Here is a 60,948-nt window from a genome sequence, read left to right as displayed (position 1 = left end):
TTTAAAAACTATAATATAATTAACTTAAACTAAAAACTGAATCAAAGTGAATTAAACTCGAAACATGAATTCGAATTTAACATTAGGAACCTACGAAGTAAACTAGGAATGTTAGACAAGGACACTTATTATAAAATAAAATTTTAAGTGAATTATAAATTCTAGAAAAATTATTTACTTATGTTTTCAAAAAAAATTCTCATTTTTATAGTGTTGTAAAATTATTTTGGCCTTAGTCTAGATCGAACTAATATAAAGCATGATCCTATAGATCTAGGAAATGAGCATCTCACAAATACACTAGGTCTATCTTCATTATATATTCAAAAACTTAGAATGACATGAAATACGTAGTATAGGATCGGAAAGACACTAGAAGGGGGGGGGGGGGTGAATAGTGATCGTTAAAAATCGATAGCGAATTAATAACAAGTACGCAGTGGAAGAAAAGAAAATAGAGAAGTCAAGCGCTAATAGAAGTTAGTTTTCCTTGGTTTCGATGACTCAGCCTTCGACGACTCTTACTCCAAGGCCCGCACTCGACGAGTGCTTTCATTAGTCAATCCACTATTAGTTCGTAAATGTATTACATGAATTGGTTACAATAACTGAAAAGAATAATGTTATCAATACAAAAAAGAAATCTGACAGACACTTTGTTCTTCGAACTTCAGAGCAACCTTTCGGTGTTGTCGGAGTCTTTTCGGAGCAGCACGTAAGAGAGAAACTTACAGTAGTTGTTGTACTGAAACTCCTGGTCGAAGGCCTTTAAATAGGTCCATTTCGGGCTCTTAGAACTCCTTCGGGTGCCTAGACCTCGTGGTTCTGCCAGTCGATGCACTCCACATCATCTTGTGGATGATTTTGGTGGTTCGGGCGCTCGGATTGTCAGGGAGCCCGTGGCAGTCTCCAGACCGAGCTGGTCTGGGCGCCTGGACCCCCCCTTTTTCAGCACTTCTTCTCCTGTAAAAAAGGATTAGTCATAGGCAATAAAAATAGGTTCATCATGCAAAGCAGAGTTAGTACAACTCAACAGATAGGAGTAGTAATTAGATCTTGTCTCTTCGAGACCAGGATCTAATCAAGAACTTAACTTAGGGTTCCCAAATGGACCTAAGTTGGATCGACGTCTACAGTTTCCTTAACGGGGAACATATCCTCACTAGATCTCTCCTCCAGTTGCTTACCTTAACTTACCAACAGCAGCCACTTGACTTGCCTTTGCCCCATCAGGTCTTCCCGCCAGTTGTCAGGTTCGCAAATCCAACTAGACTTCGGCCTGTTGTCAGGTCCCACAGACCCAACTAGACATCCCACCAGATATCGGGCCCCGCGGACCTATCTGGACTTCCCACCAGCTATCAGATCCAACGGACCTAGCTGGATTTCAATCTAGTGTCAGGTCCTTCAAACCAGTCAACTCCTGCACACTTAGTAGAAAGGTTAGACATACACTACATCTAACTTGAACCTATTTGTCATACATCAAAACCAGATTATTAGTGCAACCTGCACCAACATGTAGGCCTTTTGCCTAGACTTCATATGCTTATATCAATGCATCAAAACAAGTCTGGGCTATAAATACAATAATACATTAATCAAATTAAGTAGTCCTTTTCCAGTAAATTTCTAACTGAAAATTAATACTTAACTTGACTAACCAAGTGAGCACTGCTATCTTCTGATAGTTAGGGTAAGGACAATTTTTAGATGAATATTATCTTTTTAAAATAATATCAAATTTAGAGGGAGGATATTTAAAAAACCACTTTAAAATTTTTTTCCTTCTTCTTACTATTATTTGTAAATTGGTTGATTAAACAAAAGGATTTTTAAAACTTACTTATACTTTGAAAAATATTTTAAGAGATGTTTTCGAAAACACTTTGAAAAGTTTTATAAAATTCTTGTAAAATTTATCTTTACAAAATGTTTTTCTTTTGAAAATTTTAATTTTTAACACTAGAAGATGATTTGCAAAATTTCTTCAAAAATCTTCCTAATTACTTTGAAGATTTCTTTAAAATTATGTAAAATATTTTTAAAATTATTGTTTAACAAACCTATTTTAAAAGGTATTTTTTAAAAATATATATTTTTAAATCATTTAGAAGTTTAGCCTTTTGCAAAATTCAAATTTAAAAATTTTGAAAATTTTGAGAAATTGCTTTCAAAGTACTTTAATTTTTTTTTTTTCATTTACTCCCTACTATAAACCCGAATTTTTCTGAAAAAAACTTTAGCTTTGTAAACTTTATTTACTTGAAAATATTATTTGCAATGGTTGTTTTCAAACTAAAACTTATTTTCAAAATTTAAGAACTTGAAATCATTACTTGAAAACTTGTTTGAAAAATTTAGTTGGTAAAATTTATTATTTTTTGCTAAAATTTTATTTAAGTTGTTTAAAAATTGGACAATTGAACTTTGTTTATTCAACTTTTATAAACAATTGATTATTTGTGCTTAATGAGTTGTATTAATTTTTGATGTATATTAAAGGACGAGGATTGAGGATAGTGGGTTAGATTAGAAAAATCCAACTCACTTAAATTTTGCATTACATGTTTAATACTTATTTGCATATTTTTCTAACTTTAACATACGTCGTCATTACGTCAAAAAGGGAGAGATTGTTAGCGTAGGTTGCACTAATAATCAGGTTGTAATGTATGGTAAATAGGTTAAAGTTAAATGTGTTATTTGTCTAATCTCTTTACCAAGTGTGCAGGACATGATGAGTCTAGAGGATCGGAACACCAAGCAGAAGTCCAGCTAGGTTGATAGCTGACATAAAGTTTAGATTGATTAAGATCTGGCAGGAGGAAGTCCAACTAGGTTGATAGTTGGTACGAAGTCTAGATCGGCTGAGATCTAGCAGGAGGAAGTCCAGATTGGTTGAAATCTGACAAGAAGTCCTAGTGGGTCAAGGAGACCTGAAGTCTACAATTGGTAAGTGGAGGTAAACAACTGAATGAATGATCCAGTGAGAACGCGTTCCCAATTGAGGGAACACTAGGCGTCGATCCAGCTTAGGTCCATTTGAGAAACCTAAGCTAAGACCTTGACTAAATCTTGGTCTCGAGGAGACAGAATCTAAGTCATAATTTGATTATATTTTTAATGTGCTAACTCTATTTACAAAATAATTTTTATGCTTGGAGTAACTTTTTGTTGCAGGAAAGAGAAAGACAAAAAATGGTCCAGGCGCCCAGAATCCGGACGCCCAAAGTTGTTCCGGGCACTCGGGCAAGCTCTGGCAAGTCCCTAGTCAGGCACCTAAGTAGTCCGAGAACCATAAAAAAAACTCATACAGAAGCTGAGTTGGAGTGCGACGACTGGCCGAATCCACGCCAATGATCCAGGCAGCCGGAGGGGGCCCGAGCGCCCGGAGGTGAATAAACTCCGGGGATGAAGTTTCGATAAGAGCTCACCACATCAACGCGGTCCAAGCGCAAGAGGGGCTCTCACAGAAGAAAAGAAACTAAAGTGAGAAAAATTACAGGAGCAAAGTGAAAACTCAATCTATCTATATATAAAAACAATGCTAAAGATAAATTACTGATTCAATAGTTCAATACAATTCCGACCACCGTGGAGAGAGCAAATAATATGTTGTAAAGTGTTCTTACCTTAGCAGTGATGACACATTTTCACCGTCTTTAGACAGTGAATGCGACACAACTACCCATTTAAAAATCGAAGAAAGTTGAATACAAAACTCATGAAATGGATAGCCACAAAATGTCACTGTAAGTGAACTCAAGGAACATGATGGATTACCCAGATGCAACATGCAGTTACAGACGCCAGAACTGGGATAAGAAGCAAAGATGAGCAGATGATGTGAAACAAAATCCAGGTTAAATAAATGGCAGCAACAACAGGAACAACAAATTAACAATGAATTCTGGCCCTATTATTATGTCAGATCTCAGACCTTCATAGCCTTCTATTCACATGCTAATTTGGTATCGAAGCTACTCAAGCAGATGGCAAAAGCCTGGAAGGCTGACAGTGGATATGCATAATCCATAGTAAACATGTCCTTTGCAACTTTTCCAAATTGAAGTATGACTTTATCATGATCAAATGGTGCAGCCTGTGATGGAGTTGGAGCTGCCGCAGCAATAAGCTGAAAGTTTTTTACTGAGGCCACAGTTACACGTCCTCGGAAATTAAGGCACCAACATTGCAACTGTTCATGCCACCTAGGAGATTTGTTTTGAAGAACTAGAGGCATTTCCTTGATCTCGTCAACTTTATCATTTATAACTCTAGCTGCGGCCATGACATCTGAGAAACGTGAACTACTAAAATCCAGGGAATGGTCCATGATAGATGATTTGGCAAATGGCATGCTTCGAAAAGAGTCGTCCAGTGAACGTGGAAGCAAATACTCTGGTTGACCTGGGACTGTGCCACCAAGGTCAAGAGCTGAGCAAGGAATTGAGTTCATGATGCAGTGGATCCGCCTTGGTCCCCTTGTTCCCATCACATTCAGTTCATACATCACCCGGGCTATATTGTAGCTGCCACTGGGCACTTTTGGCAAGACCTTTTTGGAGTAGAATCTACGGCTAGTTTTGCCTGGTTGGAAGGAAGCTACTCCATTATATGGTGGTTGCGTATCATAGATTACAAACTTGGTTCCAAGGAAATTGGACCTAAAATGTTATCTCAGACAGAAATATTAGAACCCAAGAATTTTATTAATAACAAAAGATACAAACTTAACTAGTTTTACCACCTCAGTTTTCCAATAAAGGTATTACTTGATCTTGATATATTGGTAGAATCGGTAGATATTATGTATTCTGTACATGTTGCACGACGAACTCTCTTAGCTGATAAAAGGAATTTACCATTCTCAACCAGCATAGCTGCGGATTGCAAGGCGAATAGATGAGTTTCAGAAAAACAAATTGTTAAGACAAATCAACCATCTCAATCAGTTTAGCCAGGCAGAAACTATCACTGAAGTGTTCAGAAAGAAGGATTTCAACGAGATATAAAAAAACAAAAAGGTCCTATGAACTTTTTTATAGCAATGCCCCAAGGAAAGCAACAGAAGCTCAAAAGCTTGATGTTTCTAAAATTCAAATTCAGTACATCAGGAGAACCTAATATTAAATATCTATATATGGCAACGTGACTACCAAGACAAATGGAGTAATCCAGGAAGTTGGAACGTAAAATGTCTAGATCTCCTAGGCGCATAATAAAGGAGAAGAATCACACACTGGCTATTGAAATAAAAGGCACACATGTAAGAACTGATGCAATATGGAATCAAAGATGTGATGCGTAAATCTTGTTCAACCACTGTTTCAAGAAGACCTTGGAGATTATGAGAAGGATAAATTGGTACCTCAGAATGTAAATATCCAATTCACTGGAAAAACCCACTACATATCAGTTAAATCCTTTTCTTATATTCTTTAAAAAAAAAAAGAAAAAATTGATCCAACTACTCAATTCTTTACCTTTACAAAAACAAATTTACAGTTGATGCTCTAACAGTGTAATGTGCAGGTAGGTACAAATGGTCGTATAAAAATATCCTTAAGGATATACAAAATTGGAAGCACAGAAGAACTTCATATATGCCTCAGAATGAGAGGTTTACTAATACAATGTTTTATGGTCAACATTAATGCATATATTCTCCCTTTCAGTTGAGAATAAAACATCTTAAATCATCAAGCTGACAGCATAAAACTAGAAAGAAAAGATTGATTTATTCAGTAGGTTAGCTTACATCTCTCTTAAATAAGAAAATCTTACTGATATTAGGAACAGATTTGTAAAACTGGTATCCAATTAAGTTCAGGATACAAACTTATTGTAGCCAGTATATCATGCTTTCCATCTGTAAAATGTAAATTTCAGTGACAACGAATTGAGAGAGACGCAAACTTGCTTTGTACAATCCTTAGGGAGGCTCAAACAGAAGTCAAGATTACTTTCAAGTACGGAAGGATAAATGATTGGTAGACAGTGTTGTGTGGATATCCAATGCGGCAATGATTTTATTAACCACTTAAGGATGGTGGAAGGGGAAGAACTATGTTCTTAACCTTCACCATCTGCTAGATGCATAACTATTGCCTGCTAAGCACAATATCATACAAGTAGACCATAATTCTGTAGTTGCAACTTGCAATATCATTGATCTTCCAGATCAATGAGCACACAATTTATATTAAGGAGGTTGTCCTCCAATATCATGCAACAGTATTCTGCCAATACGACAATAGTTTCCAAATAAGCTAAACATATCATAATATTTGAATAGGTTTCCTTATCTACTTTGCAATAACCTCATTCCAACTACAATTTGATTTCACATAGGAGGTTTTTTAAAAAGAAAAAAAAAGGGTGTATTTGAAGAAAAAGAATCTAGATATACTAGGTGTCTGGATGAAATTGAGGGGAATGCTAGCTTACCAGGGCTAAGACAAAGGTAAAGATGGTAAGTTAGAGTAGATTTATCCCTTTTTATAAAACACTGGATGATACCATCTCGTGGGCCAGCCTGCAAATTCACATACATCAGTTCCAAATTACAAGCAAATATATAATGTATCTTTTTATGTAGCATTTCAACTTAGAATTTGGTTTTGTGGTCTGTAGCAACAATACACTTTTTTGTCTATCTCAAATGAGAAAAACTGAAACTAATATCTCATCATGCTCAAACGAAAACCAGTCATTCCCTAATAGGAAGGGAAGTGTTAAGAAAATAACCTGCTTCAAAGACACTGGAAATGTAAGCTTTCCAGAGAACTCAGGCCTCTTAACAATTTCTCTACACATTTCCCTCCATGACTTGCAAACAGCCGCACAAGCCACTACGTTCTTACGAGAAGGCCAGGTGCTTTCACTGTCTTCCAACCTTTTAATCACATCATGAAGAAGCTCCGGAGGGAGGCTGGCCCAACAACTTTCCTGAGCTACAACTACAGTATGGTGGTCGTGAATCTCATGTACAGCAGCCTGCGATTTCCCTCTGTGATGACCTGAGAAGCGTGCCTCAAAACCACGTTGAGATAAGCTCCCAAAACTCTCTCTTACATCACGAATAATACTATGAAACGGCATTTATGCAACAAGGGCAAATACAGATCCTTCCCAAAGAGCATACAGAAATAAGCTGCAGAAGATATGAAAATCTGATTACCAAAACATTATATTTTGAAATGAACTTTGAACTCAGACAAACCAACCTTCAGGTGTTCATTACCACGTCAACATGAATCTTCAACGCTTCAATCCAGCAGAAAAGGAATAGGTACCAAATCATCTAGGTTGAAAAGTTACAGCAAGAGGATAAAAAAACTATGATTTAAGATGAAGAAAATGTTAAATGCAGTAATGCATGCCACTAGCAAAGAATTTCATTGTGCAAGGAACAAAACCCATACATTGCAGTCAGATAAGCAACTTTAAATCAGCCAACTAACGACCCGTATACCATCAATTGTAAACTATCGCTAATGCAACAAAAAGATACAATCAACATGTTAAAATACTCCATAGTTGCAGACTAAACTTTGGCTTTGATTCACATCAGCTATAAGCCATCAATTATTCTTTCAAGACAAATTTTCAAAATTAACTTCTACGCTGCTAAAGCTGATAAAAGAGCAGAAGGCGGCACAAGGAGAAGCAGAAAACTCTGGTCTATTTAACTATTTGTTACACGAACTAATCTTTGCCAACATAGGGCCAAATCTACCGCATGAAACCTGAGCCCGCTCCAAAAGATCAGATCTATCTTGTGGGGGGAATAGAAACAGTAAAATTCACGACAAAAAAGATCTCCTTTTTCTTGGCAATGGCATAAGCGGTCGAGGAGGACATTCCTCTGACAAGACAAGGTGAAGACATTAGAAATTTCTTCAGTAAATGGAAAGCCTAGATCACACAGAGAGAGAACTTCCGCACTAGATCAACAGAAGAACATGCATATTAAGCCAAAAGTAAACAGCCTTACAATTTCACAAAAACATATCCCAAATGCAAATGCAAATGCAAATAAATCGATAGCTTACGACAAAGCCTCAAGAATCGAACAGGAAATTCCTTCACAGTACCTAGAAACAATGGGTTACAACCCTCCCATGATTCAAATACATCCGAGTGAAGAAGCCCTCTCATTCGACCGCAGTCTCCTTCGCATCTAGATCCAGAAAATTCTCTATCGCAGGCTTCGGACTTGTTTCTTTTTCTCTGATAAAAAAAGGAGTTAAGTAGCAAAAACTAATTAAAATTGGCGGAGAGAGAAAGGGAGTAGATAACACTATAAGACTAAGTCGCCGAGATCAAATATTAGTGAAACAAAAATAAATTCGATAAAATAGAAAATTGTGACTCCCAACCAAAATAATATTAAATAAGCGGGAATATAAACGATTTATCAAAAGATTTAAATCTTTATAAGTTTATAAACACGATTTTTTTTCTGTTATTATTATTATTTTTAATGGAGAGTCTTTGCTTTATCCTCGGTGAACCTTCTCTCAGTTTAGAATCTCGTAAAAAAAAACATAAGCATCATTGGAATCTCAGCTTCCAATCTATTTATGGTAGTAAATAAATTCGACTTTCGTATAAAAATTTAATGTTAGATTTGGTAACAATTTATATATATATATATATATATTGTTAAATTAAATAAATAAACACGAATATATATATATTCAACTTGTTAATATTCGTGAACAATGTTGATGGATAATGTTCGCTAACAATGTTCATGAATAATATTCATGAACAATATTTATGAATTATATTCATTTATAAAAACTCTTATCAATATGTCAAAAAATAAAAAAATTTAAAATTAATAAATAAATTTATATTATCAAATTTAATGGCCAACCAAATAAGTTTAAAATATAAAAGTTTAACGCAATCAAAAAGTAATAACATTTAAACGAACTAAGCTCAAGTCAAGCTTAAACCAAGGCCAAATTTATAAAAATAAAATCAGACTAAATTTAAATATTTATTTTAACAATTTGATTATTTTAAACTCAATTTAACTTAACTTATCAAACTTGAATATTATAAAATTTCACTCCTAAATCTATACCAGGAAAGACAATTTTGTTCTTTTATTCCAAACAACACACTATAATATTCAAGTTATTAGTTTGGAAATAAATAATAATAGAATTAATCGATGAACAGAAATGTTTAGGTGATGTTTAGTTTTCTCCTAGGAATCCGAATTAAAATGAATATCATAATATTATAGAATGGGAATGAGTATGAATTTGGATATCATTTTTAAAAATAATATTTGATTAGTTGAATATTTTCAATCAGATTGAACCTGAATTTTCTTTTTTACCCTTAGAGGAAAATAAAAGAAAAAAATTAGATGGGAGAAAAAATTGAATGTGAGAGAAACATATGATAAGAGAGAATGATGAGAGAGAAAATGTGATGAAAAAAATGAAGAAAGGGAAAGTATGATGAGAGAAAATAAGAAGAAAGTGTATGATAGGAAAGATTGAAAAGAGAAAAAGTATGATGAGAGAGAAAGTGTGCTGAGAGAGAGAGAGAGTGATGGAAAAAATGAAGAGAGAAAGTATGATGAGAGAAAATGAAAGATTGAGGAGAGATAAAGTATGATGAAAGAGAAAATGGGTTGAGAGAGAAAGAGTGATGGGAAAAATGAAGAGAGAGAAAGTATGATAAGAGAAAATGAGAAAGTATGATGAGAGAGAAAGAATGATTAGAGAAAATGAGGAGAGAGAGTGTGATGGGAGAGAATGAAGAGAGAAAGTATGATAGAGAAAATGAGGAGAGAATGTGGAACCGCCACATCAGCGACCCCCCTAGAGCCAGTCCCACGGATATAAAGAGAGGTAAATGTAGGTACACAGCTGAAAATGAGACGAGAATTGTGGCAAAAGGCGAATACGCTCGCCCCCAGCGCCCCCCTTCAACCCGTCCCAAGGCCAACACGGAGGAGGTAAATTACGGGCGACTACTGGCCTTTGGAATAGTGACTAGCACATAAGGGAGGTATTTACCTCGGCTTTGCCGAGATTCGAACCTCATACTTCATTGTGACAACACCTTATGCGCTAGCCTCTAGACCCATCCGAGGGGACAAACAAGCGAATGATAAAGTGTGATGAAAAACGAGAAGAGAGTGTATAATGAGAGAGAAAGTGTGATGGAAGAAAATGAAGAGGGAGAAAATGAGGAGAGAGAGTGCGTGATGGAAGAAAATATAGAGAGAAAATGGTAGAAAGTGTGTGATGAGAGAGAATGAGAAGAGAAAATATGTTGAGAAAGAAAGTGTGATGATAGAATAAGGAGAGAGAAAATATGATGAGAGAAAACAAGAAAAGAGAGAGTGTGAAATGAAAAAAATTAAACAAATATACTAAGAATATTTTTGTCCAAAACTTAATTCACATTTCTATTCCATCAAAACACAAGGGAGGAGATGGGATTTCATCCATACCTAAGTTTTTGAATTTCATTCTAAAATCTTGATTTCATTCCCATCAACCAAACATAAGATTTGAGAATATAATGAATTCATTCCCTCATTCCCAAACCCCTAAACTAAACGCCATCTTAATTGAACATGATTTAATCGGTGGACGGAAATGATTAATTGGTGGATGGAAATGTAAATTAGACCGTTCACTTCAAAATTAATGAATTATAAATTTTGGATATAAAAAAAATACAATCCAGCACATTATAGTAAAAGTATTTGAGTTCATGTCCATCACGGGAGTATTTAGAATAAGATAAATCATAAAATCAAAGTGACTAGAAAGGATTGAAGTGTAAATCACGAGGTTATCTTAGATATATATATTGCTCATGAAACCCATCCTGGGTAATTCCCAACATTATATCCTGCTATGTTATCACTCATCTAAGTTACTCAGCCTGATCATTTTTGTAAATCAATGGAGGAAATCTAGTCCCAACAGAAAGCGAACGACATAATGTATTAATGGTCCACCATTTTACAAGTAAAAAAGCTATGGTTGTTTCCAACTCAAGAATACAAAACACCCAAAGAATAGCCCAAGTATTCACCAACTATACAAAATAACATAACCTACAATTCAACCATACAAGGGAACGGAAAGAAGAAAAGGGGAGAGAACAAAAATGAGAAGCACTAATAAATGCTGGCTTTCCTGCCAACCCTTATTTGCGTCTTTGCCGAGAGTATGCCGGAGAGCCTACATTCTGCTGCCTCCTGTGATTTGGAGAACCAACAGGTCCTTGGAGTGAAGAAAAAGCAGATTTTTGGGGCCCTTGGTGACTTGTTGGATGAAGAGAGGCCTCCATAAAGCATACTATATTCAAACGAGTCCTTTCCAGTTCCCCTTCTAGTAGCTCCGAACTAAATTGCTGGGCCAATGCCTGGAAAAAAGAAACGACACCAAAACCTTTAATCACTTAGATTCCATTTGGTGCACTCAATAAAATTACATATCAACAATGAAGATGAAGAAATTATCACTTGAAAGTAAATAAAATATCTCACTCATCGAGAAACCAATAAAAAAATACACGGATGAGTTTGAACTAGGCAAATATTTAAGACAAAAGTTTAAAAACACTAAAAAACTGGTTGGCGTACTATTAATTAGAAAAGAAAAGGAAAGACAAATGAGCATTTACTATAGGAGACTGATAAGGACATTTGCCAAGTAAAATACTGGTTCAAGGAGTATATATTAGAATAAACATGCACATAAAAAAGCAATAGCTTAGATCTCCATGAAATGGGTCAACTGTAGACCATTTAATCAAAGCAAATTTATAAGGAATATGATGTGCAAATGCATAACCTAAAATTCAGTAAAAACATGGTTATTATGAACTCCGGCTTCAACTGTCATGTCTTCTGCCAGAGATTGTATGTTTCTAAAGGTAGATTAATGTTTTTACAATATGCCATACTTTATGAAGATTTAAAGTTCCATAGAAAAGCAAGTGAGGATCAGATTTTCGAGTTATCTCAATCAAGTCCAGCCACAGATTCATTGTGAACTTTAGTTAAAGATGCCACAATATAAGCAAAAGCAGCAGCAAGTGACACGAAGCCTTACAATGACTTTCTGCAGAAAGATTATAACACCAAAATTTGTTGTCCAAGAATTGTGCACAATGAAAATTATTGTCATTATTCAAATTGAGAAGTGAAAAAAGAACATACAAGTAAGTCATCTGGAGAAATATTGGACTGTCTGTCATCAGCCATGGCATCTTCACTCCCGCGAGTTGATCTACGCTGGTGCCCTGGATTTTCGGAAGGCTCAGACACACTCTCACAAGCTTTATCCAAAAGCAATCCTTGCAAGTTCTTCAAAGCTTCATGAGCTTGGGGAGAGAAATAAGCACTCAAAACAGTTTCAAAATACTCAAGCTGCAAGAGATTTAAGACAACTCTTTAGAGAGAAATTTCATAATTCAACTATAAATTTTCAAAAGAATATTTTATTCAAAATGAATTCAGTTACGAGTACCTCAATCAATAGCTGACAGAAACCATTTGTATCCAACACTTTCAAATCTTTATTTTTATTTTCATTAAAAAGGCTAATAAAAGTGTCAATCAAACCTTCCACTAATATGCCTAGTATCTTCTCCAACAAAGGTTTTGCACCATTGGAGACCTACATACACATAAAACTTCCATTTAGCTTATGCATGTTTAAAGAAACTAGACTAAGTACTATTCCAGATACCCCAGGATTTAAAGGTATAACTACTCCGACTGTACACAAGATTAAACAAGACGGCAGCCAAATGACAAGATTAAGATATTGTCTTTTAAAATCATTCAGCAATGGAGTTTTGTGAAACCTTTAACATGAATTTTATCAATTATACTTAGTATTGACAAACACAGTTGAAAAGTTGCTATTTGCAGCTTCTAAAATATAGTGCCATCAGAAATGACTCGAATAACATGCTGAAAATAATTCAAATTTCCTATTATTGTTTCAATAGTAGTTAGATGGAATTAAAGCTGGAAAAAAAAAGAAAAAAAACTCAAATAAACATCCAACTCTGTTGGTATTTGGCTCCAGAAAAAATAAAGGAAACCAAATCGGGAAGTGTGTTTGCACAACACAAACAAAAAAAGGAACCATCATGAGATTCAAATGTTGACATATAGACATGAAGGATACGAGAAGGAAATTAAAAAACTCTTCCAATGTTCTTGAATTGTGTGCATCTTGCCTCTTGTTTCCTTGTCATTTTATTCTAGAATTGTACCATTATTATTGACCAAAGGATGATATAATGAATATTAAACAAAATTTCTTCCGAGTTTCACAAAGATAGAGAAAGAATAAGCAGAGGAGTTTTTAAACAAGAGTGTAACAAAAGCATTGTTGAACCTCTGCATGTACTCCCACAAGGATGTGCAGCAGATCATTTGTTGCATCTCGGATACCCTGCCACAGAATGCAACCATTAAGATATTTTCCTTGAGGGTGAAAGTGAATCACTAGTTGGAATGTTTAGTTAATGAGTAGTTCAATCTAACTTTTTACCTTGACAGTAGGTGCACCTCCCCATTGAATGCCAGAACCAAAAAGATAGATCTGAGCAGCATCCCTGATTAAATCTGACTGTTTGATGGCAACAAATATTAAATTAACTTCCAGCTGCATTTCAGACTGTTTGATTTTTATTTGGTCATTTTCAAACGGTAATATTTCCTTGTTAAATAATTGTGCATGACCATTCAGCAAATCATGTCTATTACCATTTCACAGGAAATAAAAATAATGAGAGAAAACAGATTTCTAACAAGATCTTTATTTTCGTTTGAAAAAAGAAAGAAAATTCAGCACCTTAGCACATGTATATTGTCCAAGTACTTTCTCCTCAAGTGCAGAAAATGATGTCACTAGGTCTCGCATGTCAGCATTTTGTTCATCATCATCCCTGGAGTTATGATAGAATGAGACACAAAATGAAATTAAGTTATAGGAAGCACATTAATATCAAGTAGCTTTGCTAGTTCTAACTATCTATGGTCAACTACATAAACTTTATGACTCCATTCGAGGTCACAGGTTTGAGTCGCGGATACGGCCTCTTGCAAAATGCAAGGTAAGACTGCATACAATAGACCCAATGTAGTCTGACCCTCCCTCGGGACCCCGCACTTGTGGAAGTTTCGTGCACCGGGCTGTCCTGTATTTCTAAAATACATTTTGCTGAAATCTTTTTCAAATTGAGGTGATCTTTGAACAGGAGGGAGAAACCAGAACTTGGCAGGAGAGATGGAACACTTAATGTGTGTATTTTCTATTGAGTTAGCTGGCTACACGACATTGATACAGCAGGAAGATTGACAGTGGACAAGCAAAATTGAATATGTAGCATATGCTAACAAAGCAAACAAAAACATGGATAAGAAATGTTTAATTGGAGGAATGTCATTAGTAAATTAAAAAATCTGACTGGCTCAGATAATCTTGCAAGTTCAGGCTTTATTTATTGAACATGAGTTTCCAGGATAGATTTAAAAACTTATCCATTAACTTGAGATTTAACACACACGTACACACACATTTCAACCTTGATGTGAATATGCATTATCATCCGAACTACGTGTCTATTTACTTAGGGCGATAGATTTCCTATGTCCAGAAACGAGACAGGAACTGCTTTTGTTTCCATTGTTTACCAAGGACGAAAATGTGGCAGGAACAGGAGGGCTTTATTACAGAAACCAAAATTGGGCAAAAAGCTTCCACCCAAAGTTGCACAGAATTGGCATAAAACTTCCACCCAAAGTTGGGTGGAAGCAAAATTCAAGCAATGGAAGCAGAGAGTGAAAGACATTAGTGCCCTTGGTTTGTCGAAATTACTCTCCTATATATATACCTTTTTCCCCCTCAACAAAAGAGCCCTCAACAGATCTTGTTTGTCTGTGCACTCCCTCTGCCAGACTTGTTCCACAAACAAGGGATGGAAAAAAAAGTGTTCTCCTTCCATCATTTGAAATACCCAATCAAGGCATGACTCACTTCCATTTAAGAACAATGTCAAGCTAAAGTGACTAAAGAATTTTTCCCCATAAAAATGGCGACAAAATAACTTCCAAGAATAAAGTAAATTAAATTTTGAAGAATACTTCGTGAGTTACTATCATACCTGTGCTGTAGCCACACATGCTTGTACTTATTATACAGAATATGGGAAAGCTCATCTCTGCAGTGTCCGATGTTACTTAAAACTATAAGTAGCTTCTGGTGGAAATCAGAAGTAGCAGCAGCACAACCACCATATGAAGTAGACAATTCGTTCTCAATATTGTGCAGATACCCATTTTGAAGAGCGCTATTCTCTTTATTTGTTCTCCGTTGAGAAAGTTCACTACCAATTCGCTCCAGATAACCTGAACCACTTGCACGATGGCAAATAAAATTATGATCATAAATAGAAAACAAACTATCACATTTATGTTACAATAATGATGGGACATACCTGCAAAATCCAAGAAAGAGTTCAGAAATGCAAGTCTTACTGATTCTTGAATTTCTTGAATATGTTCAGAGACGTGGTGATACTTAATTGTTTCATTTCTCAGGCTCTCAATCAAACTAACAGAAAAATAAAATAAAAACTTCTAAGGAAAAATCATAAGAAACAATTTGTATTTCAGATTATTTATTTCTGCACAAACATATTTAGCTCTTCACTTTGATGGTCAAAGACAGAAAACGGCCAGTCTCAGTGTACGAAGCTACTGCAAATGCAAGGTATATAGTCTGAGGGAATTACAATGTCTTGAGCCATGGTCAGGTAAGTGACAAGCTGCCTTGTTGCATTCCAACTAAAAAAATTTGCCCTAATCAGTAATTTCAATTGTTTCATGATCATTTCATGTTTTAGTTCCAATACTACCCAAAATACACAAGATCAACTTTACCGCATTCACTTTATTTTGATTAACCATTGCTATATAAATATCAAAATTTACTACATCAACAATGTTGATTAGATATGTAATACAACAGATATACATATATCATAAACAAGCAACAATCAATTATGAAGATTAGTTGAGATGCCAATACATAATCAGTTATTAATGAAGCATCATTTAACAAAAGGAAAACGATGAGACTTCCTCTCACTCAAGATAAACAACTTACTTGCTGATACGGTCCATAGCTGATATGATTGTTGCTCGAAAGGCAAGGGGCAAGCAAGAAATTGCATAAGGAGATCTATTACGCTCTAGAGTAGTTAAAGGATTCCACATTTCATCTGGAGAAATCTCCTTGGTAGTCGCCCTCATCCAGGTGCAGAGCCTCAAGATGTAAATCTTTGTAATGTCAAAGTAGAGGCCATGCAATGCTTTAACTGTAAAGAACCAGAGAATGTAATATTACCCGTCTTTTAAGCTAGCACAGTAATTTAAATAAAAAATAATTGAATACCAGCAGCTGGTGGGGCAGATTCTTTTCCTTCTAATGCCTGACATGTTTTAGCAATCTCCTTTATAGCATCACTCATGAAAGGCCGCAAAATGTTTGATTCATCAAAATCTCGGAATGTGCTTTGGACCTTCAATATAAATCCCAACATGAATCATCTTAAACATAGATCATATATTGAGCAGATTAAATGATATTAGGTCAGGTGCGGCATCAATAAATATCTTGGAACAGAAATCAAATTCGTGCACCAGCATTGTATATCTTTGCTTCACATAAGGAATCCCTTAAATACTCGAGCACAATTCCTATAACAAAATTCAAGAATATTAACTCTATTGCATCCTTAAATACTCAACTAGAATTCCAATGGTTGACAAGAGAATTCAGATAAAAGCCTCAATATCCCTAGGCTTAGTATATGTGGAAAACCATAAGTCAAATAGTATCCTGTACAGAAAATCTGGGGTGCAATATTCTTGCACATGGAACACATCCAATTCACACTCTATTATGAGATCATGTTGTTCATGTTCCTAAATTTCCATTATATCACCAAACAATGAATAGACTTCCTTTCCTAGAATACATGTCAAACAGTAAAGCTTGTTTTCTTCAATCACCATTATTACTAATGTACATATCAAACACTAAAAGTTTGCTTCCTATCTCTAGTTTTAGTCAATCTTATGGTGCTGGTTAATCAAAATTCCAACACTAGTTCTAGTGTTGTATCAGACTAGACATTGTAAATCATAATCTAATGCTCAAAAAACAACATTAAGGTGTACATTTCACCCATGAAAAAAAATCAATTTATGGACAAGGATACTGCATCCCTATTCCAAGGAACAAAGCATGAGCATCAACAATCACACTATCAATCATTCTATTAGCCTTGGCCTGAGACTCTGAAAACTTCACACTTACAAAAGTCATTAAGGGGAGGAAGAGGCATCAACCTTAATCATTAATGAGAAGTTAGGGATGCAAATAAGGATGTGAAAGTCTTTAATCATACCTTTGCTTCGAATGCAGCTATAGTGCAATGAATCATAACTGTAACCTCCTCAAGAGCATGAGTTGAATACTTAATATCACCAGCTTTCTCATCATTCTTACTAGAGGGAGGTTTAGAGTTTGTATCTGTATCAAGAGCCCCGCCACCAGTGGTTACCTGGAAAAGTAACCAATAGCTCAAAATCATCCATGAAACAAAGTATTTCTTGAAATTAGATAATCTTCATGCTGTCTAAAATTCAATAAAATGTCTTCTCATATATTGTTCTGACATACATTGCCTCATCAATTATGGCATAAGGATTAACAAGTTCAGAGAGTTTTGCATTTTTGTTGAGTGAAATTAGCAGCAGCAGCCATGTTTGTCCCATCTATTTGGAATCAGCAGCTTTTGTGAAAGAGGCAGACTTTTTCTTCTTTTATTATTATTTAAAAAAAAAAAGAGTACAGTAGAAGTAAAAGAAGACTTTTGGAAGGAAAAATCTCAGATACTCGACAAAATGTACTCAGAAAAGGGTTAAAAAGTAAGCATCTTATCATCTGATTCTTGAAACACATTGAAGGATATATGAATAGCAACCCCAGAAATACCTTAGTTTGCAAGGGAGGAATAACCTTGCATTTCATATTTCAAAGGTTAAAGCACTACTAGGCATTCAAGGCACAAAAATATGATTTTACATAATTTACAATGAATGATATACTAAAATACCTTAGCAAATTTTCCACTGAAAACAGATATGGATAATCTCCAAAATGATGGTATATGATGGATTAGAACACTGTTTAACATATGGATATATCTTCCTCTCAAAGTATCCATTTCTTCCCCGAGTAGATGTGACTCTAGTTCAGAAGAGTCATCCAAGGACACCTCTGAGTCTAGCTACAAAAAATAAATCATTCCAGTAAAATAAGTCAAAATCTAACTCACAACTAAGGAGAAAAACAGATAAATAGAGAATGTGCACGTTCTAAAATTGAGTTTGAGATGATACAAAGATTATGTGCTCACATCATAGAACAAAGAATTTTTGGATTATGACCATCCTATTATCAATCAAACTTGTCAAACAACCACTAATTGGGATTATAAGTAGAAAACAATTTAGGAAGTTAACAAACATGCCATCCAAGTATTTATTTTTCTAGCACCCATCCTAAAAGTAGAAAAATATCCTTCTGATTTGGGGATGCTAATCCTATGCATACCAATTTACTTGAATCTTCTTGAAGTTGCCTCCATCTTGCATCAGACTTGAATCTCTCTCGAATCTTCTTATGCAAGATTTCCATTTGAGCCTCATGATTTGAAGTGCACTTTTCAAGCAAATTTTTAATCCTCCGATTCTAGAAAAATGGGGGAAAATCACAATCACAAGCCTTGTCATAATTTAAACCAACAATTAACAAAGAAAGAGAATGGTGCTGAATCATTTTCAGGTTAGTGTCCTTGCATAAGAGACAGACCTGAATGCTAAGATATCGCCAGACAGGATCTGAACTGGGCTCCAATTCCAAAAGCAGCCTTACAATGTTCTCAAGCTAGAAGAAGCACATGAAGTAACCAAAGGTAAGATGCAATGGAAAACAGTTAATTAAAATAGAAAAGGTACTAAATACATGTAACCAGACGTTTCATTCTCAAATATTAGAATCACAGTAAAGTGGAACATAATCGTGTGTGCATATATATATAACATTACCAGCCGCTTTTTCTAACATCTAAAATAGTGCCATATGCTAGCAATCTCTTGCACAGAGATCAAAAGAGGAAACAGTACAGTTCATAAGCTAATACTACAACTAAGTTTAGGAGGAAGACAAGATGGGAACACACATGTAAGAAATGTATTTGCTTCAATTTGAGTTACTTTGCTTCCACATTAGGAACCATGATTAGATTACTTATTTTCAAAAGCAACATTATATTACTCCACAACCATTAAATCTATACAAGACACAATACAACAGACAGGAACTGAATTTGCTTTTTCCTCCTCAAAATTTATTTCATGTCTTCTAAAAGTAAAAGGGTGGAAGGAGCAAACTTACATCAGCTAAGTCAAGCTCTGGATCTTCCATTGATTTGTAAAGCATCATTCTAAATTCTTGCATTACCTTTTCTACTTCCTCAAGTACACGTTTCAGTATACCAACCTACAAATGAGGCCACAAACCAATTGAGAACTACAAAGTGACAATTTCACTATCCATTTCAGCTAAGAATGATGAACTATGTTCCTCAAGAACAATGAGGTGAAAGCCATAAGATTTCCCACAAATGCCCATAAAGCTTACAATTCTAAAATTCCAAACATGGAGGACAACATTTATCTTCTCATTAATACGATGTTAATCTGCCTTTTCAATATATCAACATATAAATAATAATAAATCATTTTACAAGATATTTGAAATGTTAGCAATGAGTAGGTTAGTATTTCTGAGGCACCTCAAGAAGAAACAACTTAACATGAGTGGAGGTTTGTGCCTCAGACTATTGCCAACCATGAAATAGTACAGAGTTTCCAAGCATAAGTGAAGGGATCCTATCAACAGTAGTTTTACCATTTTCAATAAAGCACCAGAACAAATCCATGAACTTTTATAGCCCTTGGAGAAGAATGAGATATGCAAGTGAAAGTTCTTTCAGTATAATTAATGTTGCCTCAAGAATCAGCAGACACAGTAAACCTATTACAAGTGCTTCTATATGACACTACTTATGAATCACACCACCTAAATTGCCTGTATATATAGCTAAATGAAAATCGTTACTCCAGTAATCTCCAAAGCAGAACATAATGCCAAGAGAGATGAGAATGAATTATGGTATTCCTCGTGGAAAGATCAGAGTATATTCAACCATTGTAAGATGATATAATTTTTCCAGTTATGAAGAAGGCAGATGCCCAACAAAATGAAGATTCATTCCTCGAGTTAGTTACTAAATCCAAATGGGTATGAGATACTAATGAGAAACATACCAAACATCTCCCAAAGATGTGTGGTTCATTTAGAAAGCCATTTCAAGAAATTTAAGAAAGAAAATAACATACATGAGAAGGAAGGACGATTGACTTCGCTTTCCTATACTCTCTAACTGCTAGATCATATTCGCCCTTGGCAATGCTCCCACGAATTGAACTTGGCAGATTAAAAAGAGTCCGGAACCTCTGAAGCATTCCTTGAACTGATCTAATTTTCTCTGCTTGCACCTATTTATAATCACATAAGTAAGGAGTCCTTCTCAAGCAGGAAAAAAAAACAATACCAACCTTTCCATTCTTGAATCTCAGTTGTTTACCTGCCTCTCAAATAAAGGTTGAAATGCACGGTTTGCAACTTGACTGATATTTTGGGTGGATTCATACAATCGAGCAGTACCTGCACCTTCTGGATCCTCCTCTATCTGCCTCAGCTTAGACTGGATATCTGCTTGGCACAGTTAACTTCTCAAGATAATCTTAACTATCCAATGATAGGAAAGAACTTTTTCTTATGAAAATTTTATGCATGAGAAACTAACTGCATCAAAATTGTGATGAATGAATGGTATTGTAAAATACCATCAATTGTAGTCTTGCAAGAGATAAAGCAATCGAAGTTTTCTTTCACCAATTGTTTCTTTTCTTGAGTTCTGCCTTTGAGATCAGCTTTTAATGTAAGGGCCCCAGCTTCTAAATCAGCTGCACTTGTATCTTGGTGAACCCGTGACAAAAAGATCTTGGGGTCAAAGTTTGGAGAAGAGTACGTTACTTTATCTGCAAAAAGAAAAAACTAAAGGAATCATGTCAAATTATAGTAATCAAGTGTGCAAAATCAAATTATCAACTACCACTAGCGATTCAATCAGGCTCATAGTTGTCAGAACCTAGAATCATGATAATCCACATTCCTATCATCCGCATGAAATGATTGGATATACAAGATTGATATGATATATAAGAACCAAAAATATTAAAGAATTGTGACTTACAACAATTTGATATGAATTCATGCTATATGATTCTAAGGAAAAGAAAAAAAGAAAATTCATCAGAAATTAAGCCCAACCCAAACCATCGGAAATAAAAATCAATCCGCCAGTAAGAACAGAGATGGTAAAAGATGAATATTTGATTCCAAGACAAAAGTGAGAATGTAAAGAAGAGAGTTAGAGTCAATGGGCGCATAGGAGAACGACAAGGAGACTTGGAGGCTACAACAAGAGTGGAGTCAATAATGCTCCACGGTAACTGAAAAGACAATCAAAGACAAATAAGTATTGTCACGTTGAGACTCATAGAACTATAGTAAGTTGTGAGAAAGAAGTGAATGGTGTCTTGCCACATCAAAGTCAGCTTCAGAAGAAGTTGGTGGAAAAATCATTTCATTTAGAGAAATTGTAAGGTAACTTTCTTATCAATGTGAAACATGAATTTACATTTTTTCCCAAGTAATGATTAGCATTCTCCAATAAACATATTAGAGTATCAAATAGAAAATTGCATTGTTTTGTGCTTAGTATTGAAGAATTGTCCCAAGTAAGAATTTTTGAAACTTATTTCATGGTTTTTAACTAAACCATACATTCATCAAGGTCGAGCTCCTAGTTGCTAACTTCAATCAAGCAATAACTGAGGGTCTAGAGTCCCCACAGGATACCAAGTTGGTTAGAGGGTGACAGATTTGCTACAATGGCGCAATGGATCAATTCCCGGCGGGCGCATGCCCTCGGAGAAAAAAAACCCTCCCACCCTGTAGCTAGCTTGGAGGTCGGCTATAAGCTAATCCCGAAATTTGCCTCCCTTCACATAACCTGGGACCGGTTGGAACCGGTTGTGAGGGGTGCATTGGGTGAGCAAAATCACCTTTGCTACAATAACTGAGGGTCCAAATAATTTATTAAATAACTGAACAAATCTCAAAACAGAACTCAAAGAGGACAGATGTAGCCCAGTGACTGCATCTGACAATAGATATTCCTCAAGAATAAGCAAACTTTTGGAGAATGATCATTAAAAAAAATGATCAAAGGAAGATACACAATCAATCTTATCGTCATAGCTACATTTGAGTCACAGAAAGAAGCAAACAGTATAGAAGGAGCAATGGGCTGAAAGTGGATAACCCCCTCACTAGCACAGTCCCATCACATGAATGGTTAACCAATCTGAGATTTACCCCCTTACTCTCTTTATATCCTCCTGCCAAAGATCAACTCAATTTTTAGATCAGCTCACCAGGGCAGTCCTAACATTGTTACTTGGTTTCAATTTGAATGAATGGCAACTAATCCAGAAAGCTTAAGCGGTTAGGAAAAATTCAATTATATACTTAATATTCTTAAAACAGTCCCTTGTATGTAGAAAAAACATAGTGGACTACCCCCACCCTAGCCTATCATTTGGACTTTGGAGTAACTAAACTAATGAACATTAGCATTTTTATTCTTAACACTTTCACGGATGGACTAGCCCCAAAGCATGTAAACTAAATGATATAATTTTTTAAGTATTTCTAGTCAGGTTTTCTATTTGATTCAGTGAGTGCTTATCCCAAAATCTTAAATTGTTAGTCAAGGCCCAATTTATAACTTTGTCAAATGGCTCGTGGCAGGGATTCAAGTTATAGGAGGAAGAGTATCATAATGTTGGATGCGTTGTAGCAATCTCTAACAGAACTAGTAACTGAACCAGCAGACAGATGTGGATTTATCACCATTGCTTCAACTGGTGCTAAGGAGGTTGATTATTGGCCCTGATGAAATTACATTCAGCAAGGATGCACCAAGTACAGATGTGAAAGTGAGGAAGAATTAGTATTTTGGTAATGGTGAGGATCTTGACTCTTGAGATTGATTTTATATAGGAAAAATTACCTAACAAAACCTTGTATAGAGTCAGAAGATTTGCAAAAATGGAAGATGCATTATACTTCATGGATAAGATGTTATATATTTATTTAGATAAATGCTTCCTTCAATACTTCCTGAACATGGCAGGTTTGCAATGCCTTCCAACTGCAAAAGTATGACTCACAAAAAATGTGGAAAAACTAAAAGGATTGTTGCCTCGGTTTGTTTTCTATTTAATGATTTGAGGTGGAGGAAAACTGTCAATGAAGGGTATGCAAAGATTCAAGCCAGTGGGTCAATAATAGCTACTCATACACAAATTTGTTCAAGGTTTAGAGAAAAAAACTATAAATCAATGAGTACTATATAAAAAGTTGTCAAATTATTTATATAAACATTTCCTTCACTGCTGACAAAACTTAGCAAATTGCACCTCAATCCTACTGTAAAAGTAAATGGGAAAGGCTAAGAGAACTATTGCCTTTATGACAAACTTGAATTTTCTATATCGTTGTACATAAAAGATTGGATATTCAGAAATAAATTAGATATTTGTTCAGGCAAAAAACAAGAATTATAAAAGCACATGAAAGAAAAGAAATTTGTTAAGAGGCATCACAAGGCATTACAAGATATTTAAAAGAAACACACAACAAACTAAGCAGAATTACAGTTATCCAAAAGATTCAAAATAAGACCATATGTAGATCCTCTCTTTTTATAAGATTACTCAAAACAAGGGCATACCTCGTATACTAGGATCCAGGGATTCAGACCTTTCTCTTGAAAGTGGAGAACTTACTGAAGCATCAGTAATGAGCTTCAATGACTTATTGTCAATTACCCTGATTGAACCAAATATTAAACTGGTAAGGCAAAGAAGAAATATACTGGCAACACAAATGCCCAGTGGAAACACTGTACAAAAGCAAAAACAATACTGCTGTAGTTAGAATTATTCTGCTTGTTTTTGTGTGGATTCACTAGTGTGTGTATATTTCCCTCATGTCTATACAACATTAGGGCCACAAACCTATCACATAAAAAACAACTGGGGTTCCTCTATGATTTGTTGTCAATTACCCTAATAGAACAGAATATTAAGATGTTGAGGCAAAGAAGAAAATACTACAGTGATACGAAAGCCCAATGGGAAAACTATACAAAATCAAGAACAACAGTGATGTAGCTTTTCAGTGGATTCTTTAGAGTGTGTATATTAAGGTTTGAGATCTCAAGTTGTACTAGTGTTTTGGTCTTGAATTAGAACAATATTGTTTTGATATCATGCCAACATTCCAAATATATGGTGTGGGTGGTAAATTGGAGGTGGAAAGAGGAAAGAGATGAAGAAGAAAAGGAACATACAACTATATATAGTTAAGTTCAATATTTGTTTTCCATTTGAAATGCTACATTTTTTATATTATGTTATATGGAGATAAACTATAAAACAATAACAACAATATATCAATTTTAGCATGCCAAAAGGTATCAAGTGTTGACATAAAAAGATACTTGTTGACATGATTGATACAATGGAATGAGAGGCATTGTCTCAATGCCGAGTAATATTAAGTTTCAATAATTTATCAAAATAATTCTTTTCAACCTTTTCATCAAAAATGTTACAAGATTCCAACCATGGTATACATCATGGATTAAAATCTCATTTTGTGCCACATAACTTTTTGTTTTGACCAGCCAAGACAATTGGAATATGGCATCTGATGTAACCAAAGTCTTCCTCAAAGGTCGATGAAATGTCCACAAGGTCAATAGAACTTCTGTGAGGCGAGGTGTTTGGAACGAAAGTCGATGACAATGTGAGGTGTTCCAAGATCAGCGCACCACATATAATGGAACAAAACTTTAGCACAGGTCACAAGGTATTTCACGAGATCGAGAGGTGTTTTAGAGGTATGCAAAGGTTCAAATAAGGTGGCAAGGTGTTTCATAGGTCAGCAAAGCTTCCATTGAAGTCACAAGGTATTTTGGAACATCACAAGCAAAGTGAACCAGCTATTGAAGGTGCTTCATCTGTATGCAAGTTGTCCCCGGGGGTGCCCAATTGGCTAAAGAGTGGTAGATATGCTACAATGGGACAAGGGATCAATTCTCGGCAGGCGTATGCCCTCGAAGGAAAAAAAATCCTCCCACCCCTAGCCACTTAGTGATCGACTATAAACTGACCCCGTGATTTCTCTCCCTTTACATAACTTGAGAATGGACTGTGAGGAGCGTCTGGGATAAGCATAATCACCTTTTGCTACAATTCATCTATTTGTAAGTTATTTACTTGGTGGCGGTCCTTGCGGGTCGTTGCTAGTCCTAAACTAACATTTTTTTCATCTATTTGCAAGTCTACATTGACACATGGTTTGTCTATGAAGCAAAGCTTCTACATTCAACACCACAAATCTTCAATTTCCCCTTTTCCTTTTTGGCGTTGGGCAGGATAGTGATTATCCTATAGACTAACGAGAAAAGGAAAATTGAGGAGAAGATAAGAAGAAAAACCTTCTAAAAGGAAATTTTTATTAAAATTAGAGGGTTGGCTCCTCTTCATCTAAACAGGACTCTTATATAGACCATAACCTAAGACCTAAATAAAGAAAGAAATTACAATTGACAGATCTTAATTCTAATCTTGTAAAGAAAGAAAATAGATTTTACCTGAAAAGAAAAGTAATTAACTTAACGATCTTAACTCAAATCAAGACGTGGATCAAGACAAATCCTCTCTAAAAAACACCATGAATACGAAAATTACCCTAAATACCCAAAAAATAAAAATAATCAAAAATAGCAAAAATGCCTTGAAAAGGGTTTAAACAGTGGAATTTGGGGCTAAAATTTGGTGGTTACGATTTCACTGACAAACGTAGTTTTTTAAATTTTGCACACGTGACGACAGACAGAGCTTAATCCCAAGTCCCGAGTCAAAAGTTATAACTATTTGAAGTTTGAAGGCTCAAATTGGGCTTCATCATGGGTTAGAGCAGCATCAGTCTCCCCGGCTTGAAAAGAACTCGCCCTCGAGTTCATATTAGCTTCATCATCAACCGTCGAATAAGGAGTTATATGCTTCACATTGAAGACATCAGAAGTCTTCGAATGACTAGAAAGGCGCAACCTATAGGCATTATCGTTAATCTTCTACAGATCTCGCAAGGTCTGATCTTTCGATCCCTTAACTTATTATACTCTCCAACAGGAAAACGATCACGAGTCAATACAACCCAGACAAAATCTCCAATCTTAAAAAGTACCTATCAACGATGACTATCAACCCGAGCCTTATACTTGGCATTACTTTCCATAATTGTCAGTTTCACCTGCTTATGAATACCCGAAGATGCTCTGTCATCTCATCTGCTTTAGGATTAATTCATCCTACATGTGGAATAGGGTCTAAGTCTAGAACTCCTGATGGATTCCGACCATAGACAATCTCAAAAGTACTTAATCTCGTGGTCCTGTTTCTCGATCTGTTGTAGGCAAACTCTGCTTAAGGTAATGCCAAGTCCTACTACTTTGGTTTAGTTCCTGTGAGTGTTAGAGTGTATACTAAAAGTTTAGCTTTTGCATAAACATTTATTTTGAAATAAGAATCACATTGGTCAAATATCTACATTTATGTTAAGTGTAGTTGTCATTTAATTTATATTGTAGATAACATGGTGTGAGGAGACACACAGAAGTTCATGTTATCAATTCCTTATAAATTATAAATAGTAGCTCACAACCAAGATGAAATGGGACAAACCATTGGAGTGGTTGTAGTGTAATTTAGTATTAGTTTATCTTGATTATAAAATTACACTAGTACACTATGAGTGTATTGAGCATGACCATTTGAGGTAGTTTCTTTTTATACTGACTATATAAAAGAATAAAACCTCTATTATTATGGAAGTGCGTACTCTTAATCATGATATAATAACAAGCATGTATACTTAATATTTATTTCTTTAATTTATCAAAGGGTGCGATTCAGTTCGTTAAATCAATAAACCCGATAAGTTGAGAAATGATATTATTTATATGATGTGTTGTTGATTATAGAATGAAGTTGTGTCCTAGTAATCTAAGTTGATGATGTCCCCTTGAGGAGCTCATAAGGATTGTCATGTAAACCCTACAGATGGACTTAGTCCGACATGACAATGAGATTGAGTGGTACTACTCTTGGAGCTAGATATTAATTAAGTGAGTTGTCAATAACTCATTTAATTAGTGGACATTTAATATCTTAAACATAAGGAGACTAACACACTCATGATAAGAAGGAGCTCATATTATAATATGAGATTGGTGCGGTAGTGCAATAATAACTCTTTAGTGGTATAAGTTATTATTGATGAACTTGAGTTGGGTGTTCGGGGCGAATACGGGAAGCTCAAGCTCATCGGGAGACCAAAACCAATTCCTCCTCTCGGTTCTGTTATAGCCTCTTATTTATAAAGCCTTATATCCACTTAGAGTCAAGCTTCTTACCCATCTCATTGTGGCCAGCCAAACCAAGCTTGGTGCCCAAGCTAGGGCCGGCCAAGCCAAAAGATGGAGCCAAGTTTATGGCCGGCCAAGCTTGGAGCCCAAGCAAGGTGGCCAACCACATTAAAATAAAAGAGTGTTTTAATTTTTAAAATCTTTCCTTTTGTGGAAATCATGGTTTTAAAAGAGAGTTTTTTAATTTTAAAATCTTTCCTTTTATAGCTTTCTACAAAGGATTAAGAGAAATATTTGATATCTTTCCTTATTTGTAGTTAAAAGGAAGATTTTAATTTTTGATAAAACTTTCCTTTTTTTATAACCATTCACATGTTTTAAAAGAGAGATTTTAATTTATAAAATTTTCCTTTTATAACCAACAAGGGATTTAAAAGAGAATTTTTTAAAAAAAAAAATTCTTACCAAAAACAAATAAGAAAGTTTTAATTTTATGTTTAAAACTTTCCTTTTTTGGAGCACAAGTAGGTGGCCGGCCATGACAAGTATAAAAGGAAGTTTTAATTTTTTGTTTTAAAACTTTCCTTTTTAGTCATTGGCAAGGAATATAAGGAAGTTTTAATTATGTTTAAAACTTTCCTTTTTTGCCAAAACTAAGGATTATAAAAGAGATGGAGGGGTGCCTCATGAGATAACACATTTTATATTCCTCTCTTCCAATCCTTGGTGGTCGGCCCTTGTCCTTCTCTCTTCTCCTTTTGTTTTCTCTCTTGGTGGCTAGCGACATCTTGTGTGGAGATCTCTTGGTGGCCGATTGCTTGAAGGAGAAGAAGAGAAGGAAGCTCTCTCGTCTAGCATCCCTTGGAGGATAGTTGGTGGCCGGATCTTGGAAGCCTTGGAAGAAGCTTGAGTGAATTTCATCTTGAAAGATCGTCGCCCACACGACGCCCAAGAGAAGGAGGGAAATACAACAGAAGATCAAGAGGTCTATCAGCTACAAGAGGTATAACTAGTTATTAGTTTCCGCATCATAACTAGTTCATCTTTTGTATAGATCTTGAAAAATCAAACACAAGAGGTTATCGATTTTAAATTATCGTTTTTGTTATCGATTTTATTTTTCGATTTCATGTTTTGATAATGTGTTTCTATTGAGGTCTCTATAGTTAAACCTAGTTTATTGCAAGAAGTTAAATACCCGATTTCTTTATAAGGCTTTGTCTAGGAAGTGGTGGATGATCTCATACCTAAGAAGGCCTAGTGCCTCGCCATGTTTAACCTGGAAGCCGATCTTTGAAATAGATATTTGATAACTTCTGTAATATGATTTAACTTAGGAAGATCACATCGGTTAAACTTGGAGTAAAAATATTAAGTATCGTTTTCAATCCAAGTTTAACTTCTAAAGAACAATTTGAATTAATAATGTTAAGCATCGTTTGCAATCCAAATTTAACTTCAGTAGAGCACAAGGTAGCTAGGAAGTGGTGGATGATCTCATACCTAAGAAGGCCTAGTGCCTCGCCATGTTTAACCTGGAAGTCGATCTTTGAAATAGATATTTGATAACTTCTGTAATATGGATTAACTTAGGAAGATCACATCGGTTAAACTTGGAGTAAAAATGTTAAGTATCGTTTCCAATCCAAGTTTAACTTCTGAAGGACAATTTGGATTAATAATGTTAAGTATCGTTTACAATCCAAATTTAACTTCAGTAGAGCACAAGGGTAGCTAGAATAGTTCTATGCTTGTACAAATTTTTGTAGAGGGAAACTAGGACGGTATTCCGAGTAGCAACCAACAGTGAGGCATCTTAAAAGATTGCCCAGACTTCAATTCACCACCTCAGTTTGTCCATCTGTCTGAAGGTGGTAAGCACTTCTAAAATTTAACTGTGTGCCCAATTTCCCCCATAAGCTCTTCCAGAAGTACTGATGAATTTGGTATCTCGATATGAAATTATGGATCGAGGAATGCTATGTAAACGCATGATCTCCTTAAATGGGTAATTCGAGTAGCATCCATAATCTTCCTACAAGCCACAAAATACGTCATCTTTGAGAATCTGTCAATGACAACAAGAACTGAATCTGAGGCTCGTTGTAATTAAGCCGAGCCGAGCCGAACTCTTGAATATTTGAGTTTGACTCGTTTATAATCGAGCCGAGCTCGAGCTTTCTTTAATGAATATATTCATGGCTCACGAGCTTTTATCGAGCTTAAACAAGCTTAATAAATATAAATTATAAATTTAAATATTCATTAAAAACTAAATTACATATTTAGAAAAATTATAATATTCATATTAAAATTTACAATTTTATTCTAATAAATAAATTTAATACATTTATTTATACGTTTTATAAGTAGAGTGTAAAATCTATAAATTCAATATCAAAACTATTATTTTTTATTTAAAAGTTGATTCATGAGCTTAATGAACATGTTCACGAGCTAACGAACCGAATATTATGATGCTTGAGCTTGGTTTGTTTATCTTAACGAGCCTCGTTAAACGAGCTCAAACGAGCTTTTATTGAATCGAGCTTCGAATAGCGCATGAACGGCTTGGTTCATTTATACCCCTAGGTAATCCCAATACGAAATCCATGCTGACATCGAACCTAAGGAGCTTTAAGAACGAGTAGGGGAGTGTACAAGCCCGTATTTGTTAGAACCCCTTAGACCGCTGGCATACAGAACATCAATCAACAAAGTGAGCCACATCGCTGGTTAACTTGGGTCAATAGAAATTGGCAGAGATGAGGGTCAATATCTTATCACATCCGAAGTGCCCCTCGTTATGAAGCTCACTCATAATCTGTTGCCTTAGAAAGCAGTCTGGAATGCAGCTACAACCCACGAAACCAATAACCATTATGCCAAAGAAAATTATGCCAGTAATCATCATGTACCTCTTGAAATATCCTTCTGAATGATGGGTCAGCTGCATACATATCTGGAAAGCTTGCGATGTTAATACTTATGGTGGTGAGTAATGAAGAACACCGACTCAGGGCATCTGTGGCACGATTCAAACTTCCATCTTGGTGCCTTAGTGTAAAGATGAACTCTTGCAAGTAAGCCACCCACTTGGCATACCGCCTACTCAACTTGTGTTGACTATTTATGTACTTTACTATTTCATGATTAGAAAATAGGGTGAATTCCTTCTATACTAGGTAGTGCCAAAAATGCTTCAGGACTGCACAATGGTATAGAACTCCAAGTTGTAAGTAGAATAATTTTTCTTAAACCCAGAGAGTTTCTCGCTGAAGAGAGCAACTGGTCGCCCAGACTGAGAACCCCCCCCCCCAATACCTATGTCGGATGCATCACAGTTGACCTCGAATAATCTGTCAAAATCATGAAGGGTTAGAACTGGTGCTTTGGTCATCCTTTGTTTGACCAGTTCAAAGCTAGTCTCTGCTTTTTCAGACCACTTGAAATCCTTTCCCTTAAGACACTCGATGATAAGAGCAATCGGAGTGCTAAAATTTCTGATGAACCGACGGTAGAAAGAAGCTAAGCCATGGAAGCGTCTGACATCGTGCATGGTCCTCAGTTGAGATCACTCCATGACTGCATCTATCTTTGTTTGGTTTGCATGTACATCATCAGTAGACACAATAAAGCTGAGGAAAGTTACTGATGTAGTAAAGAAAGAGTACTTCTTGTTTACAAATAAGCACTCTATTTTTAGCTTTTTGAAGACAATATGGAGATGATGGAAGTGTGACGCCCATGTCGAATTGTAAACAAGGATGTCGTCAAAGTATACCACCACAAATTTTCCCATAAAGGACCGCAATACCTTATGCATAAATCTCATAAAGGTGTTGGGTGCATTAGACAGTCCAAAAGGCATGACCATCCACTCATATAGTCCATATTGCGTCTTGAATATCGTCTTCCATTCATCACCTGGTCTTATTCTGATTTAGTGGTATCCGCTTTTACAGTCAATTTTTTAGAAGAGCTTAGAACCGGATAGCTGAACCAACATGTTGTCCAAACGGGAAATTGGAAACCTTCACTGTAATCTTATTGATGGCTCTGCTGTCAACACACATGCCACGAGCCATCCTTCTTCGATACTAGTAGGGCAGAAATTGCATAGGGGCTCATACTCTCTCGAATATGTCCCTTTTCCAGCAACTCCACCTGATGATGCAATTCTTTTGCTTCCTTAGGGTTAAGCCAATAAACTAGCTAATTAGGCGAACTCAACCCCGAGACAAGGTCAATCTGATGTTGGATATCTCGCATAGACGGTAGTTTAGAAGAAAGATCCTCTGGCATCAACTCATCAAAATCCGCTAGGATGATAACTCCGCGTCCATGGTAGGAGCAATGCTTTGGCACGGTAGCAAAGCATATACAACTCCACGCTCCACTTCATCTAAAAATCTAGATATAGAAAGCAGATTAGTATTTTTAGCTATCGGAATTGGAGCAATTTTTCCCTGCCGTGGCGCCAACACAATTTTGTTTCCCTTGACATTAAGTGTATAGGTATTCTTCCGCCCACCATGAACAACACTGCGATCATACTGCCAAGGTCGCCCCAACAATACATAACATACGTCGATGACCACCACATCACACCAAGCACTATCAAAATATTTGTCAATTGAAAAGAAAACGAGGCATCACCAGTCTATTGTTACCTCACTTTCTTTATTCAGCCAAGATAAATTGTAGGGTTTAAGATGACAATACGTCTTCAGTTGTAATTTCTGGACAATTACGTTCTCACAACTATCGCTGTCAATAATCATCTTGCAGACTTTATCCACGATGGTGCAGGTAGTATGAAAAATATTGATTTTCAACCAATCGTCCCCTGAATCACCCTTGGGAGTCAGCAGACATTTACAAATGACCAGAATCTCATGACCATCGCCATAAATCATTTCGTCAGATGCTTCATACATCGGATCATCCATTGCTATTGTATCTTCTATCACATCTTCCTCAATCAATAAATTTTTTCCCTTCAAATCAGTAGAAGAGGGCTTCCTACATTGATACGCCATATGTCCTTATTCACCACATTGATAATATCTGATAGGGGGTTTAGAGTAGACTTGTGGTGATTGCTGCGATGGCTACTGCTGTGAAGGGCGAGAATTTTGAGGGTGAGTTGGCCGACTGTTTTGGTCGCTTCTCCCCACTAGTTTTTGATTTTGTTGCTTTTCAACATGTTGAAAAGCCTCTGATACCGTCAAGAATGAATGAAGACTAAGGGCATCTTGCAAGACCAAGTGCAGACTCCCTAAGTAACATGTCACCTTCTACTCCTCCGTCTCGGATAGGTCGTTTCGGGCCATCAACTGGAAAAATTCTTCTACAAATTTGTCGACTGATCTCGTGCCCTGTCTTAATAAGTGAAGTCGCTGGAATAAAGTTTGGATGTAAGCGAAGGGAAGGAAGTGTTCCTTCATGTTTTCCTTCATATCTTCCCAGTTAGATATTTGGGATTTACCTTGTTTGTCTCGAGAGCGCCACATCTGTTCCCACCATGTTGATGCTCACCCTTGAGTCTAATGACAATTAACTTCACCTTCATTTGATCTAGAACTCGCTTGTAGTCGAAGATCCGCTCTACTTCGTTGATCCAGTCAATGAAGTCCTCTGCAACAAACCAGAAAATTCGAGCAGATCCCGAAATCCGAAGTATCTAGCAACTCCTCTCATCCATGACATTCCTGAGGAGAGACCCGCCGGTGATATGGGTTCTCGAAAGAAGACTCAAATCCACGATCTGAAATCTCACGATCTTCGAGATCTCACGTCGCCATAAGGTTAAATCGGCAACTTGCCTTCGTAAATCCTCAATCGTCATTATATCTTGGATGTTACGACCACGGGGCTCAGCTTCCTCCCTCAAAGCCTGCCCATTATGGCGACCGTAACTACGACGACCCGCCATTGGTTTTGGCGATGACCTTCTCATGCTCTGACACCAACTGGCGCTGGGCAGAAAAGCGATTATCCTGGGAGCTAACGAAAAAAGAAAAATTGAGGAGAAGACAAGAAGAAAACCTTCTAAAAGGAAACTTTTATTAAAATTAAAGGGTTGGTTCCTCTACATCTAAACATGACTTTTAAATAGACCACAACTTAAGACCTAAATAAGGAAAGAAATTACAATTGACAGATCTTAATGTCAATTTTGTAAAGAAAGGAAATAGATTTTTACCTGAAAAGGAAAGTAATTAATTTAACGATCATAACTTAAATCAAGACACGAATCAAGATAAATCTTCTCTAAAAATACCAAGCATACAAAAATTACCCTAAATACCAAAAAAAAAAAATACTAAAAATAGCAAAAAGGGCCCGAAAAGAGTTTAAACGGTGGAATTTGGGACTAAAAATTTAGCGGTTACGGTTTCACCGATAACAAACGTAGGTTTTTAAATTTTGCGCGTGTGGCAACAGACAACCTAATTCTGAGTCCCGAGTCAAAAGTTATGACCATTTGAAGTTTGAAGGCTTGATTGGGCTTCCTCATGGGTTGGGCCTGCATCACTTTTCTAACATTAAGCACACCCACTAACATCAACACCTAGCATGCCCAAAACTCAAGTTGATATTTTAAACTTTGTTGTATATTACAATATTATAGTCGCAAGCCTACCGGATAACAAATAGTTGGTTTCCGAATTTTGAAATGTATTATGGATCACACAATCTTGAACATTCCCAACATTAAAAAAGAATAACTAGGAGTTAAAGTTCACGACATTAGAATACATAACACTTTGCCAAAGATTGTAAAAGTGAGTTGGCACAAAGAAACACCCAAGCATGAAAGTATGATCTAAGACAATGATCTAGTCATTGTTTTTAACTATTTGGTATCCAATATATGACTCCAGACCATGACTCCTCACTACTATACTTTTGAAAATCTCCAATACTTGATGTTGATCTTTGATATTTGTTTTGTGCAATAGGAATGAGTCCTTAATTCTATCCAATCTGACTCTTCGCCTCCGTCTCTATCTTATATCTGCATGGAAATCCTTAATATTTTAAAATTGAACAACTTATTGCTACTAGGAATGGTTTGGCAATAATATATATATATAAGAGTCTTAAAAAATGCAGCAGCATAGCCTCCAAGTTATATGACGAATATAAAAGTTAACCATGTAAAACAATGTAGTTACCCAAGCCCAAGTGGATCCAAAACTTCCACACCCCGAGGTAAAGATTGCAAGTGTGCAAGCCCCTTGCGAGCAATTGCATTTGGTTTTTGTTCTTGTGCACTTGGTGCAGCCCTTGTTTCACGCATCTCTCGAACTCTACGAGAAAGCTAAAGAAAAAGAAACTGGTTGTAAGTTTACTTTTATCTCAGTTAAAAATTTTATTTTCAGAGAAACAAGACGCCATGCTGAATGTATGCAGAAGCATATTAAACTAGTTGCCAACATAACAATTTCAATCATATTGCAGAATAGAAGCATTAAACATTAAAGATGAGAAATAAGTGATTAGATTTGAGAAAAGAACCAGTTAGAATCACAAAAGTAATTTCATTGAAAAGTGTATTTGACAACCTCATGGGCACTTCATCAACCCAGACCATTGTAACCTGATTCCATGTCTCTTACATACTTGGAGCATATTTGAATTTTCTGGGAAGTTGCAGGATATTCAAGAAATCATGGCATACACAACCAAATATTATGATCATACCAGCCAACCCAAAACATGCCAAGTCAGTCACAATAACTATATAAAACAAAATCAAATAGGCATATACCAGACCCATACATAATTCATCTTTCAAAGTTACAGCTATTTACTCCATTACAACAATACTAGAATTTAAAATTCTCTTTTTTCACAGGATCAGTCTAGTAACCTATGCCCTTCTGATATATTCAGAGTTCATTTTTTAAACATATAAAAGACTAACTTTAGTGCATTAACATGAGCTCAACCCTCTCAACAAAAAGAAACTAACCTTGTTTAACAAATATTTGCATTCTTATGATGCCTTGATAAATTAGCATGCTCAGTGCCAACACCAAAGGTATATCACATGCCAAAACTTTGTATAAAGCATAACAACCTTCCAATTGATTCCATATTTTCAGACATAGGCACAGTTTGTTTTTTTTTTAACAAAAAACAAACATTTTGAATGCCCATTTTGAAGGGTTTGATAGTTGAAATAACATTTTTATTGATTTGATTTTCAATCCGACTATAACATTTGTAGGATCATAAAAGCTTGAAAGTTTGGTATATTTATATAAGACTAAAGTCTAATCAACAAACTTCAAACCAAAAATTGAATCAAAATTGAATATCCTCCAAACACAAATCATGTTTTTTGGAAGAAAAAAAAAAGTTACAGCATATTTTAAGGTTATATCGATCAGAAATATCTTCAGGGACCGTGTCACCGATATATCCAGCAAGTCAATGCCACACAATCATATGAAGCGGACAAAATTGGTTAGACTAAAGAAAGACCTACGGATACTAGAAAGAATTGCAGATACAGGTTGCGTTTTAAATTTAAGCAAAACGAGCTCTAGAATAACTGGAAACTTTATTAAACGAACATTGCTGCAAAATCAAATGGCCAAATCAAAATCTTTAAAATATTTTTTTTTAAAAAAAAAAACTCGCTAGAGGTGAACATAAACATTATCTCAATTTTACCCATTCAGTTTCACGACTTAAGAATTTTGAGATCAACTGTAAAGGGGGAAAAGGACTATCATCCCATCAAGAATACCTCAGCCTCATCTACCCTTTTCCAGCTTCTGGGCTCATCGTCGTCCTGCCCGGTATCGCCATCATCCCTGGGCGCTCGGCGATCGTTGCCGCCACGCCCCCTCTGCGGTGGAACACGGTCTTTAGACGAGTCCTCATCTCCAGAGGAGATGCTCAGCATCTCGACCTCCGATCCGTCGTCGTCATCCCCTCCACGACTAGGATTCCGCCTCTGCTGCTGCTGCTGCTGTTGCGGCCGGGACTGCTTGCCACGGGGATTGGAATTCGAATTAGGGTTCCCCTGAGGCTGGCTCTGATCCATGAAAGGCGGCGGAGGCGGAGGCCGGATGAGGTTGACGACGGGCTTAGAATTTTTGGCCGACGGCCTCTTGTAGTTGACATCCCTCTCCGCCTGCTCCTTGAGCGCCATCTGGAGGAGCTCGTCCTCGTCGAGATCGCTGTCGCTCGCCATTCGTTATCTTCTTCGACTAGCTTCGATTCTCCTCCTGTGCTGCTTCCTTCGTATTCAGATCTGGTAATGGATTTGGAACGAGAGGGCAGAAGAAAGGAAAACGAGGAGGTCGGAGACTCCGCCCTTTTGTCGCTCGCACTTTGCTCCGCGGTCAGCAAAGCGTGGGCAGACGAGCCTATTGGTTGAGCGGTCTTCACCCACCGTGTGATAAAAGTGAGTGCGGTGTCAATTAGCTTAATTTCACCTAACGTTGTGCTGATCTACTATCACTGCAGGAAAAATCCAACAGTGAATGTATTACGGCAGGAAACTCCCCTAATGTTGGCTGGCTCCATATGTATCTAGAGGGAAGTAATTCCTACTGTCTGTGATACAACTGAGACAAACATAGTCTATTAGTAAAATTACTATGAATAGTTGAGTATTTTTGAATTATTTTTCAACACCAGTCATCCATTCTTCCGCTCTATCAACCTATCTACTGAAGTATTCACAATGAGGATAAATTTTACCGTGGATTTTGTATTTTCAAATTTACTGGATAGATGAATTAGAGGAGTAGACGGTTCGTTTTGAGAAATAATTGGATCTATAAGTATTTGAATATCTGGATAATAAAAAATATATTGTCATCGTCGGATCCATCTAGTAGGTGGATTTGATCACACAAATCAGTCAATTAGCTGACGTGATTCGACCAATCAATTTACTTTCCTTAATCGATTGATATGTCTACATTATCGGTGTACAAACAGTTAAACAGAACTATTTCTTATTATTATTTAGTTGTTATTTATTTCCTCGGTAGTTTGATTTGTTGCAGTGGAAGGATTGGTTGGTTAGTCGAGAGGATTCATGTTGCAGAGGCCGCTGCTTAGGTAACTCACAAATGGCGACGCAAAAGCTTATGCCCTCGTCTCGCACCCAGAGCATATGCTATCGACGAATTCCAGAAATATGCAGTAAGCGAGAGGGGTACGTATCCTGACAAAAGACTGGACATCCGAGGCGTGTTTGACAATTCCAGAAATATGCGGACATTCTAAAATTTTTCAAAAGCAATTGTAACATTAAAAACCTTCACAAAATGGCTATTCGGGCTCAACTGAATCCAGTGCGGATGTCTGAATCAGGCTCATTTACATATGGGAGTAAAAGTGATATGGCTGGTTCCAGCTGAGGAACAGAAGATATCCCTGTGTATATATTGGTGAGATTGATGGTCTCCATTCATCAATTTCTATTGATATATGTAAGTAGATCATCCTCTAGTCTATAAATGCAGACTAGAGGATCCGGCCTCGGCTGAAGATACCAATTGTATCAATTCAGAAGGATGAGCTCATTCACATAGCTTAACCTGGAAGGTCATCTAAACTGCAATTCAACTTTAATTCATCAGATGAATTAACCATGTTAAGGATTAAAGATGAAATGATTTGTACCCTGGATAATGATGCAGTGACCGGACATATTCTTAAAAAAATTTTTAGACGTTTAATGATCTAATCTCAGCTTCAATGAAATTGATTTGCAATGGGATCATAAGCACTTCTCAATTTACCTAACTAGTAAGTGTAAGCTACTTGATATCAACTCTAAAAAAATGATTTCTCATGAGGTAATGGTACAACAACAAAACCTCTTCTCACTTTTCCTAACATTTAAGGATCAAATTCTAACTTTTTGCTACAAGCCCTTCACAATCTACCTTAATCAGCTTTGCAGATGAATGGATATTTTTTTTCATGAGAAATGAATCCCATAAGACCTTCGCCCACAAACCACCACCCAAATATCGACTACTACGTCCTAGGACAAAATCTCTCTTTTAAAGTATTAAATACAATGGCCACTAACAAACCAAATGTCATTCAGGCACATTAGGAAACTTTCTTAGAAAGCATTATTCGTTCTTTTTCCTTAACACAAGACAATCTCCTAACGTCGAGCCCATCACACCAATAGCTAACAGCGAGAAAAGCATGCAAAAGGACTAGCAATAGAAGGCATTATTAATTCTTATGTGAGAAACACAAACAATTGGCCTCGCCTATCTCCGCAGCGAGACAAGGAGGTGAGATTGTGCCTTCCTGATACCAGTGTGAGCGTTTCTCAAGTAGTTCGCGCAAGAAATAGTCGAGCTTCTCAATGGTGACATTCGGCATTACCACTACATGTGCGATGTTTCCCTCACAAGCAAGTTGCCACTGCCTGATGAAATCCTCGTCTTTTGGCCTCTCAAACACAACGGTGCTACTAAGCTCATTGAGCATCGAACCAATCCCTGCCTCTTTCAGACGGTTTTTCAGATAATGAGCATTCCTTAAGCATTTCTGAACTTCCTTCTGGAAACCTTGATAACCTTTCCTGTTGAGGGTGTACCAGAGGAAGATTGGGGCATGGCCATTTCTACTTCCCATGATGGTGGCATCCCTGGAAGCAAGATACTCAACGTTACTGGAGAGGGCGTTGATGTGTGTCAATCTCGTAATTTGAACGCCACAAGGCACCGGGCATCCCACGAACTTGTGACCTGACACACTCACACTTCCGATAGGCTTCTTGAACGTCACTTTTGGTGCCTGCCCAAAACCCCATTGCTGACTTTAGTTCGGACAGAAAAAAAAAGTCAATTATATATTCAAGAATTATCTGTAAAATCTTAGAGGAACAAATTTTTAATTGAATAATAAACCTTTTCAGAGAAGCACTAGCATGGTTGTGATTTAATGCTTGTTTATAGTGGAAACTGGAAGTAGAATTCGAAATAAGAGTAGCACATACACGTTTGATAAATGGCATCATGAGCCCAAAGAGAGCACCATCACAATGAATGTAGAACCGATCTTTAAATCCATTTTCTTCAAGAGTTTGTATGACCAGATCGAGATCATCGACAGCCCCCTTGACAGTGGTTCCTATGTAAGATAATAATAAGTAATTCACTTGTGTTGAGTAAAACAACAACAAATATAGGAACAAGAAGATTTACCAATGTTGATGTTAATAATGGCTGGCTTCTCCTTGTTCTGGACTAACTTAGCTCTAAAATCTGTGCAATCGATTTCACCAGACACCAGAGTGGCAACCTTCACACACTCCATTCTATACATCCTTGCAGCTTTGAAAACCGAGTAATGAGATTCTTTTGAGGCATACAAAATGCCATTGGGAAAGACCTCTCTCCTGGCAAACACAATACAAGCAATTTCAAGTAAAATTACTCTTGAAAAAGGCTTCCAGATTTTGCACCCGTGTTCTGAAAAACTTTCATTAGCTAGCAAAGTTTTCTTAAAGGATTTAAAGAAAAGGTACTAACCCAACAAGGATACCATGCAAATTTCCTTCAGTGCCGCAGTTTGTAATATAACCCCAGTATTCATTCTTTTCCAATTCCCACAGCCGAGCAAACCAGTCCAACACTCCAACTTCAAATTGCCTAGAATGCACACCGTAGTTGCTCTCAATGAATGGGTCACCTAGGTTGTTGATGGAAAAGTGTTGCAGATGGATAAGAGCACCATAATCAAAGTCCAAATTGTACGGGTAACCTGTAAAAGAATCATAAGTAAAAATGACATAAAAAAGTTGAACAATGTGGATGTCGATCAACAGTTGTATAATACAATCAGAGCAAGATAAGAATTAAACAAAGACAAATAAGCATTGAAGAGCACTATGAATCCAAAAATGTAGTAAGATCACTTTATAATTGAGCACAATAGATGCTAGTGGTGAGAAATATATATAACAATTTACAGACTTCAAAGACTCACAGCGACATGGCATGAGCATCACACACTAAACATAACACGCACCGTACTATCATATAAAATGTCTTTTTTATTAGAATACGTCTGTGAGAGAATGTATACTTGCAAAAATTGAAAAAAGAAATAACATCTTTTTACCAAACCGCATAGGTAAAGTATCAAAATTATCAAAAGAGTAATTTCAAAATGATTAAATCATGTATCCACTTCTCATTTTACCCCTAATCAGTCACTGATAAAAAATTAGTTGAATCAATTTTCTGTTTGAAAATCAGTCAACTAATTTTTTTTACTAGTCGAATTGATTGTTCTATGTGTTGAAATTTCAAAATTTTAAATAAGACTAATTTAAAAAATCAATCTGACTTAATTTTTTAATCAAAATTGATTTTGACCAAAATCGGTTGATCGACTAAACGACCTCAGATTGATATGAAACTAGTTCCTATGTGTTCGATTAATTCTCCTAATTATATTCATGCCTTCAAACATCAATTTGACCTAATATATTAAGAGCAGTAATTTTTTAAACATGAATTAAATTTTTCAAAAATATTCATGTTCAAAAAATCACTGCTTTTAATATATTGGGTTTAATTAATGTTTAAGTGCATGAATATAATCAAGAGAACTAACCGTACACATAAGAGCTAATTTCATGTCAATCCAAAGTCATTTGGTCTATCAGCTAATTTTAGGTAAAATCAGTTGATGGATCAAACGTTCTCGGATTGACATGAAACTAACTATATGTATTCATCTAGTTCTCCTGCTTATATTCATATCCTCATATATCAATTTGACCCAATATATTAAGAGCAATGATTTTTTGAACACGAATTGAATTTTTCGAATACATTCGTGTTCAAAAAAATCACTGCTCTCAATATATTGTGTCAAATTGATATTTGAGGGCATAGATATAATCAAGAGAACTAGACGAACACATAGGAACTGGTTTCATGTCAATCCAAAATCATTTGGTCCATCAACCGATTTTAGGCAAATGTCAACCAATCTCTCGTTAAAAAAGGGGTCGAGCACCAACGTGAAGATGGTGGAATAGAGGACGAATGTCAGCCTACCATCCAGAATAATCCCAACTATTTCATGGCTGCGCATGACTTTACCAAGGGTAGATCCTTTGGTCCACAAAAAAGGACCAGGGATGGACCACTTGTAATTGTAGGGAGGGGTCACAACTAATTGCGGCCCGATCGTAGCGATTAGGCAGCAATTGCAAATGGTCCATCCCCGGTCCACTTTTTTGTGGAGCAGGGGATCTTGGATCCAACTTTACCAAAGCACATAGTGTCTCCATGAAGCCCAACTTTTACAAAAGGCATAATTTTACGAAAAGATTTGCATGTAAATGTCTAAATCTAAAATATAGATGTTGGAATTAAGATCCGCCATGAGCTCTGAGAGCTATGTTTGCTTCCTCTTCCTTCTCTGTGTTTTGGAAGCATGTGGGAAAAACAAATATTGTTCTTAAAACATTCTAACACATGAACATCTATTTTTATTGGAGTTGATATCCGACCGTGATTTCTGAGAAGTGTCAATGCTAGCAAATGTAGCATCACAGTTGGTTAATTGCTTAAATTAGATTCATTTACTTGTCTTTGAGAGGGGAAAAGAAACATTGACGAATTCAGAGATTCAGTTGTTTAAGGGCTGTCAGTGGAGAAAGCTAATATTTATAGCAAATGTGAATTAAAACCGTGATCGTACCTAGATGGTGCTTGGTCCTGTCAATGAGGGATCTTCTGTACCTTGCTAGGACACCGGCCATATACGCTTCCCTCTCCCCAGTAATCTCATCGTCGGCCTCTGGTTCTTTAACTTCGAGACACATTGTGTGCACATTCCTCCCCAACACTATTTTTCTGCTCGTCCCGTCCTCCTCTTTTCCAACTATGTTGGACTCCGAATGCAGCAAGGAATCGACGATCTCCTCGGGATCGAACTCCTTAGGCAGCGGCTCCACCTTCTCCCTGCCCCCCAGATCCAACAAGCCATTTCCCACGCTTCCCACCATCTTCGCTTCAATCGATTCGCCCTAGTCCTCCGAAAGCGTCTCGGGCTACAAATCAGAACCTGGGTTAGCAGATTCAGCCATAATCGGCCAAGATTAAAAAAAATAAAAAATAAAAACATGAAAATAAAAGGAGAGTGAGACACATTACCACGAGATTTCCTCCGTTCGTTCTTTGTCGATCGCTGCGCGAAAGGAGGGGAAGGCGGAGGAAGAGGGCGGAATGGTAGGGTTTATATTGAAAAGGCGAGGCGGGTAATTGGGAGAGGAGAGAGAAGTTGAAAGCTGGATCAAGACTAGTAAACAGGACGACGCTGCTATCGAATTTTCAAAATTTTGTTGGATATATTCAACATTTTGTGGCTATAAATTAGAACACGAGTTGAATAAAACAGTATACCCACGTGACAGCTAGATCTAAGCAAAATTTATGGCCGGAGATTTTTGGACAATTTACCAAATGAATATACGACGACCCCACCAGTGTGGTCCAAAAGAAAATGAATATACGACAATTTACAGAAAGTCATCACGTGGATGTCTCTGCCACGTCGGACATTGTTGGCCCCAAGATCTTCTTCTCAACGAACAATTTAGATAATATTTACAGGGTAAAAAACAGAGCATCTCTTATGCATCTTCTTAAGTTTTTTCCCTAACATTTATAAATTTACTAATAAATTTAAATGTGCGAAAAAAAGTTAATTTTTAAAATATTTTGTTTTTTTTTAACTTTTAAATTTTATTTCGAAAAATAAAAAGAAAAACTGAAAATTATAGATTGATTACCTTAAAGTGCCAAATTAAATTTTAATGGCTAAATTCGATTTTACTTAAAACGTGAGGTAAATTATCAACACCGACGCAATGAATGAAGTATGGATGGAACCTGTCCGTGTTCTTTGTCCTGTTCGTGTTCCTTTTCTACTTCTTGTTCCGTCGGGAGGCCACGTTAACATGGTGGTTGAAGAGTTATGGATCAGATTCGATTACATTCGATGGGTCCCATTGAAACTAAAATTTCGGAATTCCGCAAATTTTCCATGCGGTCTCCTCCGCCCAGAGAAAAAATCATACACGCCGCTCGATAATAATTTATTAAAAATATATGATATTGCCTGGAATATTTTTAATGCGTTTTAATTTTAACCATAATTAAAATGACAAAAATGAAAGGCGGACCTTTTAAAATACAATAAGTTATCAAATGACACACCAAAATTTTTAAATTGATCAAATGACACATACTTGGATATCAAAAGATATATCTTTTCAAATGTCCTATTTTTTTTTATATATCATTATTTGTTCTCTCTTTTCTCGCTTCTCTCTTATACATGCAACTTATTTTTTCTTTCATCTCTTCTCCTTTTTTCTTTTTTGCATACATACATAACGTATGAATAACATTTTATAACATTTAATTAATTTTTTAATAATACTTTAATATATTTAATGAAGTCAAAATAAATAATAGATAGTATATTTAAACTTTTTGCAATCTTAGAAATTCACAAAAATTGAAATAGATGCAATCTAATATCTCTAAGTCCATCAGTGAGTTTTGACTGAAATTCACTTATTGACCTAGAGAGATCTGATTGCACTCATTTCAATTCCTGCGGATTTCTGAGGTTGCAACAAATTCAAATACACTATCTATTATTTATTTTGGTTTCTCAAGGGTGTTAAAATGTAATAAGGAAGAATTATAAAAAATCTCCATGTTGGACCTGATATAAAATTATATTAAGCTCAACGTGAACTTGATATGGAATGATATCACCAGTTATCACTCAAATAGCTCTCAATGAAGTTAAATATCAACAGAAAAGTAATATAATACTTGGAAAGTAAAAACCAAGATCAACCAAGCAAATAACTTTTGGAGTTGACTGATAACAGAAAAGAAGCAAATTAAAGGATATTTTAAGTACAACATTCTCACCGACTACCTCTTGATTCCTATGTGACATTTTCCTATTTGTAGCTTCATAATACCGATCCCATAGCCTAGTAATCTCAAAATTCTTTGATGTAATTTGAGGTTCCATTTCCATCTCAACTTCAGCACGAGCAAAACCTCATATGACAGCATTAGCAATACATCGTGCAACAACAATCTGCTGGGACAATTCCGCAACAAGATTCACACTATGTTCTATATTCATATCCTCAGAGATGGATGGTGGAAGAGGAAGGCTAAAGCCTAATAGTGATAACTAATAGGACAGTTTCTACCAGAGATTTTGAAAGTTTTACAATGATTCTTCAGTCTGTGTCTGCTCCTATATCTCCATCAAGAGATGAAGCTTTCATCTCACGAAATTCAGCTTCAAGGTTGTTATAGGAAGATGGCGACGGTGATGTGGTATTGCTATAAATCTCTACAATAAATGATAAACATAAGCTAACTTCTTGTATAAGTTTAAAACTATAGCATCAGCTTACTTGGATAAAAATTAAGAAAAAGATTATAAGTTACCATGTTTCTATAAATAGTTTGGTTACCATTTTGCACGTCTAAGAGCTGAAATTGAAGTTCAAGAAATAACATTAACCATCCAAAAAAAGAGTTGGTGTTATTTATGAGTAGCATCCTATTGCTAAATAACCTATCTGTTAGAGATGTAAACCAAAATTAGAATGTATTTTAATATCAGAAAACTAGAACTATAAAACAATCTACCCTTGAATTAATATGATAGAAAAATAGTAGTTTCCATGGTGTTTTTTTGTTCTTCTTTCCTTGACAAACTGCTTAAAAATTTATATTATTTTGTTATATCCTACTAAGAATATGAAATAGTATTTCTGACAAATGTTGATATCAATGTATCTCATATAAAAAAATAGAAGTCATGTTATTGTGGTTGTTAGAATTGTACTCACTAATAGTGTAACTGATCTAATAGAAGCCATGTTTTGTTATCTGATATGTTGATTGAGATTGCAGGTAAGTCCTAAGGTCACTTAGGCAAAAGTCCTAGCTGCGGTTAGACAAAGGAAAACCCCTAGGAGGCGGTAATCCTAGGTCCTAGGGGGTGGTAACTCTAGGCGGAAAGTCTTAGCGGGTCGGAGCTTTGGACAAAATCCTAGGGGGAGGTAATCCTAGGTTGAAATCCTGGTGTCGCGAACTGCGTTGAAGTCTGGACGGGTCGTGGACCGGACGTCCAGCATGAAGACCGGAAGCATCGGACGTTGAGCAAAAGTCCAGTTATCTGAGGATCGAATTGGCAAAAGGTAATCTCTCCAGGGGAGTAGGTGAGGACGCTGCTTCCCCAAAGAGGAACAGAGGCGCCGGTTCACCCCAGGGTTTTGGGTCAAAATTCAAGCCAAAACCTGACAAATCCGGTCACCGCCAAACTTCCCAGCTTTATATATTCGCTTTATTCTAACTCGCTTTCTGCAGCAACCACAGCTTTGCAGTAAGGCTAGAACTGGACCAGGATCGGCCGAATCAAACCCCCAAGCCGCAGATCATAACCCAGATCGACCAGTTCACCAGAGGATCGATCAACTCGGGGATCTACCGACCAAACCAAGGATTAGCGACATCGACTGCGCCAAAGTTGATCGGGTCAGAAACAGATCGTCGACCGAATGACGGGATCAGTCGATCGAACCCGGGATAAGACTTAACCAGATCAAAGCGGAGAGAGCAGATCGGGCGGATCGGATGAGGCGGAGATCGCCTGATCGGTCGACCGAACCAGGGGATCGGTCGTCCGATCCGCCTCAGGTCAAAGCTGATCTCGAACTTTGAGCCTCTTGGCGTGTTCCTGGCGGCCCATCGCCTTTATAATGCCGGGTTTATTCGCGACGAGCTGCAGCTTTAAAAAAACAACTCTAAAACCAGAACTCAAGTGATCTTCAAAAGCTGTGCACTGCTCCGAAGCATCTCGACACTCCGACGGACAACAACTCCCTTCTACATCTTTTGTACTGTCGGTATAAGTTTATTATTCAAAAATCCACCGCTGTAGTTGGGGTCCTAGTGAGTAACGGCACGAAGCGCAAGAGTCGCTGTCGACGGCACAGAGGTCGCCAAATGGGCCGACGACATAAGGGACGCTAAAGGTCGCTGCAAGGGCCTCCTAAGAGGCTGGCAAGGACCGGTCAGCATAAAGCTTATCCTGAACTTCGAGATCCCATCAGATCCATAAAGCTATAAAGGGCTTATTCCGTTTATCCTTTCCGCTGCTTTAAGTCAAACTATTTACGAATACGAAAATTGTGAAAGCCACGAGCTCTATTTACCCCCCTCTAGCGCTTTCGATCCAACAATTGGTATCAGAGCGGGATCACTTTGATTTGGTGCAACCACCAATCAAGAAATTTTTCCGTGATTTTTTCAATTTTACGGAGTCAATCAGAATTAGTATAATTGCTATATTCCGATCAATTTTATCGTTCGAATCAATTTGTCTCGAAATCGGTGCAACACCACTCAAGAACGCAATTTATTCTTATTTCTATACCGCACTGCTAATCCAAGACCAAGTCTTGGAACAAATTTTTTTTCTCTTTGTGTGCAGGTTTTAAAATGACCCTTCTCAACATGCTTATTCCTGATAAAATAAATAAACAATCATCAAGCAATCTTATCTATTTATTAAAATAGTTTTCCGCTGGCTCCTCGACTTCAGCCCCTGAGTACGGTCTATCAAGGTAGACCATTCGAGACCTTAATATAGTCTAAGTCCAACTCTGACAACTGCTTCAGTTCTTGGGGACCCATATTAACCTATACCTATTTTTTCTCATTTACTATGATAAATATGCTTTACTTTTTGTTTTTCTTTTTAAACTCAAGTCCGATTTGTTGAAACAATTTTACTGCTTCCAAGAATCAGATCAAGACTTAGAAACCCAGGGTGAACTGCTGTTCCAACATGTCCTTGAGTTCTTGCTTGAGTTTTCAAAATTAGAATTCTCCTGCAGTTGACTGAGTTGTTTCCAATTTGAACTGGCTCAGTTAAGGAATTCGAAAGGTCACTTCTTTAAGGGACGTTACCTCCTTTAGGAGTGACTTGACCCGGACGTTGGATTTAGCCAACTTCTTTAATAGATAGGGAATTAAATTCTTTAATTCATCTAATTGAGTTTAGTTTTAAGGACCCAGGTATAAGTTACACTTGTTAGTTAAATCTAGGGGTTTCAAAAGGATGATTAAATATATAATTTCTTTGAGCGGCTCTGTCTAGGAAGTAGTGAATAATCTCATACCCAAGAAGGCCTAGTGTCTCGCCACGACCTGGGAACCAATCTTTGAAATACATATTTAATTGACAAATTAGAAAACCTAAGTTTAACTCAAATGTAAATTATTCCTTAGAAATAACATAACTTAAAGATAACTATCTCACAAAAATTACTTAAGATTACCTGATTGATAACGTAGAATCGGGTGAGATGGATCTAGGTTGAACTTAGTCTAAAAATAATATAAATTTAAATCAAACTTAATTAACTCTATAATCAAATGAATTAATCAAAAGATAAAAATTATTTGTAAAATCATTTTAAAAATTATTTGAACAAAAGTCATTTTAAAAATTATTTGCAAAAATCATTTTAAAAATTATTTAAAAAACATTTTTAAAATTATTTGTAAAATCATTTTAAAAATTCTTTGTAAAAATTATTTTAAAAATTATTTGTAAAATCATTTTAAAAATTATTTGAAAAATCATTTTAAAAATTTATTTGTAAAATCATTTTAAAAATTATTTGTAAAATCACTTTAAAAATCATTTGAAAGTCATATTCAAACGTATGTTAAATATCAATCTAAAATAAAGATAATTCCATCTCACACTCACTCATAAGTTGAACATGCTTGATAACCTAAAATTGGTGAGATGAAAGATTAAGAAAATATAAAATACCTATTATGTTTTTATATATTACATGCTTGGACTCTAGGATCCTAGGGATTTATTTTGACATTAATTAAGGGGGAGTGAATGGAGTAAAGCCAAGTTTTTGGGTTAACAGTTAAACTCTTTGAAAAGTTAAAGCAAATCCAATTATTCTTATCCAGAAAAATAAGTTTTAAGCTTTAAACTATTTATTATCGTAACTAAGCTTTTATCAATATTTTTTAAAAGCAAAATTGTCTTTTAAATTTAACTAAGTATTTCAAAAAGGCTTTTTCAAAATTTAGCTAAATAGTTTTTCAAAAAGGCTTTTTTGAATTTAACCAAGTTTTTCTTCAAATTTTTTTTTAAAATTTACTAAGTATCTCTTCAAAAACCTGTCAAAATTCACTAAGCAATTTTTCAAAACTATTTCAAAATTAGCTAAGTTCCTCTTCAAAGTCAAAAATAGTTTTTCTTAACAATTTTACAAGAACATTAGTTCTAAAAAACTAAGCGTTTATCAAAGTTTTTTCCCTCTATTTCTCTAAAAGTTTATTTTTAAACTTTCATCTATCCTTTAAAGTTAAGTGTGGATAAAACATGTCTCCTTATATCACTTATCCTTTACTCTTTCGCTTATTTGATATACGTATAAATGGGGAGAGTATAGAAACTAAAGAAAGTCAAAGAAAATTTGAAGATTTAAACTGCGGGAGCCACTAAGGGGAGCTTTTGCTTTAAAGGTGTGCTTTTACAAAATTTATGAATTTATGCTTATGGTGGGCAATACTCTTATGGTATCTTGCTTAATCTCAATTTCACTGGCTATAACTGCAAGGATCATTGCGCGGGAAGACCACGATCAACCCAGTTTTGATAATGGCAAGCGATTCAAAGCGTTGGTTTTGTTATCTGATATGCTGATTGAGACGTAAGTCCTAAGGTCACTAGGTAAAAGTCCCACGTGTTAGAAAGGAAAATCCTAGGGCGAAACCAGGTCTTAAGGGTGGTAACCCAGGCGCAAAGTCTAGCGGTCAGAGCTTCGCAACCGGGAGGTAACCCAGGTTGAAACCCGCTGCCGAATCGGCCAAGTCCGACAGGTCGACCGGACGCGCCCATGAAGAGATCGGAAGCATCGACGAGCAAAAGTCCAAATGGTCCGAGGATCAATCGAAAAGGCAATCTCCCCGAGGAGAGGTGAGGACGCTGCTCCCTGAAGAGGGAATAAGAGGCGCCGGTCGACCTAGGTTTCCTATCAAACTGGTGTCGTGAACCGATACCAAGACCCACAACGGAGCTTCATATATTCGCTTTGCTCAACTCGCTTTGCAGAAACTAATGTTTTGTGCAGGGCTAGTACTGACCGGGATCGGACGACCGCACCCCCAAGCCATCAGATCAGAATCCCATAGATTGGACCAGGCTCGACCAGAGGAACGGTCGATCGAACCTTGGGATTGGTCGACCGAACTAAGGATCAGCGATGATTGGATCATGCCAAGTTGATCGGGTCAGAGAAGCAGATCGGTCGACCGAACGACAGGATCAGTCGACTGAACCCGGGATAAGACTTGACCAGATCGAAGCGGAGCGAGCGAATCGGGCGGATCGGATGAGGAGGAGATCGCCTGATCGATCGACTGAACTAGGGGATTGGTCGACCGATCCGCCTTGGGTCAAAGCTGATCCTAAACTTCAAGGATCTGGAAAAGATCCATAAAAGCTATAAAAGGGGCTTCGAGCTACAGCTTCAAAAAACAACTCTCGAACCAGAACTCGAGTGATCTTCAGAAGTTGTGCACTGCTCCGAAGCATCTCGACACTCCGATGAACAACAACTCACTTCTACATCATTTGTACTGTCAGTATAAGTTTATTATTCAATACTTGTATTGCATAATTGTAAAAGGATTTTTCGGATTGATAGTGATTGCCCACCGAAAGCGATCTACCATCGTGGGCCTTGGAGTAGAGTCGTCTTAGGCTCAAATCAAGTAAAACCTGGTGTCCTTGTGTGTGCTTATTCTGTTTATCATTTCACCGCCATCTTGTAACTATTGCGAATACGTTTAAAATTCAGAAAGCCACGAGCTTATTCACCCCACCCTCTAGCTTTTGATCCAAATAACATATGCTATTGTGATTTTGGTGAAGCAGCAAGTTCTAGAGCATCAATTATAAGCGCTACCATAATAAAAGTGAAATATTAATAATGGGGATTGAAGGTGGTTCTCACTAGATAATTTTATCTATCACGTCAATCAATCAAGATATAATTCACCACCACACGGCAGGGACCAAACGGGCAAAATATTCAATCTTGCAAAAATATCTCCAAAACTCAATGGCCAAATTTAATTAGCTTTTATGATTCTCAAGACATTATGAAAGAATGCATAGGGAATTATCTCAAAACAAAACCAAACAAAGTCCTAAATGGAAAACAAAGAAAAGTGTAAAGTAAGAAAACAAGGTATGAAAGGAAACTACCCATGTATAAAAATAAAAAAAGAAAGAAAAGAAAGGAACAAACTCCCCTTTATTCCAAGCGGCTCAAGGTTCTTTAGAAGAAGAATCCATGTTGGTAGTGGAATGGTTCTTCCTAGAGGTCGGACTTGGTTCAGGTGTAACAACCACTCTGGTGTTGGAATAATTTGCATTGAAGTATGAACTGTTAAGATGTATACTAAAAGTCTAGCTTTTGGTATAAACATTTATCTAGAAATAAGAATCACATTGGTGTGGTATCACACAGAGGATCATATTATCAGATGTAAAGGAACAAATCATTGGAAGGTCTTAGTAATTACACTAGTACACTTAGAGTGTATTGAGTAGGACCATTAGAGGTCATTACTCTTAATCCTAATATAATAACAAGGATATTTATTTCTTTAATTTATCAATGGGTGAGATTTAGTTCGATAAATCAATAAGCCCATAAGTTGGGAAATGATATCACTTAATTAGTAATCTAGGTTGAAAATGCTCCCTGCTACTCTTGAGCTAGATATTAATTAAGTGAGTTGTCAAGACTTAATTAGTGGATATATTGTTATCTTAAACAGGAGACTAACACACTCATAATATGTAACGACCCAAATTTTCTCATTGTGAGTCCTAATAGTGTTAAAATTATTTCTTATATGGATACCATGGTTTTAAAAGAAAGTTTAAAATTAAAATTTTTTATAGCTTTCTACAAAAGATTAAGAGAAGAGTCTCTTAGTTTAAAAGGATGGTTTTAGTTTTTTGGTAAAACTTTCCTTATTTGTAAATCAACAGAGAGTTTAAAATTGAAATCTTTCCAAAGGTGGATTTTAAATTTTAAGAAAATTTTCCTTTTAAAATTAAAGTTTAAAATTAAATATTCTCTTTATAAGTTTCTACAAGAGATTAAGAAAGATTTAAATCTTTCCTTATTTGTAGATTAAAAGAGTAGAGATAACTTTCTTTTATCCACATGGTAGTGAAGGGATGAAAATTATTGGAGAAATTTTTTAAAACTCTCCTTGTTTGTAGATTTAATATGGCCGTGATGAGAAGAAAATTGTTTTAATTAAATAAAATTTTCAATGGCAAAAGAATTTAGGAATTTCCTAATTTGCCAAGACAAAGGATTATAAAAGAGGGGTAGAAGAGGTAGGATGAAATCCTTAATCTCTTGGAGCTTTGAGGAGGTGGCGGATCTAGCTTGAGGAAGAAGGAGATAAACAAGCGCATCCATATGCGCCTAAACTTAGAAGAGGTGCCTTGAGATTAGAAGAGAAATTAGAAGACCAAAAGAAAAGGTATACTAGTATTTAATTTCCGTGATCATACTAGTTTTATTTCTTTGTAAAATACCAAATACAAGAGACTATGGTTTTCAATGTTGTGTTCTTTGTTTTTCTTTTCCATTGTTATTGATCCTTTTTTGCCTCGCCATGCAGTCCTAGAAGCCAATTTTGGAAATTAATATTTAATGGAATTAATAACCTAGGTGATTTGGATCGAACGTGTTAAGTTTCGCAGGAGATCCAAGTCTAAACCTAAAAGAACAAATAAATTAAACTTAGGATCAAACGTGTTAAGTTTCGCAGGAACACATGGTAGCTAGGAAAATGTTCAGACCTTTGTACAAAATTTTTGTACAGTGGAACCATTAGGTTTTTCGAGTAGCAACCAACATGAACTCCTTCCACCATAGCCTTCTTGAAAACTCTATCTGGAGATCGAAAGTGATTCAGTTGGAGCAGCCACTCCATAAACTTACAGTGACCTACAAAACTAAGGAAAGGAAACCCATCCCGAATGCATGCAGGGTAAGAAAAAGCTGAAACAAAATTAGACTTTATCAAATACGTATCGAGAAACAAGTTAAATATAATGAAATTAATAATAGGCATCTCAATAGTAATTTCTAACAAATCAGTAGAAATACAAATTTTACATTGTTGAATGGTACCAGGAGGTTTTAGTGTTGGTTGATCCTAGGAATATCGTACCGGTTCCACTATATAAAAATTAGGAAGATCGTACCGGTTCCACTGTATAAAAATTTTGTACAAGTGTCAAACCTTTACTAACAACCTATTGTGTTCTTTAGAAATTAAATTAGGAATCGCAAACGGAACTTAACATTATTGATTCCAAATTTAACTTATCTGTTCTTAGTGATTTAGACTTGGATCGCAAACGATGCTTAACATTATTGATCCAAATCCACCCATGTTACAAATTCAATTAAATATTAATTTCAGAAATCGGCTTCCAGGTTAAACATGGCAAGACACTAGGCCTTCTTAGGTATGGAAGCATCCACCACTTCCTAGACAAAGCCTTTCAATGAAATCTAATATTTAATTTCCTTATATAACCCTAGATTTAACCAAAAAGAACAATCGAATCATAAATTCGAAAAACAAAAAAAACACAAACTCGAATCACAAATTCAAAAACTAGAATCATATGCCTCTTATGTTTGGTATTTCAAAAACTATACAAAGAAAACTAGTATGATGCGAAAAACAATTACTAGTTATATCTTTCTTTATAAGCAACAACCTCTTGATTTTCTATCGTATTCCTCTTCTTATCTCGGACGTTGTGTGGGCAACGATCTACCGAGATGAGAATCCACCAAGCCTCCTTCTTCCTTCCTCCAAGTTTCGGCTAAGCACCTCTCCTTGAGATGATGAGTTTCGGCCACCACCACCAAGCTCCAAGGGATGCTAGAAACAAAGTCTCCTTTCTCTCCTTCTCCTCCAAGCAAGATCCGCCCACCACCACAACGCTCCAAGGGATGATGCCGCCGGCCACCAAAGAAGAAGAGAAGAGGAGAAGCAAAGGAGCAAGGGTCGACCACCACCAAGGAAAAAGGGAGAAACTATATCAGATAGGTTGTAAGGTGAGGCACCTCTACCCCCTCTTTTATATTCCTTGGTCTTGGCAAATAAGGAAATTTAATTATAATTTAAATTCCCTTATTCTCCTTTCCATTCGTTAATTAGGAAAATTTCATTAAACTTTCCTTTTACCCCTTATCATGGCCGACCACATCACAAGCTCCAAATAAGGCAAGTTTAAACACAAAATTAAACCTTCCTTAGTTGTTTCCGAAAATTTTTAAAATAAAAATTTCTCTATTAATTTTCCCTTCATGGTTGGTTATAAAAGGAAATTTTATAAATTAAAATCTCTCTATTAAAACATGTGGATGATTTCCAAAAAGGAAAATTATCTTTAAAATTAAAATCTTCCTCTCAATCTACAAATAAGGAAAGATATCAAATCTTTTCTTAATCTTTTGTAGAAACTATAATAGGAAAGATTTAATTTTAAAACTCTCTTTTAAATCATGAACATGGTTACAAAAAGGAAAGTTTTATCAAAAAATTAAAATATTCCTTTTAACTACAAATAAGGAAAGATATCAAATCTTTCACTTAATCCTTTTGTAGAAACTATAAAAGGAAAGATTTAAATTTTAAACTCTCTTTTAAAACCATGGTGTCCACATAAGAAAAGATTTTAAAAATAAAATCCTTTTAAATTTCTTGTGGCCGACCCACCTAGCTTGAGTTCAAGCTAGGGCCGGCCACACTTCATCCCATCCAAGCCTTTATGTGGTCGACCCTTGCTTGGGCTCCAAGCATGGCTTGGCCGACCACCTAGGATGGGTAAGAAGGTGGGTATGGGTGGGTATAACACTTTATAATTAAGAGGCTACGATAGGGACCGAGAGGAGGAATTGGTTTTGGTCTCCCGATGAAATTAAGTTTCCCGTGTTCGCCCCGAACACCCAACTTAATTTCATCAATAATAATTCATACCACTAAAGAATTATTATTGAACTACCACACCAATCTCAAATTACATTTTGGGCTCCTTCTTATTATGAGTATGTTAATCTCCCTGTGTTTAAGACGTCGAATGCCCACTAATTAATTGAGTGACTGACAACTCATTTTAATTAATATCTTAGTCCAAGAGTAGTATCACTCAACCTCATTGTCATGTCGGATTAAGTCCACCTGCAGGATTTAACATGAGAATCTTTATAAGCTCCTCTTGGGGGCATTATCAACCTAGATTTCTAGGACACAGTTTCCTTCTATAATCAACAACACACACTATAAGTAATATCATTTCCCAACTTATCGGGCCTTTTGATTTATCGAGCTAAATCTCACCCTTTGATAAGTCAAAGAAATAAATACTAAATATATGTGCTTGTTATTATATTAGGATTAAGAGCACACACTTCCATAATAACTAAGGTCTAGTTCTTTTATTAAGTCAGTATAAAAAGAACTTACCTTAAATGTTGTTAATCAATACACTCAGAGTGTACTAGTGTAATTTTATAGTTAAGATAAATTAATACAAAATTACACTACGACTATACCAATGGTTTGTTCCTATCCATCTTAGTCATGAGCTACTGTTTATAATTTATAAAGAACCGATAACATGATCTTCTGTGTGTGACACCACACACCATGTTATCTATAATATAAATTAATTAAACAACTACACTTAGCATATAAATGTAGACATTTTTTACCAATGTGATTCTTTATTTTATAATAAATGTTTACAAAAGCTAGACTTTTAGTATACACTCTAACATTTACGACTTTATCATTAAAGGCGTCCGAGCGGAGGTAAGCTTGCTTCAGTGCTTCAAACCGGCTCCGGAAGGGCCTTAGTGAAAGGATCTGCCAGGTTATCTGCTGATGCAATCTTGACGACAACAACTTCTCCTCGCTTTACGATGTCTCGTATCAGGTGGTACTTGCGCTCTATATGTTTACTCGCCTTATGGGCTCGTGGTTCCTTCGAGTTTGCAACTATACCGCTATTATCACAATAAATTATGATGATTTTGGACAAATCAAGAATCAGATTTAAGTCCATTAGGAAGTTCCTAAGCCATACAACTTTTTTGGCTACCTCAGAGGCTGCCACATACTCAGCTTCCATGGTTGAGTCTGAAACACATTTCTGCTTAACATTCCTCCATGCAATGGCTCCACCTCCTAAAGTAAACACATAGCCTGATGTAGACTTACTATTGTCCCTATCTGATTGGAAGTCTGAATCCGTGTAACCCACAGGGAGCATATCATCTGCTTGGTAAACTAGCATATAATCTCTAGTTCTTTTCAGATACTTCAATATATGCTTTACAGCAGTCCAATGTCCTTGTCCAAGGTTACTTTGATATCTGCTAACCATGCACATGACAAAACAGATATCCGATTAGGCTTCCGACAGCTGAAGCATAAGGAATTGCCTTCATGTCTTCTATCTCCTTTGATGTCTTCGGAGACATCTCTTTAGATAAAGCTACTCCATGTCGAAAAGGTAAGAAATCTTTCTTGGAGTTTTGCATGCTAAAACGAGCAAGGATTGTATCTATATATGAAGCTTGAGATAGACACAACATCCTTTTCTTGCGATCCCTTATGACTTTGATCCCAAGAATGTGTGTACATTCTCCTAAGTCCTTCATATCAAATTGTTTGAACAACCATACCCTTACGTCCGATAACACTTTGATATGATTGCCAATTAACAAAATATCATCTACGTATAGTACAAAAAATACCATCACGTTTCCGTTACACTTCTTGTATACACAAGACTCATCTGGACACTGAATAAATCCATATGACTGGATTATTTCATTAAACCGGATGTTTCAAGATCTTGAAGCTTGCTTTAGTCCATAAATGGACTGATTGAGCTTACGCACTAGATGCTCTTTGCCTTTTTCAATGAACCCCTCTGGTTGCTTCATATGGATGTTTTCTTCAAGACTTCCATTAAGGAAAGATGTCTTGACATCCATTTTCCAAACCTCATAATCCATATGAGCGGCAATGGATAAGAGTATCCCGATAGACTTAAGTATAACTACTGGTGAAAAGGTCTCCTCATAATCGATTCCCTCTTTCTGAGTATACCCTTTCGCAACAAGCCTTGCTTTGAAGGTTTCTACCTTCCCGTCTATCCCTCTTTTCATTTTGTAGATCCACTTGCATCCAACGGCTTTTACACCGTTTGGTGGTTCTTCAAGCTCCCTGACTTTATTAGAATATATAGATTATATTTCAGAATTTATCATCTTTTGCCAAGATACTGCATCTTTATCTTGGAATGCTTCGTCATATGTCCGGGGATCAGGTTCATGTTTACCTGGGATCAAGTCTGAAGACTCTCCCAAAAATATGAATCTCTCAAGTTGCCACACAACCCTCTCACTACGACGAGACACTGTCTGTAACTGTGCATCATTTGTGACACGTGTTGTAGTTTCTTGTGGTACTTCATCTTGTACTGTTGGTACTAAAGTAGACGTGTCCTCTCTAATTTATTCTAGAACAATTTCACTCATGAGCTTATGGTTTATTATATAATCTTCTTCTAAAAATCGAGCATTGGTGCTAACAATGATCTTCTGATATTTAGGATTATAAAACAAACCACCTTTCATTCCCTTAGGATATCCCACAAACAGACAAACTTCTGTACGTGATTCCAACTTGTCAGTATCTCCCTTCAGCACATGTGCTGGACTACCCCATATCCGGATATGACTCAGACTAGGCTTACGCTCATTCCATAATTCCATGAGAGTAGATGATACTATTTTAGAAGATACTATGTTCAGAATGTACACTGCTGTTTCTAGAGTAAATCCCCAAAATGAATTTGGTAATTCTGAATAATTTATCATCGATCTAACCATTTCCATAAGAGTCTATTCCTTTGTTCTGCCACACCGTTCTGTTGGGCTGTACCGGGTGCAGATAATTGGGATTGGATCCTAGCCTCTGATAAGTAATTCCTAAACTCTCCAAAGAGGTATTCACCACCACGATCAGACCGTAGTGTCTTGATACTGTTACCATGACATTTCTCCACATCAGCCTTGTACTCTTTGAACTTATCAAAGCACTCAGACTTGTGACGCATCAAGTAAATGTATCTGTATCTCGAATAATCGTCTATGAAAGAGATAAAGTATACCTCTTGCCTGGATTGACATAGGACCACACAAATCAGAATGAACCAGTTCTAACACATTTTGGCTCTATACCCCTTGGCCTTAAAAGGTCTCTTGGTCATTTTACCTTCCAAGCAAGATTCACAGGTTGGAAAGTTTTCCACCACTAATGAACCCAAGAGTCCATCAGCTATAAGCCTTTGAATCCTACTTAAGTTAATATGACCAAGCCTTAGATGCCAAAGATATGTTTTATTCATTTCCGAAGGTTCCTTTCTCTTATTAGAATTAGAAGATGTGTTATTAATTTTCATTTGTTGCTTTGTGGGAGAAATTAGATTTAAAGTATATAAATTGTCAACCAATGCACTAGAACAGATAATAACCCTATTTCTCTTGATAACCACATTGTTATTAAAAGAAACAGAATATCCATCCAAATACAGTTTAGAAACTGAAATTAAATTCTTTCTGAAACTGGGTATATAAAGATAATTTCTTAAAACCAAATTTCTATTCCTATCAAATGATAAGTAGACGTCTCCCACTGCAACAGCCGCCACCTTAGTAGCATTGCCCATATAGACGGCTATCTCTCCTTCAAATAGTCATCGGGTTTCCTGGAACCCCTGCAAAGAGTTGCAGACATGATCAGTGGCTCCCGTATCTACACACCAAGTGCTGGTAGATAACACCGCTAAATATGTTTCAACTACTAGAGAATGAGATATACCTTGATTGTTCTGATTCCTACGAGGATAGTCTGCCTTCCAATGACCAGTCTGCTTGCAGATGAAGTACTTGCCCTTTAAATTCTTCACTCCCGCTTTAGGTCAAGTAACTAGAGATCTCTTCTTTGTTGAGCCAGCCTGTTTCTTCTTCTTACCTTTCGACTTAGAAGTAGAAATATTTTCAGCAAAGTAAATATGAGAACTATGACAAAATATACCTTCTACTGCCTATAGTTCTATCAGAAGTTCCGCCAACGTATACTCCCTTTTGTTCATGTTATAGTTCAGGCGGAACTGCTCAAAACTTCTGGGTAGCGTTTGGAGAATAATATCGACCTGGGTTTCCCCATCGATTTCACCTCCAAGGATCTGTATTTCGTTCAGATAAGTCATCATCTTGAGGATATGATCCCTTACAGGCGTCTCCTCTGACATGGTGGATGTCATTAACTTTTTCATTGCCGCTTGCCTAGCATTCCGATTCTGGTGTCCGAAGAGTTCTTTGAGATTGTTCATCATGTCATAAGCGGTTGGTAAATCCTGATACTGATGTTGCAGCACATTTGACATTGAAGCCAAAATGTAACACCGCGCCATCTCATCTGCCTTTACCCATTTCTTATGAGCCTCAATCTCCTCTTCATTAGAATCACTATTAGGCACATTAGGGCAGACCTCCAACAGTACAAACTTATAACCTTCAGCAGTTAGGACAATGTCCAGGTTTCTTTTCCAATCTATGTAATTGGGACCAGTAAGTTTGTTCTCTTTCAGTATAATGGCCAGTGGGTTGAAAGTCATCCAAAGAATCACAAAATAAGCTTTGGTCAAGACTCTAAATTTAGAATAATATTGATTCCTTAAACAATACTATTTAAATTTACCAACACCTCAAAACACCATGAATTTTACATGTCACGTTAGTGTGGGCGTATACAAATTCAACATTTGTAAGAGGAGGGTCTTACCTATTAATTTTATTATTTTGTCATCCTAAATTTATGACAAATAAAATTAATAGTTGATTTTTCTTGGTCACGCAAAATAATAGCAGTGACTCCGTTGGGGAGGATACTATTGAATGCAACTAAGTGTATACCATTACTTGATACTTAGTCCATTAAATAGGATTGTGCCCCTTCAGTTGGTGAAGATCACACGCTCCTAAATAATTTCCTATAACCATCCATAAAGGAAGTTTAATCTAGTGATCTGCAACAAACCCATCCATTGTGGAGGGAGGCACTCAAAGCCAATACGCAAGCTTGTTGCATCACTTACAAACCAGTAATGGAGACCGTGAAATTTATTTAAAAATCTCTCTCCCACTTAGTTATTTAAGGTGAGGAATTTTAACTTAGCAAGCACACATCACATACATCACAGTAAATAAAAGCAATAAATATGGAAATTGATTTTTTAACTATTATGACATTTTTCATCACTGTCCTTCGCGTGCTGTCAACCCTAGGGTTCATGCTATCGGGTCCATCGAGCTTCTTTTTTCGCTGCGCCTCTGGTCCTCCAATAGCACCACGCCTCGTAAGGATACGATCTGCGACAGAAAAAATAAAATTTTACATACATCGATCCTATATTCCACAAGGGAATGTACATAAAGTCTAGATCGAACATAAATGTAAAATCCTAGGGCTAATACAGCTCCTGCTGTATTAGTTAAATACAATTATGCACACACAATAAAATGCCCTTGACATGTCCAATGGTCCAATCACACACAATAACCATAAGCCATAATAGTTGGAGCCTGCAACCACAGAGTTAGCATATCCTACTATTATCCTACCTAAATTATGTATGACATGTGCATAATTAAACTGAAAACCAAAACACACAGAGGCAAACCCTAGCTCTGATACCAATTGTTAGTTGATCCTAGGAATATCATACCGGTTCCACTGTACAAAAATTTTGTACAAGTGTTGAACCTTTCCTAACAACCTATTGTGTTCTTTAGAAATTAAATTTGGAATCGCAAACGGAACTTAACATTATTGATTCCAAATTTAACTTATCTGTTCT

The 60,948-nt window shown here is 36.3% G+C and overlaps 3 protein-coding genes across 4 annotated transcripts; all 3 read right to left on the bottom strand.

The window, feature by feature from the left end:
- Positions 1 to 3,631: 3,631 nt before the first annotated feature.
- LOC122005288 (tubby-like F-box protein 14) lies at positions 3,632 to 8,183 on the bottom strand. Of its 2 annotated transcripts, none has more exons than XM_042560275.1 (6): positions 8,103 to 8,183; positions 7,250 to 7,309; positions 6,754 to 7,159; positions 6,454 to 6,541; positions 4,754 to 4,886; positions 3,632 to 4,670 (listed from the first exon to the last, which is right to left on the bottom strand). In XM_042560275.1, the coding sequence occupies exons 3-6, from the start codon at positions 7,105 to 7,107 to the stop codon at positions 3,956 to 3,958; spliced, it is 1,290 nt and encodes a 429-aa protein (XP_042416209.1). In that variant the 5' UTR covers positions 7,108 to 7,159; positions 7,250 to 7,309; positions 8,103 to 8,183; the 3' UTR covers positions 3,632 to 3,955. The 2 variants fall into 2 exon arrangements, with proteins under 2 accessions (XP_042416209.1, XP_042416208.1); XM_042560274.1 differs by having other exon boundaries at positions 7,233 to 7,309; positions 8,103 to 8,167.
- A 2,792-nt stretch (positions 8,184 to 10,975) lies between these two features.
- On the bottom strand, positions 10,976 to 37,172 carry LOC122005286 (exocyst complex component SEC5B-like). The gene is made up of 21 exons (XM_042560272.1): positions 36,551 to 37,172; positions 34,968 to 35,113; positions 24,079 to 24,176; positions 21,062 to 21,256; positions 20,800 to 20,927; positions 20,552 to 20,710; positions 19,545 to 19,649; positions 18,960 to 19,034; positions 18,702 to 18,839; positions 18,202 to 18,375; positions 17,491 to 17,646; positions 16,473 to 16,599; positions 16,185 to 16,395; positions 15,514 to 15,629; positions 15,181 to 15,424; positions 13,869 to 13,962; positions 13,566 to 13,643; positions 13,410 to 13,466; positions 12,528 to 12,677; positions 12,218 to 12,427; positions 10,976 to 11,418 (listed from the first exon to the last, which is right to left on the bottom strand). Exons 1-21 carry the CDS (start codon positions 36,998 to 37,000, stop codon positions 11,200 to 11,202), a joined length of 3,330 nt encoding a protein of 1,109 aa, XP_042416206.1. The 5' UTR covers positions 37,001 to 37,172; the 3' UTR covers positions 10,976 to 11,199.
- Positions 37,173 to 38,813: 1,641 nt separating this feature from the next.
- On the bottom strand, positions 38,814 to 43,127 carry LOC122005287 (serine decarboxylase 1-like). The gene is made up of 6 exons (XM_042560273.1): positions 42,966 to 43,127; positions 42,511 to 42,862; positions 40,323 to 40,554; positions 39,996 to 40,189; positions 39,788 to 39,921; positions 38,814 to 39,585 (listed from the first exon to the last, which is right to left on the bottom strand). The coding sequence occupies exons 2-6, from the start codon at positions 42,815 to 42,817 to the stop codon at positions 39,016 to 39,018; spliced, it is 1,437 nt and encodes a 478-aa protein (XP_042416207.1). The 5' UTR covers positions 42,818 to 42,862; positions 42,966 to 43,127; the 3' UTR covers positions 38,814 to 39,015.
- Positions 43,128 to 60,948: the final 17,821 nt, after the last annotated feature.

Source organism: Zingiber officinale, chromosome 7B (assembly GCF_018446385.1).
Source record: "Zingiber officinale cultivar Zhangliang chromosome 7B, Zo_v1.1, whole genome shotgun sequence".
Classification (NCBI taxonomy): domain Eukaryota; kingdom Viridiplantae; phylum Streptophyta; class Magnoliopsida; order Zingiberales; family Zingiberaceae; genus Zingiber; species Zingiber officinale.
Note: the sequence above shows the minus strand (reverse complement) of the source record. Positions and strands in the feature narration are given on the sequence as shown.

Bases quoted from the DNA above. Each gene is read 5' to 3' on its own strand.
- LOC122005288 (XM_042560275.1), bottom strand. From the start codon at position 7,107: ATGCCGTTTCATAGTATTATTCGTGATGTAAGAGAGAGTTTTGGGAGC. The intron at 6,542-6,753 runs GTTATTTTCTTA...GTGAATTTGCAG, and splicing joins TTCCAGTGTCTTTGAAGCAG to GCTGGCCCACGAGATGGTAT. The intron at 4,671-4,753 runs GTGGTAAAACTA...ATAACATTTTAG, and splicing joins ACCTTTATTGGAAAACTGAG to GTCCAATTTCCTTGGAACCA.
- LOC122005286 (XM_042560272.1), bottom strand. From the start codon at position 37,000: ATGGCGAGCGACAGCGATCTCGACGAGGACGAGCTCCTCCAGATGGCG. The intron at 20,928-21,061 runs GTATTTTACAAT...TGTGCCAAGCAG, and splicing joins TTGCAAGACTACAATTGATG to ATATCCAGTCTAAGCTGAGG. The intron at 15,630-16,184 runs GTAAGTTGTTTA...TTTTTCTGTTAG, and splicing joins GCTATGGACCGTATCAGCAA to TTTGATTGAGAGCCTGAGAA.
- LOC122005287 (XM_042560273.1), bottom strand. From the start codon at position 42,817: ATGGTGGGAAGCGTGGGAAATGGCTTGTTGGATCTGGGGGGCAGGGAG. The intron at 40,555-42,510 runs GTACGATCACGG...ATTCTTTTACAG, and splicing joins CAGGACCAAGCACCATCTAG to GTTACCCGTACAATTTGGAC. The intron at 39,586-39,787 runs GTATGTGCTACT...GGTTTTGGGCAG, and splicing joins TGATGCCATTTATCAAACGT to GCACCAAAAGTGACGTTCAA.